Genomic DNA, 72,089 nt, shown 5'->3' on the forward strand with positions numbered 1-72,089 from the left:
TCGGGGGGCCGGGAGTGAGGGTTCGCTGCCTATACGTGGGAATCGTCCGGTCCATAGCACTATACGGGGCTCCGATATGGGCCGGCGATCTGGCGGTGCACTCTGCTGCGGCGGGTGGAGCGCCAGCTGGCCATCAGGATTGTACGGGGCTACTGCACGACCTCCTACAAGGGGGCGATGGTCCTGGCTGGTCTCATCCCACTCCGGTACCAGGCGGAGATCGCCTGGAGAATGCCGGGGAGGACCCTCCGGGGCCGACGGTCGAGGAACACCGGACCCAGGCCCGACTGGTCGCGGCGGAAAGGTGGCAGAGATCCCTAGCAGAGGGGGCTGCCGCCCGAAGCCGCGGCGTCGGTGCGGTCCTGCCGATGATATCGGAGTGGCGGGACCGCGGCCACGGCGCCCTGTCGTTCCGGGTCACGCAGGTGCTCTCCGGACACGGGGTGTTCGGGGAGTTCCTGTGCCGGAGGAACAGGGAATGGACCCCCCACTATTGGCTCTGCGGAGTGCCCGGTGTTTGCGGTGGTCCGCCACGCCCTGACGGCAGAAATAGGGGAGGATCTCTCGCCGGCAGGCGTCGTGAGACAGATGCGTGCCGGCGAGACAGAATGGAGGGCCGTGACCACCTTCTGCGAGGAGGTCATGGCCCTCAAGGAGAGGTCGCGTATGTGAGACGCGACGACGTCGCAAGGATCCACCGCCATAAGGGGTGCGGGAGGACGATGGCGGCTTTCGCTATTTGCCCCCCCCCCCCCCGGCGCGACGGATGCGGGACGGGGTAGTGTAGCGGGAGGGCCCGCGTGCCCTCCCGCCTCCTGGGGAGATTTTACGGGAGGTGTTTCTTGTGGGGGTGGGAGCGGTCGCGGTGTACCCTCCCGCCCCGGACGAAATGAGCGCGGACCCCAGTCGGACCCGGAGGCGGGCGGGTGGGGACCCCGTTCTCAATCGGGGCCCCTCTCCGTCAGCCTCCGGGGGGCCGGTTGACTCCGGGCGGAGAGTGGCGTCTCCCTCCCACGCTGGTAGTGGCGCTGGCCCCCGCAGGGGGGGTGCAGCGGAGCCGAGGGAGTCCCCCTGGAGGGTGGCCGGCCACGGCTCACCACAGGGGGACGACTCTGCGGGACGCAGGCGCCCTGTTCGGGCCCGGGACCCGGAGTGGAGCCGGCACCGGAAGCCGGCGGAGCGAAGGACAGCGCCCGACCTTCCTCACGGGCGGGCCGGGGGTTGCCCCTCCCCGTAGCCCGTGAGGAGATCGAGGCGCGTGTACTGCAGGCGGTACGGGCTGGGGGGCCCGGCCGTCATTGCACGCAGTTCCGCCGCGGTGGAGCCGGCACTGGGTGCGACCCCTTGTGCCGGCTGGGGGAGTTGTTACTCCCCCGGTGAGGGGCGCTTTCAGCTCACGGCGGGGGAGACTCCGGAGTTACAGTAATCAGGTCCCTCCATACGCCAGAGGAGGTCGCGGTGGGGTTTTAGTCAGTGGGAATCGGACACTCCCCCGCTGCCCGCCCCCAGGGGCGGCGGTGGGTCTTATGTAAGATTTTCCCACGAAAAAAAAAGGTTGGATTCCTGCTTGACGCGCCGAGGAGAGCGGACGTATTTCGTGCTCGCTCCCTGGTTAGATTTTCAACGCGGTGGATAGCGGCTTAGTTATTCGCGTTTTTTGATAAAATCATTTTTATTATGTGTTCGGAAGTGCTATTGTGTCGTTTTTTGATTAAATATTGTGTTAATTTATTGTTGTTTGTGAATTTGCGCAATGTTCGCGGCGGTTATTTTTCTTCCCGGTGAGACTCCCGGCAATACATGTACTCACGCACGTCCAATGAGACAACCGTGACTCGTGGTAGGAGAAAGAAAGGACAGGCTTGGTGAACAAAATTAGTTTCCCTTTAATGAAATGTCACAGCTCTGTTCAGCTTAATAGCAAGAAGACCACGGCAATAACCCCCACGACTGGTCGAACAATACCACTATACAGTCAACGAATTCCGCATTCGTGTTGCCCAATTGTGTTCGATAAGAGTTCTCAGCTGCGACTGTCTTTTCCGATCCCCCCGCTTCGAACCTTTTGCTCCGATCGCGGCGCTTGGCTCGGTTCGTCAGGTGCTGTCATCTTTTCAGATCCGCACGCTAATTAGAGCGCGCGCGTTAATTAAATCTAAAAGACGCTTAAATCTTAAAGGTAGGAATTAGAATCCCAAACATGCCGCTCGCCTCGTGCGATGGTACGAAACAAAGTTCACCTTAAAGGGCGTTAACAACTTCTAAGCCTAGAGCTTGACATAATCTCTATACTCTACATTGTATTTTCGCAAAACAGTCAAATTCAAATTAAAGAAAGATACAAATATACAAAAAGTGATATAAAGTAATATTTGAACGTAAACTTTACTAAGGCAAAATTAGGAGCTTAAATCTAACGTGCTTGACTCTAGTTCGCCGCCCGCCGTGCGACGAAGGTCTAAGCGAATGCTGGGCGCAAATCTTCCGCCCGCCATGCGACTAATAACAAATGGTCAATTTTGACAAGTTTCGACGGGTAGTTTACACAATTTAACGATTGGTCTTTTAAATAGTCCGGAGGCAGTTTTTACTTCTGCTACTCGGACATTTCCGCTTGAGTCCGGAAAAACCTTGACGATACGCGCTAGCTCCCACTTGCTGGGAGGGAGCAGATCATTTCGGACAATTACAAGTTCTCCTACTCGGAGATTGTCACAACCCTGTTGCCACTTGTTTCTTTGCTGAAGACCGTGTAAATAATCTTTGGACCAAATCCTCCAGAAGCTCTCGAACATTCGGTGGACTCGCTGCCGTCGGCTCAACCTAGCTTCCGACAAGTCCAGTACCGACTCCTCAGGCATTGAATTTAAAGGTCGGCCTACTAGGAAGTGTCCTGGAGTTAAAGAGGAAAGGTCGTTAGGATCATCGGTCAAGGGAGAGATAGGGCGTGAATTTAAACACGATTCGATCTGCGCTAATAGTGTAGAGAACTCTTCAAGGGAGAGCGTGTGCGATCCTACTATTCTTTTGAAATGATGCTTCATAGCTTTAACTCCAGCCTCCCACAGGCCCCCGAAGTGTGGAGCGGAGGGTGGAATAAATTTCCAACTAATCTTGTCGGTTGCTAGCCAGGACTTTAGATTCGAATCACGCGTTAGAGCATAGAAGGCTCGTGATAGTTCGCGCTCAGCTCCCTGAAAATTGGTGCCGTTATCGCTATACATAACGGAAGGTAGACCGCGTCGAGCCGAAAATCGTTTAAATGCGGCGATAAATCCGTTGGAAGTATAATCATTGACGAGTTCCAAATGGATTGCTCTGGTTGAAAGACAAACGAACAGGGCAACGTACACCTTGTGAGATTTCTGCCCTCGCGTCGCGGAGCACGTCGCGTGAAACGGGCCAGCGTAATCCACTCCTGTGTGGACGAAAGGACGTGACGGGGTGACGCGCGCCTTCGGTAATTCTCCCATCTGCTGAGAAATAGGCTTTGCCCGGTAACGCGTGCAAATGACGCAATTGTGCACGACTGACTTCACTAGATTCCGTGCGTTCAAAATCCAGAATTGTTGTCTTACAGCTCGGAGGGTTAACTGAGAGCCGCCGTGGAGGCAACGCCTATGTGCTTGCTCGACGATAAGGTCAGAGATTCGATGACGAGGTAAGATAACCGGATGTTTCTCTTCGTAAGAGAACGGAGAATTTTCTAATCGGCCTCCCACTCGTAACAATCCGTCGTCGTCCACGAAGGGATTCAGACTTTTCAGTTTGCTAGCCTTTGGAAGCTGTGCTCCTGATTTGATAGCAGAGATTTCGTCAGAAAAATGAAAGATTTGTACCGACCTGATCCAAAAGGATCGAGCTAATTTTATAGCGATCGCTAGTGAATTCTTACAATCATTTTGAGCAAGAGTTGAGAAGCGCCTATAACGCGAAAGTTTACTGCACAAGAGAATGCAATATGCAGTTATCTTGAGAAGACGAGGCCATGTTGAGACATCGTCCGGGAGATTCCATTCTGATCGGTCGGAACGAACGATTAGAGTTTTCACAGATCTCATTTCCTCCTCGATAAGAATACCTTCCGGGTGCGGTTGCTCAGGCCAGGAGGAAGTATCTAATTTGAGCCAAGAAGGTCCGTACCACCAGAGGTGGTGATCCTTGAGATAAGATGTACTGACGCCACGAGAGGCGCAGTCGGCTGGGTTTTGCTTTGTATTGACATATCCCCAAACTGCGTCCGGTAATCGATTTTGTATGTCGGCTACTCGATTGGCCACGAAAGTTTTCCATTGAGAAGGATGTTTCTTAATCCAGGAGAGAGTAATCATCGAGTCCGACCAACAGTAGAGAGGAACTGTGGAAAGATTTAGAGTAAGCTTTACAAATGATAAGAGTTTAGTGAGTAACTGAGCCGCGCACAGCTCTAAACGAGGAATACTGACCGTTTGAAGCGGCGCTATTTTAGTCTTACTAATAAGGAGGCTAGTTCTGACTAGATTCGCATCAATTTCGACCCTAAGGTAGACGACTGCTGCGTAAGCTCTGCTAGACGCATCAGCGAATCCATGCAGCTGCACTCCGTTAATATTTGGACTTTGATTAGTCCATCGTGGTATCGACACTTCGTGCAGACACTTCAGATTTTCGAAATAACTCTCCCAAGATTCTCGGAGATCACTCGGTAACGGAGAGTCCCAATCTAACTTTCGAATCCACAGTTCCTGTAGGAATACCTTCGCTAGGATAACGATCGGTGTAATTAGACCGAGAGGGTCAAATATGCGAGATATAATGGAGAGAACGGAGCGCTTTGTCGTTTCAATGTTCCCTCTTGTTTTCTCAAATTCTGGAGAATTAAAGTGAAAAGTAAAACAATCGCGTTCTGGCTTCCAGGATAGGCCCAAGGCCTTGATTGGCTGATTATCAGAAAACGAGACAGGTGTGCTGACCAAAAGATCAGTCTTAGGTATTTCATGAAGAAGTTCTGCGGAATTCGATGTCCACTTTCGCAAATGGAAACCTCCCAATTTTAAGAGAGAGTTAAGCTGTTCTCGGATTTCTGAAATCTCAGAGGGATCGTGGGCGCCGAAAAGAACGTCGTCCACGTAGGTAGATTCATGCAAAACCGATGTGGCGCGTGGGAATGCGGCACCCTCATCGTCGCACAATTGTTTTAGAACGCGCATCGCCAAGTATGGCGCGCAAGCGGTACCATAAGTTACGGTTAACAAATCGTAGGAAGAGACTGGTTTGTCTACGTCAGAACGCCATAAGATTCTTTGATACTTCGTGTCAGCGGGGTATACGAAAATTTGCCTAAACATTTTTGCTATGTCAGCGATATAGACTAACCGATGAGTTCTCCATCTGAGTAGAATCGATGGGAGATCCGTTTGTAGCTTAGGTCCCGTCAACAACTGGTCATTAAGTGACGAACCTGATCGAGTTACGCAAGAAGCGTTAAATACAACCCTCAGAGGGGAAGTAGTACTAGATTCTCTAAGAACCGGATGATGAGGCATATAATAACCAGCTGATGTTCGAAAATCAGAGTTCTTCGGGAGAACAGTAGGAGCCATATGTCCAAGCTGCTCGTATTCAGAGAGAAAGGAAGAATATGCCTCCGCAAGTTTAACGTCCTTGGAGAGACGGATTTCTAATCGATTGAGCGATCGCGACGCGATTTGAAACGAATCAACGAACTCGGTAACAGCGCCTTCTTTGAAGGGCAACTTCACGACGTAACGACCGTCGGTGCGGCGAGAGTGAGTGGAGGCGAAATGCAGTTCGCAACGGTTTTCGTCCTCCGAGAGAGCATGGAAGCTTGGAATTTCTTCAAGCTCCCAGAATTTGCGCAGATTTAATTCATTCGCGTGGGGGATATTCGACTGTAAACAGGATATGCCCTTGGAAGGGGTTCCTCGTCTGGTCGAAGGCGCACAAGGCCCGAATACTATCCAGCCAAATATTGTGCGCTGAGCAATAGGTTCATCGGCAGAACCTTTTCGTAATCCATCGAGCAAGATAGATCCGTAGAGGTCAGCACCAATTAGCAGGTCGATGCGATCGAGTTTGGACTTATTTCCGTCCGCTAGTTTGATTCCTCTCAAGTGAGGGATAGTATCGAATCTAAAGTTCGGAATGTCTCGATGGGAAGTAAGGTTCGGAAGGATGAGAGCACTTGTTTTTATAAAATCGTCATCATTGCCGCACGCGCCTATTTGTATTTGCGACGTATAATTAACAACATTAGCGCATTGGTCGCCTATACCCGTCACGCGTATCTTAACTTTTCTGCGAGAAAGTCTCAATGACTGTGCAGCTCGCTCGCTTATAAAAGTGGCTTCCGAGCCAGTATCAATTAATGCGCGTAACTTTACAGATCGACCAGCAAAGGAGCGTACGGTTACTCGCGCGGTAGCGAGTAAGACTCGTGTCGGCGAATCATCGAATGAATCTCGAGAAATCAATGCCTTCAGAGCCACACTAGACGTTGTAGGACTCACCGAATTAGCTGCGGAACCTTCGTCTTCCTTGTCGGATTCAGCTTTCTCTTTATCCGAATTATTACCTTCAACTTCCTCATGTAAAAGCGAATGGTGCTTGCGGCCGCAGCGAGCACACTTCCTGCTCGAGAGACAATTTCGAGGGTAATGTCCCTTTCCCAGACAATTGAAGCAACAGCGATGCTTTTTTACAAGTTCCTTACGTTTACCTACGTTTAATGATTTAAATTTAGTACATTGATACAGCGAGTGAGCTTCGTTACATGAAATGCATTTAGATTTATCAACGGCAGAGACGAGAGATTTCGTGTTTGTTGTACGACTTGATTTCTTATTCCCTTCACTGATTTGTTGAGTAGCTTCTAAAGCTCTTAGTCGATTGACTAGAAATTGACTGAGTTCTTTGAAGGTCGGAAGTTCGGTTGCACCTCCGAGAAGAAGATTCCACTCTTGCAGTGTTTTTACATCTAATTTACGTTCAATAATCGCGACCACGAAATCGTCGTCTACTGCACGGCCAAGGTTTTTCAACGCATGAACAGAGTCGTTTATGTTATCGTAAACTCGTTTTAATTCAGTCGCGGATTCAGATTTCATAGGCGTCAACTCGAGAACAGCGCGTAAATGACTGGATACAATCATTCTCTTGTTTTCATAACGCCGCGTCAACTCAGTCCACGCAGTTTGATAGTTAGCCTCGGTAACTGATATATTTCTCAGGATCAGACTAGCCTCTCCGATTAGACTCATCTTCAAATAATGCAACCGTTGCACATCGGACAACCCTTCATTAGAGACTACCAAGGAATGAAATAAATCTCGAAAATTTGACCATTCGGTATATTGACCCGAAAATTTTGGTAACTGAATGCGAGGTAAAGGCATTGACGCAGCGTTTAAAGCAGTAGAATTATTAACAATACTAGAATTTGACACGGGTGTTGACAACTTATCCAACAGTTCGGCGAAGAAATCCGCCGCCTCGAAATAGCTGTCCTCCGTTGTCTGCATCTCGTCACTCCGGAAGTATGACAGTCTCTCCACATCGTCCTGAGAGGCTGCCGCCACAATGGCAGAATGTAACGCCTGGCATTTTCGCCATCTTTCTTGAAGAAGCGCTTGTCGACAGCGTATGTTGCAGGTCGTATAATTAGCCTGACCGATCTTCCTGAAGTTTTCCAGCGTTCGGTGGATTTGTCGCATTACTTCGCGTTGTTCCTTCAAAAGTTGGTCCATTTTAAAAATAATGCGTATCTCCCTTTTTCACCGTGGATACGAGTATATTTCACCGTCACTGTTCCGGTGAAACCTTGAAGATATTGTCACTGTGTGAACACAATAGTCAATATCGAAAAACCAACAATGTATGTTGTTTTGATACGTGTCCTTGTATTTGTCTCGTTGCCTCGTGCGAATCTTCTCGAACGAGGAATCACTTTCACGAAATCACTTTGTCTTTTACAAAATTCTGGAAAATGGGCTCTCACGGGGCCGGCATTTATATATCCGGCTCGAAGGACCATTAAATGTTTGTGAATTTGCGCAATGTTCGCGCCGGTTATTTTTCTTCCCGGTGAGACTCCCGGCAATACATGTACTCACGCACGTCCAATGAGACAACCGTGACTCGTGGTTGGAGAAAGAAAGGACAGGCTTGGTGAACAAAATTAGTTTCCCTTTAATGAAATGTCACAGCTCTGTTCAGCTTAATAGCAAGAAGACCACGGCAATAACCCCCACGACTGGTCGAACAATACCACTATACAGTCAACGAATTCCGCATTCGTGTTGCCCAATTGTGTTCGATAAGAGTTCTCAGCTGCGACTGTCTTTTCCGATCCCCCCGCTTCGAACCTTTTGCTCCGATCGCGGCGCTTGGCTCGGTTCGTCAGGTGCTGTCATCTTTTCAGATCCGCACGCTAATTAGAGCGCGCGCGTTAATTAAATCTAAAAGACGCTTAAATCTTAAAGGTAGGAATTAGAATCCCAAACAATTGTTAAATAACGAAAACGTGATGTGCGTGTTACGCGGCATTTCGACGTCGTGTTTCCGGTGTTCGGGGTGTTAATTATAAACATTGGACATTATTTAAGGATAATTTTCGTAAATTGGAAACGATTCGCAGTGAAATTCCGCGCTTTTGGAGCCATAGCTCCAAAACTACGCATCTGATCAAAAAATGTCATACAACATAAATAGTAGGAACTTGAATTTCCTACAAAAAACTTCTCTTAACATTTTGCCATAGCTTGCATCGTTTCCGAGATCTTTGCAGATTTACCTCAAGGAAAGGGGCGTCACGCACATTTTCCGAGATATTTCTTCTTCTTCTTGTTCTTCTTCTGCACAGCTGCGCTGGAAGTGGCATTTACAGCTCGGAATAGTGAATACAGCTTAGAATAGTGCAGAGTTACCTCAAAGAAATGGGCCACAGTGTTTCCTCCTCCTTATAATGTTGGTGCGGCTTCGGAACTTTTAAATATCTCGATATATCTCGAAAACTACGCATCTGATCAAAAAATGTCATAGAACATAAATAGTAGGAAATTTAATTTCCTACAAAAAAGGTCTCTAAGGATTTTGCCATAGCTCGCAACGTTTCCGAGATATTTGCAGATTTACCTCAAGGAAAGGGGCGTCACGCACATATTCCGAGATATTTCTCCTTCTTCTTGTTCTTCTTCAGCACAGCTGCACTGGAAGTGGCATTTACAGCTGGGAATAGTGAATACAGCCTAGAATAGTGCAGAGTGACCTCAAAGAAAGGGGCCACAGTGTTTCTTCTTCCTTACCTAATCGGTAAGACGTTCGTTTTGAATGGCTGTTTATTGTCGTTTGGAGCGATGACGCTGGCCGATTGTGTTGTCTTGCAAGGCCCCAATATGGATCTCTCTTCCTTTCTCTGAATCGATGCATGCTGCCCAGTTGCCTGGTTGTTGGAAAGTCCCTGTACGAGAGTGCATACAAGCCTGTTTATTTACGGCCGGATTTGCGCGCGTAGCTAATTGCACTAGAAATTTTTGGAATCAGTACTGCACGTGTTTACCGTAACGATACAAAACCGTAATGGCCGAACTACCGGCTTTGTCGTAGCACGAGCCGTTGGCTTCTTCGCGGTGACGTCAAGCTCGGTGATTGGTCAGCCTGACCGTCATCCAAGGTGGCTGCCAGTCGCGCTGAAGAGTGCTGCCGCGGTTCGGGTGGCGACGGTTGAAATCAACGCATTTTCGAACACTATGACTTATATCCGTATAATCTATAATTTATAAAGTAGGGGGATTGAGCCAATAAGGCCTACGGTTATATTTAGTTGGAATATAACTCATTTGCTGTATTTATTATTTTACATTATATTACATTTCATTACATTACATTACATTATGTCGGCTATGTATGTCGGTTATGTTGGTTACGTATGTTGCGCGTTACACACTTTCTGTAGTTCCCAATTTGTGAATATCCTTAGCTATTTTACCTGCATTCAGTTTACGTACATTCATTCATTTATTATTCATTCATTCCTTCATTTTGATGTTGATTGATTAAAGCTATACATTGATCTGATTCGATTTTTCTTGATTTATTGATTCATTTCTGCTTCATATTTCATTTCTGCTAGTTGCCTGTTACCATGATTTATTCCAGTTTCATTGATTTATTATTTTATTATCCGACTTCGAAAAGGAGGAGGATACTCAATTCGATGTGTATATATTTTTTTTTTTTTTTTTTTATGTATGTTCACCGATTACGCCGAGACGGATGGACCAATCGGAACGAAACCTCTTGCATCTGGTAGAGTATGCCTCCCGATTGGTCCCGTTATAAGAACATTTTACATTTTTTCACTCCGAACGCTTTTTATTGCAAAAAAACGTACTATTTCATGTACGTGCGGCGTACGGTCGCCGATTACTGCGAGACGGATAGACCAATCGGAACGAAACTTTTTGCGTCTTATAGAGTATAACTCCCCATTGGTCCTGTAAAAAAAATATTTTGCGTTTTTTCATTCCTAATGATTTTTGCTTCTAAATGTATGTTCGCCGATTACTCCGAGACGGATGGACCAATCGGAACGAAACTCCTTGCATCTTGTAAAGTATATTTCGCACTTGGTCCCGTCAGAAAGGCATTTTGCATTTTTTCATTGCTAACGATTTTTTTGCAAGAACGTAATGCTTGATTTACATTTTTCACCGATTACCGCGAGACGGATGGACCAGTCGGATCGAAAATTTTGCATCTTGTAGAGTATATATTCTAATTGGTCCTGCAAAAAAATTGTTGTATTTTTTCATTCCTAACGACTTTTATCGCAAAATACGTAATACTTCATTTATATCTTCCGGCGTTTATGCTGCAGGGAATGTACCGATAGCGATGGAACCTTTCACATTTAGTAGGACGTTTATCCGCGATGATCTCACTTGCAAAAATTTACGAAATTTGTTGTTTATTAACAACTTAAATTCGGTCAATTTTTTTTTTCGGTTTATGGTTATTAGCTAAGCAACAGAAATCTAAAATCACGTTACACTATCCTACAAATACTACTGGTTCCACTAAAAAGTGTGAAATAAAATAATTTTTAACAAAAAAAACATCCGACTTCGAAATGCACTAAAAAGTATAAAATAATTTCTATTTCATTTATACCAATATTCCATAGCTATTAATAATATCTACTTAATCGTTAAATAGGATACCAATTACATTTCAAAGTTTTCGGAGGCGGCGCAAAATTAAAAATACCCGAACAAACGATGCTGCCAATAACGATTTGATTACGGTATGGCAAACTTGGTAATTAATAAGTCGTAAGAGAAAAATTATAGGTCCGGCTGAAAACATTTGTAATTGTAACGATTATATGAGAAATTGGCAGCAGTCCTGATGTACATGCACTATACTGCAGTTCACAAGAGATCATACTTAACTCGCGCCGCTCACTAGGTCTAGAGAGATTTTTAATAACGTGTGTTATTCCCCTCTACAGCTTGCTTCTTATTATACTTTGCGAACATATAAATGGTGGGCAGAAATATATGACGTACGATAACTGATAACCGGTGATGATATTGTAAAGTATCACGATACAATGAAAGGGTATAGCCGGATAAGATGGTCAAAAGTGCCCCCAAACCAAATTCGACTTGCTATGAACCATTCGATAGGTGATCAAAAGAAACCAGTCTGTGCCAAGTTTCAACCCTGTATCTCATCTGGGAGGGTAGTTACGGGTAAAAATGTGATTGCGAGGTTTTTGGCCAATTTCTCCTATTTAATGACATTCGAAAATTCTGAAAAAATCAGAGACATTTCTACTTGTGAGGCACATATTACAGAATTTTTTCAGATTTTTATATTGAAAACTGAAGCCGTGAAAAATCAAAAACGTCGAAAAATCCTGAAAAATGGCGATTTTGTATTGAAGGAGATGAGGTCCTACGATCATATTTTGTTTATAAGTGTATATTATTGATATTATTATCCTCAATTTTTTTCAGATTTTTTGCAGAGGTGCGCCATAGTTAAAAAAATTAAGAACCGATTTTTTCGCTGTTTTTTGCGTGTTAGAGTTACTTATTCAACAAATTTTCGTCTGTTATTTATCAAATACATGGTATATACACTGTTCAATGTTTTTACATGCAGTGGAATAGAATAGGAATTAAACTAAACAAAACTACTTGATAAAACTACGTTAAGACGGTTATATTTCAAAAAATTAAAGGTATTTTCAATGGTGTCGGTGGTCCAGCGGTAAAGCGTCTGACTGCTAAACCGCTGGAGACTTCTTTTCGTAGGTTCGACTCCGCTGAGACTCAATCTTTTTTTTTCTTGGAAACACAATTTTTCAAACTTCTATCTACATGATAATCGTTAATATACTTGTTTACAAATGTTTCAATAATATTTTTTTCATAGTTTTATCTGTAATGTACATAATTACCAGTTTGAAGTACTTTATATTCTACCGTTTCTCTTGTCATGTATTTTGTCAGTTACAGTATTGTTTAATATTTTTCATTATCTTTAACAATTCTGGATAAGTAGTTTGAAAAAATTGGATAAGTTTGAAAAATTGTGTTTCCAAAAAAAAAAAGATTGAGTCTCAGCGGAGTCGAACCTACGAAAAGAAGTCTCCAGCGGTTTAGCAGTCAGACGCTTTACCGCTGGACCACCGACACCGTTGAAAATACCTTTAATTTTTTGAAATATAACCGTCTTAACGTAGTTTTATCAAGTAGTTTTGTTTAGTTTAATTCCTATTCTATTCCACTGCATGTAAAAACATTGAACAGTGTATATACCATGTATTTGATAAATAACAGACGAAAATTTGTTGAATAAGTAACTCTAACACGCAAAAAACAGCGAAAAAATCGGTTTTTAATTTTTTTAACTATGGCGCACCTCTGCAAAAAATCTGAAAAAAATTGAGGATAATAGTATCAATAATATACACTTATAAACAAAATATGATCGTAGGACCTCATCTCCTTCAATACAAAATCGCCATTTTTCAGGATTTTTCGACGTTTTTGATTTTTCACGGCTTCAGTTTTCAATATAAAAATCTGAAAAAATTCTGTAATATGTGCCTCACAAGTAGAAATGTCTCTGATTTTTTCAGAATTTTCGAATGTCATTAAATAGGAGAAATTGGCCAAAAACCTCGCAATCACATTTTTACCCGTAACTACCCTCCCAGATGAGATACAGGGTTGAAACTTGGCACAGACTGGTTTCTTTTGATCACCTATCGAATGGTTCATAGCAAGTCGAATTTGGTTTGGGGGCACTTTTGACCATCTTATCCGGCTATACCCTTTCTATTATTTGTCGCAAAAAAATGATGTGAACGCATAGCAAGAAGCACGCTGTAAAGGGGAATCACACGCACTATTAAAAATCTCCCTAGACTTCAGTAGGCCACTAGCTGCGCGAGTTAAGTGCGGCCACTCGTGAACTGCAGTATAGTTAATATTGTTTACTTGAAACTATCAAATAGGTGATTTATCGTAGGTTGCCGACGCCGGAGTTAGGATCTTCTTAGTAGAGGAAAAGTTTTTAATTTTGCGCCGCCTCCGAAAACTTTGAAATATAATTGGTATCCTATTTAACGATTAAGTAGATATTATTAATAGCTATGGAATATTGGTATAAATGAAATAGAAATTATTTTATACTTTTTAGTGCATTCCGAAGTCGGATGTTTTTTTTGTTAAAAATTATTTTATTTTACTAACTAATATTATTTGACCGAGAGTCGTTTTTATTGGGCTCACGGGACTTTCCTGATCGCATGCGTTGTTGATGTTGTTTGACTTTACTGGTTTATTTTGTCTAAGTTAAATGTTTTATTCTATTTATTTATTCGGCCCTTCGTTCTGTGGCGATTCCTGATTCCGTTGATTCTGTTGTTCTGTTGTTTTGTATAATCTATTTTCTGTGGCACGATATGTAGTAATACAGTGTGTCCTGCAATCTGCGCAATCTGTGGATCTTATTCGGGTTGATTCATTTGATTTCATTTTATTTTTCCTTATTGTTTGTAATTAGTAATTTATATGTAATTTATATTTATTTCATTCCACCCTATTACAAACGTATGATTCATATTTATATATAATAAATAACCGTAGTATTGATTTTACTAACTGATTTATCCTCCATCTTGATCTGTCTGGAAGCTTGATTTGATGTTCGTGTGCTTTATACCTTCGTGAAAGTACTGTATATCAGACTTATCTTTGATGATAAGTTTGATGGTAAGTATGGATTCCTAGGATTGCGCGGCTGCACGATGGATGGCTTTGCAGTCGATAACTGTGTGTACCGGGTAACTGGCGCGCGGTAGGTAATTGATGCGCGGCAGATAATTGGTCTGTGGATAACCATTACGGAACCGTTACGGAGCGAGCGGCCGAGTATTATGTGGTGGATGGAATATTTGCGGTTGGTAATATCTCTGGTGCTGCGGTTGGTTACCGACTAGGGATAGCTTTACGGCTTATCTTCGGGCAGTATTGCATGCTTTACTTATTACGATGCGTTTTGCTATCCTTATCTTTCGTAGGTACCTTACTTCTGGTTTTCATCGCTGTGATTAATTGAAAGTTGATGAAGTATTTTCGCTTTTATTTCCGCTTTTCGCTTTTGAACGTTTATATATTCTGTATAATTAGTTGATTAATTCGATGATTTGGTGGTTAATTTGATGGTCGATAATCATTATGGTATGGACTAGGGAATTCGAACACTAGGTATCTATGTTCTTTATGGTTTATGGTCACGCTCTTTATTTTCCTTCGCCCGGTTTCCTATCTTTGTTGACGTTGACATGGTCATCGGTCATCTATGATGTGATGTGATACGAAGTGTTAGGTGATAAGTGTCAATTGAACTGAATTAATTAATTAATTGAATTGAATTTATTGAAATTATTGAAGTTTGAATTTTCTAATTTAAATTTTGTATTTATTCGTGCGGATGTGATTGCTGTCACAGTGCGCGTACTAATGTGCTACGCTCGGAGGTATTGTATTGTAGTGTAATTGCAGTGTATTTGTTAATGTGGTATCATTAGCTCCGTTTTGTGCATTTTATGCATTCGGTGCATTTATATTACTTACTATTATATATTATATGCTGTATTATGTTATATTATATTATGTTATATTGTATTATGTTATAATATTGTATTAAAGTATTGTCATTGTATTGTATTATACCATGATCATATTGTATTATTTTATTTATTTTATTAATGTTATTACATCCAAGCTACGTTCAATCTACGTTCAATTACGTTCAGCCTGCTTTCAATCTGTGACCATTTTAGGCATTGAATATATTATATGTTATATTATAAGATTATTATTTTATACCTTGGATTGTGTCCAGTTATTCAGCTATATTAGTTAGCTATGTTAGGCTATACTTAACCAGTATTCTGTATTAAATTGTATTGTATTGCATTATTATTATATAACTTCCTAACTTTCTATTCCATTATATTATTATAATTGAGTAAGTAAATGTACCGAGTAATTGACAATGGCATATGGCATATCGAATTGCATTGAATAAAATTACTTGATACAGATTATTAATATGTGTTTGCTTTATTTTACCTGCTGTGATTATAGCTGTGGTTATATCTGTGATGATTATATATGCGATTATATTTGCGGTTATATTTATTTGGATTGGATGGATTAATGAGTTTATATCATATGCGTATATTGCGTTTATAATCCCTTTGCATATTTTAAGGGTGGATTTGATTCTGATTCTGGTTTCTTGTTTCTTAATTCTTAGCTCCTTAGTTCCTCTTGTAGTATCATGCATTGTTTATAAGCTTCCGGGGGTTGTTTGGGCTCCCAGGCATTGTCAATTAATTGTAGACTATAAGATGTATCATATATCCTTTAGCAATTTAGATATGAATGACGTGTAACGACATTGGTTTATTGGTTCATTGGTTTATTGTTCGCCATTCACTATTCACTATCCTTATTCTTTTCTTATTTTTATTCTTGGTCACTTGACATGTTTCAGTGACTTCTTCTTCAATTGAGTGTTGCGTTTTACGTTCCATGTTCCTATAATATTATTCACTGCTCTTTTGTAGCTCCTCGTACCCCCCCTCAGGATAATGTTTTGCATACTATGTTTAATTCAATTTTAGTGCAGCTGTGACAGTTGTGAATCTGTGTATTTTGAACACTTACGGTACTTTATGCAATCTTTTGTACATTAATTACCCTTTCTTAATTACAATTCTGATTCTGATTTTGATTCTGATTTGGAAAGTGTTAGTTCAGTATTGGTTAATACGGCTGGTGCTCAGAGAGGCATACGCTGCAGTAGTCCGTCCTGCATGATACAATGTCTTTATGGTTTTCTATACATACATATATGCGTTATGGTTCCTTAAATTCTTTGAATTTCTTGAGTGTGAATCTCATATGACTTTCTTATAGTAGTGTCGGGCTTGGTTTAGCACCTATATGCCTTTTCTATTAATTGGTATTAAAGGGGGTTTAATGGAACTGCATCATTTAAACTGACTATGGTATGAGGAGTTTAATTAATTATTTACATCGGTATACTTATTAAATTGATTATATTTGGAGTGTTTTCGTTACATATTATATATACACATATGTTCATAGTATTGTAGTGTAGTTTAGTTTTCTTGTACCTTTATATTATGATTTAGTAGTAATATGGTTGTATGTGGGGTTTATTATTGATTAGTTTTCACCACGCGCTGTATTGCATCGACTTACCTGTATCAGTATTAATATTAATACCATATTTATCGGAGCGGTATTATAATCCAGTAACAATCTAATCTACTCAACTTATAACTATTTGAATTGTTTGATCTGCCTTATGGTTTATGCCGATTTAGGTCTCATGTGCTCCCCATATTATATCACACGGGTATTCTCTTCTCCTGTTATCCGTTAATTACACTCTACCTCCACTTTCATTGGCTGGCGTTAGGGCTTCCTGCAAATAGACTAGGATTATGTTGCATTTTACATTTAATACTATGGTTAATTTCTGATGTTAACTGTTCTGTCTCTTCCTATTATTCTCATTATGAGGTATATGTTGCTACTGAAGTGGATTTTAGTTAAAAGGGGTAAGGAGAATGAATGTCACTGATTCCCTTTTCTCACTCAATTTTTATTGTTTCTAACGGAGCGAACAGCACACGGTACGTGCAAGTCAAAATCCTTACTTTAAGTCACCACTCACCGCCGCTTGCCCAGGGTTAAATACTGCACCCCTAGACAAGGACAGCGAGCACGCCGCGCCTACGAAAAAGGCGGCAAAATCGCCGCGATTTGGGAAAAACCCTAAATGGACTCATCATGTCCTTGGAAAACATGCTGGACTTGACGAGTGGTCACCAGATGCTAAAACTAACGGTAACCACGCTCGCCAAGTCCCTTGTTACAAAGCTTTCCCTCGCCTAAGGTCGAGGGCATGGTAACAGCGTTGCCGCTACATCACCCCCTCGCCAGTGATTAACGTTATATTACGGAAAACCGGCTTGAAATCTATCGGGAAATCTAACACGTCTTCCTGATCTTGTAGTAAAAGGCGCTACACTATGAGGCAGAACCGGCGGTACATCACGCCGAACAGATCCTGCCGGTATGTCTCCAGGCGCCGATAATGTCTCGGGGACAAGAGGAGCCGCAACCTGTAAAGGTATTACCTGCTCCTGACCAAACGATTCCGCGATGCCTTCCGTTACCATATACGCAGGCTTAACCCTATTGATAGAAACTACTCTAACTTTACCATCTATCTTAATCGTTAATGTCTTATCACTTCTATTAACTACTTCGTCAGGGCCATCATAAGGGGCCTGCAAGATCGCTTTCGCTGCATCACGACGAAGAAAAACATATTTACACTTATCTAAATCCTTATACATAAAAATTCGTGAATTACCGTGTCGCGACCCCGCAGTGGGTCCAATATTTCGGAAATGATTGCGCAACTCCTTTACAAAAACCGCACAATCGCCTTCCGCCGACGACGGTGACAAAAATTCACCCGGTAAACGTAAAGATTCGCCATACAATAATTCCGCCGAGGTGGACTTTAAATCTTCCTTCCATGCTGAACGCACACCCAACAAAATGGTTGGAAGCACCTCCGTCCAACGGTTATTTCGATAACATCGAATCGCGGCCTTTAACTGACGATGAAATCGCTCCACCATACCGTTCGCCGCGGGGTGATACGCCGTTGTATGCAGATGAGTCGAACCCAGTAAAACATTTAATTGCTTGAAAAGGTGCGACTCAAACTGCCTACCCTGATCAGTAGTCACACGAAGCGGAACTCCAAATCGGCAAATCCACCCCTCATAAAACGCTCTCGCGACCGTCACAGCTTCCTGGTCGCGTAAAGGAATTGCCTCCGGCCACCGCGTAAATCGATCTACACAAGTAAGACAATAGCGATACCCCTCGGAAATAGGTAAAATTATCAGATCAATATGAACGTGTTCAAAACGCTGCGACGGACACGTAAAAATTCCAAGAGGGGCCGAAACATGCTTATTAATTTTATTTTTCTGACATGGTATGCAAGACCGTGTCCATTCGCGACAGTTTGCTTTCATGGACGGCCAGACGTAACGCTGAGTTACGCTCTTGACCGTCGCATTTATTCCTGGATGCGACAGCCCATGTAAAGCATTAAACACGGTTCGTCTAAAAGGTGACGTAAGAAATGGACGCACTACGTTCATCGAAATATCGCACCAAATTTTCGCGGTGGAACCCGGAACGACTACCTGCCTGAACACCAGTCCGGAGTCGCTCCGCAACAACGCCTGCAACTCGGGGTCCGCTGACTGAGATGCTGCTAAAGCCTCGAAATCCAACCCTTCTTCCACCGACTCTAAACGGGACAAAGCATCCGCGACTACATTGTCACGACCTGAGATGTGCCGAACATCGGTAGTGAACTCGCTCACAAAACTAAGGTATCTTATCTGTTTCGAAGTATGTTTATTAGAACTATTAGAAAAAGCGAAAATTAAGGGTTTGTGATCCGTAAAAATTGTAAACTGTCTACCCTCAAGGAGGTGTTGAAAATGTTTAATTGATCGATAAATGGCTAGCAGCTCTCTATCAAAAGCAGAATACTTCTGTTCAGCAGGTGAAAGTTTTGCGGAAAAGAAAGACAAGGGTTCCCAGTCATTCCCGATGCGCTGGTGCAGAGCGGCCCCAACCATAAAATCTGAGGCATCGCAGGTAAGCGCTAACGGTGCAAAAGGCTCCGGGTGCGCCAGCAAGGCCGCTCGCGACAGGTCTTCTTTACATTTTTCGAAAGCAATATGGGCCTCAGGCGTCCATAGAACCGGCTGATTTCCTTTTATATTGTCAACCAGCAGGTCATTCAACGGCGCCTGACTCTGTGCCGCTCTGGGTATGAAGCGCCGATAGAAATTTATCATACCTAAGAAACGGCGCAACTGCTTCGCTGTAACGGGCTCGGGAAAATTGCTTATTGCCTCTACTTTATCCGCACACGGACTCGAACCGTCCTTCGAAACAATATACCCAAGAAACCGAACCTGAGACCTTCCAAAAACGCACTTATTTGGATTAACCACTACACTATACTGTTTAAGGCGTTCGAACAAAATCTCTAAATGCTTTAAATGCTCCGCCTCCGAGCTCGACGCGATCAAAATGTCGTCTATATAGGCGTAGCAAAAATCCAAACCACGTAGCACCTCGTCGATAAAACGCTGAAATGTCTGAGCAGCGTTACGTAAACCGAAAGTCATGAACGGGAACTCGAACAACCCGAAAGGCGTAGTTATTGCCGTCTTTGGGATGTCTTCTACTGCGACCGGAATTTGATTATAAGCCCTAATTAAATCTATGGTCGAAAAAATCGTTTTACCACGCAAGGACTGAGCAAAGTCTTCAATATGTTTAATCGGATAACGATCCGGTATCGTTCGCGCATTAAGGGCGCGATAATCTCCGCAAGGCCTCCAAGCGTCGCTACCCTTTTTTGGCACCAAATGCAATGGGGAAGACCAGCTACTTTTAGACGGACGCGCAATACCGAGTAATACCATGTTTTCAAACTCCTTCTTCGCTACCTGCAGACGATCTGGAGCAAGCCGCCTTGGCTTGCTAGCCACGGACGGTCCTGGGGTTGTCCTAATATAATGGCAGGTATCATGGTTGATCTCAGCGGGCGTCCCACTCGGCCTTGTAATATCCGGGAAGCGTTGAAGCAGCTGGTGAAAAACAGTCTCCCCTTGCACCACTTTAATACACGGTGTATCCTCCTGGACCGGTGATCCTCTGGATGCCAGCGTCGTGATTTGGTCAATCAGCTGCTGATTCCGGACGTCGACCAGGAGTCCAAAATGCGCAAGGAAATCTGCTCCTATGATGGGGCGGGAGACATCCGCAACGATAAACCTCCAGGTAAACTGCCGACGTAGACCCAAATCCAAAGCGAGGGTCGTCGTGCCGTACGTTGCGATCGGCGAGCCGTTCGCCGCAACAAGCTCGTAAGAAGAACTCGAGCACGGGCCGCGAATCAGCTTTCTGGGAAACACACAGAGGTCGGCTCCAGTGTCGACCAAGAATTGCGTGTTTGTCAACCGATCTTGCAGGTATAGACGGCGAAACGTCGGGCCAGAGTCGTGAGCCGCCAACAACGACCGCCCTAATTGTTTCCCGGCGGTGAAACGAAGGTACACGGTTTGATACACCGATGCGCCTTGAGACCATAATTCGCATGGTACCAACACATGCCGCCGGTTGATTGCGACCGCTCCCGCGAATTGAATCCTCGTCTCGACGCACTGCGTCTTCGCTCGAAACGTCGTACGGGGCGCTGGTCCCTTCGCGAAGCGCGCAGCTCCGCAATTTGACCCTGCATAATCTCGGTCTGGTTCTGCAGAGTGATGAGCAGCTGCATCATCCGCTCTGTGACCGCATCCGTAGGAGAAATCGGTCCTGCGGGAATTACATATGCAGCTTCCGCCACTGACACGCGCCCAGGCCCCGTGTCAAGAATCGCATCCGCCAATTCAGCCACCTTATCTAACGCGGTATCTTTCTGAGTCGCGAGAATAGCTTGCACATTCGTTGGCAAACGTCCTAGCCACAGAGTCCGCAATAACGACTCCGACACACAAGTCCCAGCTAAACCGCGTAGATGCCGTAAAAATTGTGACGGCTTGCGATCGCCAATCTCCTCAAGCTCTAACAACCTCCTGGCCTTTTGTTCCTGGGAGACACTTAATCGACGAATCAGTTCCGTTTTTAAAGTATCATATAACCCGGACGCTGGCGGGTTCAAAAGAACATCGCGTACCTCAGTGATGAATCGCGCACCAAGGGCCCCCGTGACGTAACTTGCCTTTATACCATCCAACGTTATGCCAGCGGCAATAAAGTTCCGCTCCAGTATGCGAAACCAGAGTTCTGGATCATCCGGGGTAAATTCTGGGATCCGAATTTTAACCCGTTCCGGCACAGAAGTTGACGAGGTCATCACCGATGAGCCCTGAGCCGCGTTATCCGTTGGCATTTTTATTTAAAATGTTCAATGAGCTCTTAATACACTAGCCACTAAAGTGAAACGAGGACTACACGTACGCACTACACCAACCGTAAGTACTTAGTCAAATATCACCAAAGTGTCACTTAATCCGTCTGGTTGTATACACTGTTCAAAGAAAACCGCTCCGCGACGATCACGTCGGGGTCACCAATGAAGTGGATTTTAGTTAAAAGGGGTAAGGAGAATGAATGTCACTGATTCCCTTTTCTCACTCAATTTTTATTGTTTCTAACGGAGCGAACAGCACACGGTACGTGCAAGTCAAAATCCTTACTTTAAGTGACCACTCACCGCCGCTTGCCCAGGGTTAAATACTGCACCCCTAGACAAGGACAGCGAGCACGCCGCGCCTACGAAAAAGGCGGCAAAATCGCCGCGATTTGGGAAAAACCCCAAATGGACTCATCATGTCCTTGGAAAACATGCTGGACTTGACGAGTGGTCACCAGATGCTAAAACTAACGGTAACCACGCTCGCCAAGTCCCTTGTTACAAAGCTTTCCCTCGCCTAAGGTCGAGGGCATGGTAACAGCGTTGCCGCTACACTACTTATCTTTATTGATGATTTGCTCGCAATAATTTCTAATTGTTTTTTATTGCCTTCATTTGATCATTGATTGTACTCCATCATGTTCGCTTGCCAACCACGTTGAGGTTGTGGTCGCGTAAATGTTCCTGCAAGTAAATTTAAGTAACTTAATAGTTTCAATGAATGGTTTCAATTATTAGTATTACATTACGCTCACCTATTTATTTTCTTCCCAGCTTACTTTCTGGTTATACCCTATATTCTATATTTTATACTGTACCTTATTTACCTTTACCTCTGGTAATAATTAGTAGCATTCTATGTTATGTTATGTTTGCTTCTCTTCTCTCATGGCTGGCTTGCTATTTGCTATCTGTCTGGCGACTTTATTTTACTTTACGGTTCACATCCTTGGTTTATTTCATCTCAAATTTATGGTTTATCTTGAGTTTAATTTTGTGTGATTATATTGTGCGCTAGTGTTGAATGTTAAATATTCCTCTTCTACTATTTGGCTGCTCGGCTGTATGTATGTACGTTTGACGTTTTAGGTTTTGCAGGTTTTGTTGGTCATTTGCTTATGTCCAGTTCACATATGCTCGCTTGCATGCTTGCGTGCAATACTACTTATGTTTACTTCACAGTTTCTCACGTTCTCATAATGCTTACTGTTTCTTTTACTGTTAACTATTCATTAACTGCTCTATTGCATTAGATGCATTAGATGCATATATATATTTATTTCCCGTTGTATTTGTGATTTGATTTAACCAGTTTTAGTATGTTTAGTATGTTTAGTATGCTTATTTTGACAGCTGTTATTGAATGTATGGGCTCCTATATTCTATTCATGGGCTTCATGTGCGTATTAATTCCTATTCATTATTCATTATTTATTTATTCATTCACTCATTCATTTATTCATTTATTTATTCATTTATTCTTTACTCATTATTTATTCATTATTTGTCGTTGCATATTTGGCGCATTCGAGGCGCTGCTCGAAGCGCTATGCTTGTCATGAGCGTGTGTGTGTGTGTAAAGTATGTATGGGACAGGTCATCGAGGATTGCAGCCTACCAAGATGTGGCACAGTCAACCGGGGAAAGGACTCGCCCCGGGCCCTGGCTGTGCTGAAGAGGAAGCCCTGTTAAAACAGGTGAACACATGGCGCGACCACCCGTTGAGCAGGAGCTCCGGTTCCTGGTCGTGGCCGAAGAAAAATGGCCTGTCCTCGTGGAAGGTCAGGTGGGCGTGATGACTGCAAGGATAAGCCACATCATCATTATCAACCAACCATGGTGGACGAAGATGGACATGGCCAACTGTGGAGATACGATGTGCCAGTTCCTGGCCGTGTCGAAGAGCAAGCTCCTGCTTTGGCAGGTGAACACATGGCGCGACCACCCGGAATGGGCTTACTTCGGTTCCTGGTCGTGGCCGAAGAAAAATTCTGTGCCTTACCGTACAAGTTGAAAATGTCCTACCGCTGGATCGGAGGTGCCATGGCGTGGATCCGCAGATGCCCATGTGCCTAGTGCATGGCGTTTTTGCGGGCGGCCGCAATAACGCGAAATGCGTTGAAGTGCCGAAGTGTCGTTGTGGCTATACGCTGGTATTCCTTTATGAATTCTAACGAGTGAAGAGGTGCCGGCGGCCCACGTTAGGGGAGAGGTTTTAGTGTGTAGTATGTCCAGCCTCGGGAGTGCCCACTCTGGGCTGCCCGTCTAGTTTGCCCCTTCAGGGCTGTGGCCTATTCTTGGGCTAAACTCAACCCTTAAGGGTTCGGTTGCCAGGTTGCCCCTTTCTGGCGTTGCCTCCTTGGGTTTGCCCACACCTCACGGGCGCCAGGCTGCCCCTTCAGGGCGGACATGAGTCCCACACTGCCCCGGTCCCCTCTAGCCGAATAGACGAAAAGGGGAACCAACCCTCGCGTGCGCAAACGCATTTTCTCCTCCAACTGAACCAAAAAAAAAAAAAAAAAGGTTTCAGGGGGACCCACGGACCTGGCCAAGTGTACTGGCTGGGCGGGGAGGTGATACCCCGACGTGGCGCGTCCCCAGGTAGCGGATAGGGGAATGCTCGCCATGCACTTTTCGGAGTGCATGGAGGATAGGAGTGAAATAAAACAGCTCCCGCGGACCAAACACCAAGGGAAGGAAAACCCATCAAAACCTCCCTTGTGACTTGGGGATAGAATACAGACACGGTAACCCCTGCCTGTCGTACAAGGCGACTGAAAGGGGGGCGTTTGCTGCTGTCGAAGTAGCCTCGCAGATGACTCGGGGCGATGCCGGTGGGATCTACGGATCCTGGCAGGGCCTCCCTTGCCGGCAAGGCGTGGGTCGGAGAGGCGACAAGGTGGCTGCAGCGTCGTTCAGTTCTCCAGGGGCCAGGCTGCGTGGCGGTCTGGTGTGGGTACCGAACCCGGAGTGCCCTAGCAATGATACCGTAACCCAGTGGTCACGTTTCGCTGGAACGGGGGGCTTGCCTTCATTGGTCGGCCCGCGAGGATGACAACCACTATAAAAAATTTCTAGCCCCAAGCTGCGGTACGCGGTAATGAGGGCGCCCCTGGAGTCAGCGCGAGGGGTGGCTGATGGGTGCATCAGTCTCTAGCGGCCAACCCCGGGGTATCTGGCGACCCCCCGGCTGCACTAGCCTTACCCGGGTAAGGCGGCTCTGCCCGGGTGGACCCACAGGCCGACCCACTCGTGGGAACACTATGGATGACTTGAAACTAAAAACGCCAACAACAACAACAAACACTGGACGGGACGTACCGACGACGACTGCGGCTGTTCAACAGGACGCGAGACGGGAAACGGGCGCGGAGGATATGGCACAGCCCACCACTAGCAGGGTAACGGATGCGCGCCGCCAATCCGTCCGATTAACTAGGGCGGATGTGGAGTGGCCTCCCCTGATGCCGGTACGAGGAGGGGCCGGAGTTTCCCCGGCGGCCTCTGATGCCCCCGCATCCAGAGAGAGTTGGCGGACTTGGACTCGGACGAGTCACTCTCCTCGGCAGTATCTCTGGAGGCACGGCGCACGAGCAATAGGGGTCGACCGCCGACCGCGGGCCAGTACGTGTGGCTCGCGGCGGCTAAGCAGAGAGTCCTGGATGTCCAGCTCCGGGAACTTGACCTGCTGGAGGAGAGGAGGGTGCTCGATCCTAACGAGGACCCTGTAGAACCGAGTCGGGGTAGCAGGTCCCTCCCGGACCCTGAGGACCTGGCGGAGGAAGTCAAGTCCCCACGCGCGACCTTATTGCGCAGTCCTTGGAGTTCTGTCGCGACATCGACAAGGTCGCGGGCGTCTCCAAGGGACTGAAAGGGACATTTGTTCGCAAGCTGAGGATGGCCTCCCGCTACCTTAAGGCCATCCACACGGATGCGGGAATCAGGGCTGCACCTGCCAGGGCCGATAAAGAGGTGAAGGAGCTTCGCGAACACCTGAAGCTGCGGGAGGAACAAGTGGCTGTCCAGGAGGCCCAAATCAACATCCTGCAAAATAGCCTGGCAGACATTACGTGCAGGATCGCTGCCACAGAGGTGCCGGCGCCTGAAGGCCCCGGCCCATCCAAAAGGTCGGCGAGGCCCGGCTCGCCGTTGTCTGGCGAAGAGGCGGGCAGGAAAAGGAGGAAGGACGCAGTCGAGCTTCCGACTTACCGTCTTGCCCGCCTGAATTTTCCGTGGTGCAAGTCCCAATCCCAGCTGCTGCACCCGGAAAAGAGGAGGGGAAGGTTGGTGGCCTCGAGCCCGACCTGATGAGGGGATTTGCGGCTCTCCTCGAAAAGGGCCCGTCGGGGCTCCGGGCGGAGTTCAAAGCCGCTATTGCAGCCGTCCAGCCCTCGCCTAAGAGGGCGGAGCATGTTAAGGAGGAGCAGCGGCTGCGACCATCCCCACTGCATCGAGGAAGGAAGCCGTTGCCGGGGCCCTCCTCAACACCCGACCAACCGGCATCATTTGTGGAGGCTAGAATGGCCCGGATTGTCGAAGAACATCGGGGGACGGAGGATGGGACCTGGGTGACGGTGGTTGGCCGCCGCGCTAAAGCTGCAGAGAAGAAGGTGGCAGCGGCCAAGGCCCCTCCCTCCCAGAGCTCCAAGGTGGTTGCGCAGAAGGGGCAGAAGAGAGGGGCAGCACCGGCGGTTAAGGGGCAAGGTGCCCAACCTGCCAGGCAGCAGGCCCGCCCCCTCCTCGTTCTGCGGCGGTCACCATCAACCTAGCTGCCGAGGCTAAGGTCTCATACGCCGAGGCCATGCTCATGGCCCGGGAGCGGGTCAAGTTGGAGGAGCTGGGCATCACGGCGTTGATGCCCAGAAGAGCTCGGACCGGTGGCTTGGTCCTCGAGCTACCTGGGGAGGACAGGACGGAGAAAGCTGCCAAGTTGGCTGACCGACTCCGCCAGGTGTTCAGTGGCACCGAGGTGAGGGTTGCCCGCCCCATAAAAATGGGCGAGGTTAGGGTGGCCGGTCTCGACGAATCGGTCACCCCGGCGGAGGTGGCGGCCGCATTGGCCGCTGCGGGGGGTTGCTCCGTTGAAGAAATTGAAATGGGGGAGATTCGCACCTCTCCCCAAAGGATGGGGACTGTCTGGGCGAGATGCCCTCTGGCGGCACTCAAAATGTTATACCTCTCTGTGAGGGTTCTGGTCGGGTGGTCCTCGGCCAGCATACAGGCGCTACCACCGCGGCCATTGCAGTGCTATCGCTGCCTGGAAAGAGGGCATGTTAGGCAGCGATGCACCTGCGAAGCTGATAGGTCCGACCGCTGCTATGCGTGCGGAGAGTCGGGCCACGTGGCCAGCAAGTGTAGCGCCACGCCGCGGTGCCCCGTCTGTGCGGACCTGGGGCGGCCCACGGGGCATCGATTGGGGGCAAAAGGTTGTGCCCCCTCCTCCTCCCAGAGGAAGAAGTAGAGTGCCGATGAAGGGGCAGGAACAGCCCACAAGGAACAGGCATCAAGGACCAAGCCTGCGGAGTCGAAGAAGGGGGGCATGAAAATTCCTCCTGCCAAGTCGGCGAGCAAAAATGCCGCCGAGGCGGCTCGTAAGGCCTAGGTATGGGGCCAAGGGCCCTATACTTCAGGCCAACTTGAATCATTCGGCCAGGGCTCAGGACATGTTGCTCCAAACCCTGGCCGAATGGAAGGCTGGGATGGCGGTGGCCGCACAGCCGTACCGAGTCCTCGACAGACCAGATTGGACGAGGACGACTCCGTAGCGATTATTGGCACCGCAGTACCCCCACACCTCGCCCCACTGGAACGCGGCCGGGGGTTCGTCGGCGTGCTGTGGCGTGAAATAGCGGTGGTGGGGCTCTATGCCCCGCCCAGATGGCCTCTCGCGCAATATGAACAGTACCTGGACCGGGTGGGGGACTTTGTCTCCCGTAGTTCCCCCCGGCCAGTGCTAGTCCTCGGGGACTTTAATGCCCATGCATCACTTTGGGGCTCCCCGAGGACAGACGCGAGAGGCAGGGCGGTCGTAAATTGGGCGGCGGGGCTAGGACTCCACCTGCTCAATGTGGGATCCGTTAGCACCAGCGTGCGTGCCCAGGTGGAGTCCATAGTCGATCTGTCTTTCGCTACTCCCCTGGCCGCGCGTATGGTGCAGAGATGGAGGGTGGTGGAAGAGGCGGTCACACTTGGTGACCATCCATACATCCGCCTCGGCCTTACCACCACCGCCCGCCGCCCCTGTGGACCACCGCCGCTACGAAGGGCGCTGAAGAGGATGGACAAGGACGTGCTGATGGCTGCAGCCCTCGCCCTGGCCTCGCTGCCAAAACCAGCCGGGCCTGTCGCGGACATTGGGGAGGAGGTAGAATGGTTCCGGGGAGCCATGAAGGCGGAGTGCGACGCCTGCATGCCCCGGGCCAAGAACCTCCCCAGGCGGGCCGCCTATTGGTGGACGGGCGAAATTGGTGATCTGAGACGAGATTGTCTCGCATCCCGTCGCCAGTGGCAAAGGGCCCGCAGAAGAAGGACATTCCGCGACCCAGCGAGGGAGGAGGATCTGTACGGGCAGTACCCAGTTTTGGAGACTGCCCTACAGGCAGCCATCAGGGAGTCTAAATCCCGGGCATGGAACGAGCTCCTACGCTCTCCCCAGAAGGACCCATGGGGGCGCCCATACAAAATTGTGATGGGCAAGCTTGATGGGCAGTTTTTGGGACGGGTAGTCGACACTTTGTTCCAACGAGAGAGGGAACACAGCCGCCCCCCGCCGGACCACGAGTAGGTGGATTGGTCCGACGAAGTGGGGCTCACGGAGGAGCAGCTGGCCGGCGCGCTTAAACGGATAGGGGCCCGAAACACTGCTCCGGGCCCCGATGGTGCCTGGGTGAAGGCTCTACGCGTCCTCGGTCCGAGATTGAGACGCCTCTTCAGCGCCTGCATTAAGGATGGAGTCTTCCCAGAACAGTGGAAGACGGGGCGGCTAGTCCTCATCTGGAAGGATGGGCGACCCGCCGACAGTCCCTCGGCCTACCCGCCCATCGTGCTGTTGGACGAGGTGGGGAAGTTGTTTGAGAGGATTCTGGTATCCCGCCTCGTCCAGCACCTGTCCTAGGAGGGTTCCGACTTGACCGAGTCGCAATATGGCTTCAGGCAGGTGCGCAGCAGGGGCCGGAATGGCCAGATGCACGAGAGGGACGTGGACTGTGGCGTACCCCAGGGTTCTGCGAAAGGTCCCACACTTTGGGACCTGGGGTACGACCCGGTCGTGCGGGTCGAGCTCCCGACAGGTGTGAGCCTCACGGGCTTCGCAGATGATACGCACGCGTTGGCCGTCGGTCGTGGGTGGAAAAGGACTAGCCGCCTCGCCGAGATTGGCGTCGCTGCCGTTGCCGCGGGGATCAGGCGGCTGGGGCTTCAGCTAGCTCCCCACAAAACCGAGGCGATGTGGTTTTACTCGCCTCGGCGTGGGGTTGCGCCATCGCCCCAGTTGGTGGTCCATGTGAGTGGAGTCGACGTCCAGGTGCGGAAGGGCCACAGGTACCTGGGCCTCCACCTGGACAGCCGCTGGCGCTTCGAGGAGCACTTCGGTCGTCTGGCCCCTAGAATAGACAGGGCAAGCAACGCGCTTGCCCGTCTACTGCCCAATATCGGGGGGCCCAACGAGAAGGTTCGCCGTCCCTACGTGGGGATCGTGCGGAGCACGGCCTTCTATGGTGCGCCCATATGGGCGAACGCCCTGATGGATTCCCGGCGCAGCCAGCAACTGCTGCGCCGGGCAGAGAGGAAGATAGCCATCAGGGTAATCAGAGGTTACCGCACGGTCCGCTATGAGGCGGCGATGACCCTAGTAGGGGTTGTCCCCTTCAACTTCCAGGCGGAGGTGACGCCAAAGTCTTCTGGCGTCTACGTGCCCTTCGTCTGGACTGGATCCCGCTAGAAGAGATGACCGAAGCTGTTGCTAGGATTAGGCGCCAGGCCCGGCATAAAGCCCTGGGTCGGTGGCGACGCGAGCTCGTCGAGAGCGGCGCCACCGCCCAGTGTGTAGCCGGGGCGGTCCTTCTAGTGCTTAAGAAATGGAGGGACCGCGGCCACAGAAGTCGCACGTTTAGGATCACACAGGTGCTCACCGGACACGGTTGTTTCGGTGAGTTCCTGCACTGGATCCGGGCGGAGGGGACGGCGGCATGTCATCAATGCGGGGCGGGGCGGGACACCGCGCAACATACCCTGGAGCACTGCCCAGCGTTTGCGCGGGCCCGTCACGCCCTCCGGTGCGAAGTTGGTGGTGATCTCTCGCCGGCGGCACTTGTCAAAGAGATGCACGCCGGCGAGAATCTGTGGAGGGCGGTGACCGATTACTGCGAGACGGTCATCCGTGACGGTGGGCCGTGAAGATGTTACATACCAGGCCCAAACGCCCCCAACGGGGAGAAGAGGATGGGGGGAGCACCCTCTCCTCCTGAAGAGGAGATCTGTGGGGGGACACCTGTCACCCCCCGGCAGATAAGCAACGGGGAGGGGCGAACGCCCCTCCCCCAACACCGATCGCGCGGCCCCGCGAAACGTATGCGGAGCCGCAGGGCCGCAGGAGGCCGGGGCTGGGGCCTCGGTCCCTACTGCACGCGAACCGAGGAGTGCCGTCATCAGGTGTGGTCCCCGATGGCGGCGGAGTAGGGCACGTAGGGGGAGGGCCAAAGCTAGACCCTCCCCCGAGCAAGGCGGCGTCAACGCGCCATGGGTGTTTGGGCCCCGGTGTTGTTCGTCAGAGATCCCAGGGCCCTTCCCAACACACAGCGTAGGCCACCGTGGAGGTTTTGGCCGGTAAAAATCCGGCACTACCTTCGGCTCCTCCCCAGGAGGGCTGGGGGCGTCTTTTGAAGATTTCCCCCACGTAAAAAAAAAGGTTTCAGGGGGAATCCATTGTGGATCTGGGCTGGGCGTCCCCTGTGGCCGGGCGCGTGGTGCAAAATTGGAGGGTGGCGGCGAGGGAGACGCTGAGTGATCATCTATACATCACCTTCAGCTACTCCTTGCCCGCCGCGCCCAGGCCGGCGCGTGGCCCGCCACTGCGTGGCTGGATGCTGAAGAGGCTGGACAAGTACATGCTGATGGCCGCAGCCCTTGCCGGGCCGGTCGCGGACGTTGAGGGGGAGGCCAAGTGGTTCCGGGAGGTGATGACCGCAATATGCGACGCCGCCATGCCCCTGGCCCCGCGCCTGCCCCCCGCAGGGCAGTGTACTGGTGGTCGGGCGACATTGCGGATCTCCGATCCGAGTGTCAGCACGCCCGGCGCCAGTGGCAGCGCGCCCGAAGGGCTCGAGTCCGCGACCCGGCGAGGGAGGATCTGCTGAGTGGCATATACCAGGTCTTCGTGGTAGCCCTGAGGCAGGTCAACAGGGACGCGAAATCCCAGGCGTGGGAGGAGCTCCAGGGCTCTCTGGACGAGGACCCGTGGGGGCGCCCTTACCGGATGGTCATGGGCAAGCTCCGCGCACGCCGACCTGAGGGTCACCGAGGAGGAGCTGGACGATGCCGTCAGAAGGCTCGGGGCCAAAAACACCGCCCCGGGCTTGGACGGCATCCCCCGCCGCGCCTGGGTTATCGCGTCCAGCGTCCTAGGTCCGAGGCTATGCCGCCTCTTCAGCGCCGCACAGTGGTAAAATTTCTAATTCTAGGTGGACAAAAATGATATTTCTGAATTAATTCAAAATGGATTTGAATGAAATGATGTATTAACATATATACTGAAATAAATAATTTCAATAATAATATCGCAGTCTTTCCTTTGTTTCACCCATTATTACCATCCAAATGTCTGAAACTGCAGTGTATGCTGTAGGCAAATTTCTCCATGGTAATAAACACGCAACAACACAAACGTGTTATTAATTGAAATAGTTATATAAAGTGAATTTTTTTATTACACGTAGCAAAATGGAAGATAAGTAAATGTAAAATTAATGCACATTTCCTTTTTTCACCTTAAAACTTATAGAAAGATGTAAATTAAATGAACCGCAATTGCAACCTTTTTTTTTACTCAGTGAAAAGTAATATAAGGTTATATCCCGACTCAAGCATGCTCAAGCTGTAAAACTGTTTTATATTGTTTCTATATGAATTACTTAACAATGCCCAAGAAAAATTAGCTGCTACAATCTGCACCTTACTGAGAAATTATCAATTTCAGGTGCATACGCAATTTCGCGGAAACACTTGTTCGATGTATGGCTGAACGAATCGAAGAAAGAGGCGAAAATTTCACAACTTGTCTATCATGTTTTAAATTATTTTAATATTAATGATGTTCGAGAGAATATGGAAACCGTTATAATGGACCGTATTAGAAAATTAGCTTATATTATGTCCCAAAAATGGACGGAGAGCCACCGCGTGAAAGAAAAATTTATAAAAAAGAATTCGTTGTGGTTGGAAGGTTTCACATACTTTCCTGAATTACAAAAAAGTGAGACAGAACAGCAGCCTTCAACATCTAAAGGTCCTGGTCGCCCTAGAAAAATATTTCATGAAGGAAGTGAAAAAATCAAAAAACGCCGAATACAATCATTATTAGAAACATATAGTAATGACGAAATTGTGTATGCTGCACAAGTAAGTTTAACATCGGAAGGAAAGCGTGATGCTGCTTTTCTAGTGAAAACAGCAGCATGTAGATCTCCTGAAGGGCGAAGGGTAAAACGAATGAAAAAGAATTTTCAAACTTCACAGGCTAAACCAGAAAAACTTAATAAGGAAGAAGCACTAGCTGCATTTTTAGATGGGAAAATGACAAAACGGGCATATGAGGCGGTACAACAACGTTTAAAAATGCATGGTTTTAATGCGTTTCGTTCGTATCCTTTTGTTCTCGAAGCAAAAAAGGAATGCTATCCGGACGAAATTAAAGTTACGGAAATTTCTGCTGAGGTACCGTTACAATCTATCATTGACCATACCATTAAACGAATTTGTAAGGTACAAGAACCAGTATTACACCACGCAAAAGACAAACTGAGTGATATTGAAATTATATTCAAATGGGGATGTTATGGTACCTCTGGCATGAGTAAGTATAAACAACGGTTCAAAGAATCCAATGAAAAACAAGAAGACAGCTCGATGTTTGTTGTCTCATTGGTACCATTACAAATGTATTATAAAGAAGATGGTAATAAACTAATATTATGTGCAAAACACGACACCATCGAGCATTAGATTTTGCAGGCCAATAAAATTACTATTACAATCTGAAAAATCTGACTAATAAAAGCTGAATCAAAAAAAATAGAAGATGCAATAAAAACATTAACTTCCACAAAATTAATGATAGCAGCGAAACCAATCGAAATAAAACCAATTCTCGTTTTTGCTATGGTTGATGGTAAAATTTGTAACAGTTTGATGAATATGTCTACCCAAAAATGTTTTATATGCGGATGTGGACCACGTGATGTGAATAAATCGATTAACTCAGCTACATCCTCGGTCGTGATTGATCCAACAACTTACAGGTTCGGACTATCCCCTCTGCACACGAGAATTCGATGCTTTGAGTGCTTGTTAAAAATTTCATATCGTTTAGAAATCAAACAAAAAACAATAAAATCAGAGAACAAAGAAAAAGTAGCAAAACGAAAGGACAAAATACAGAAGAGATTTTGGAATGAAATGGGTCTGCTAATTGATATTGTGAAGCCTGGTTATGGTACTTCAAATGACGGGAATACGGGTCGTCGATTTTTTGAAAATCCAGTGCAATCAAGTGCCATAACAGGCATAGATCAAAATTTAATAACCCGTTTTTGTATATTGTTACAAGCTATTTCATGTGGATATGAAGTAAATGCAGATAAATTCGAAAAATATGCCACAGACACATTAAAAAAATTTGTACAATTATATCCTTGGTATCTCCTTCCACCAACCGTCCATAAATTGCTTGTGCATGGCTCTGACATTATTAAAAATACTTTGCTACCAATTGGTCAGCTCTCCGAGGAGGCACAGGAGTATAGGCATAAAGAAATAAAAAAATATAGAGAAGGAAATAGTAGAAAATTTTCACGGGAGTCCACAATGATAGATATATTTCAGATGCTATTGGTTTCCTCTGACCCTTTTGTAAATAATCATAGAAAAAAAACAATTAAGGCAAATTCGAAGCTATCAACAGAAGTCTTTTCGCTATTAACTGATTCTGACAGATTTAACAGTAGTGAACATGATATTGGGGACAGTGATTCTAGTGATAATGAATCACTAACTGATAGCGATTAATTTATAATTCCGTTAAATTCTTAATTATAGTATACATTAAATTATAGTATGTTTAACATTATATTTAAGTAATTTAATTATTTTTACGTTCATTACTTTTTATAAGTAATAAATATATAAATTTAAGAAAAAAAAAATATTTTTATTATAATTTCCACCTCCATTCTTTCAATATAACCGAAATATATATTTTAATGTTACGCCCCGGCGGAAAATTTTGAATTTATCCGCCTTGCGTCCCTTATCAAGCCCTTTGGGGTTCCGAGGATTTCTCATGTAAGGGTCGTGAGGTGGGTGTTTCACTTTTCCGCCAATCTTTTCAATCCTCCTCTACCTTGTACATACTTGTCAAGCCTTTCGAGGTTCCAAGGATTTCTCATGCAGGGGTGTACAAGGAAGAGTTTGAGTTTAATTCTTTTCTATTTTTGACTTCTTCTATTGCTTTCTCTTCTTTATTCTATTCTACCCTGGAATCGTGTATCTTGTCAAGCCCTTGGGTTCCGAGAATTTCTCATGCGAGGTACACGAGGAAAGGTCATTTCTGTTTCCTTCTTTACAATAGCTTACGTGACCCTCCTTGAAACTATCGTCGCCAACCATAGATATACAAGACAGTTTAATATCGGGTAACGCACAAAAACTCGCGTTAGCTCGTAAGAGAGAGAGAGAGCCGTTAGCACAACACCAGCGCTACGCAGTTATCCAGTGCTTCGCATTCCGGGAATTTCCCTTGGTAACTGCGTAGAAACGGGAAAACCGCAATAACTTCTTTGTCGAGAAAACTCTCTCCCTCTCATTTGCACAAAGCGTCAGCCGGTCCGATCAGGATCATTATTACCTGAGCGAATGATAGTGTGAAAAGAATGGATGGATGAATATGAATTTAAACGACGAAACTAAAATAAATGAGAACCCTTACAAAGCTTAACGTAGCGAACGTTCGACCGCCGTTCGAAAATCAGGGGTCGTTCAAAGCAATAAACACTATTGTGTTCAAAATTGTAAGAACTACCTAGCGACAACGGCGAATTTTGAACAAAGGAACGTTCTGGTAGAAATGTTTAAATTCATCGCTAATGAAATGCCGATTCCACCGAAGTAATTATGCGAAAGATTGTAAGTGAATGCATAATCGGCATTGCGATCATCGTAAGTGCATCGTCCGCTTTTACGCTGATAAGATCTTATTATAAATCAGGAAAGATAAATAATTCTGATCCTGCTAAGGGAAAATAAACGGATAACGGTTTCAATTGTTAAATTATATATCTCAATTTCAAGATCATTCATGTTTCACTCAAATTAATAGTATCATTTAACAGTTCAATATTTGGAAAATCAAATTAAATCAATAGCTGTAAATTAGCAATAATACATTTAAAGGAAATACTGCGTAGTTTCTAGAAAACCGTTGAAACTATCATGGCGACGTAGTAGAAAGAAAAAGGAACACCAAAGAAAGGGGATGAAGAATCTTCATCTAGCTCGCGCGTCTTAGCCAATCACCGGGCACGCGACACTTCTAAGCACGTGCCACGATTCGTCAATCCGTCCCCTCCAAGGACGATGATCGCGCGACGGGCCCTTCGCCCGTCGATCTCGCGCAAATTTCGACACTCTTGATCGATCAATCGTCGAGGTACGTGATCTTGAGCCCGTGTGTCCGAGAGACAGAGCTGTTCGGAAATTGCGACAGTTTTCCCCTGCGGTAAAGTCCTCCGCGTAGCGAGGCAGAGTGCCGTGCGAGTTGAAATCGTCGGATTCTTAACAAGGACTCACAGACGCGCACGTTAAACCTTCTTTCTCCCTAAATTTCTATCTTTTTTTTCTTATTTTAAATCGTTTGCTCGCGTAGGATTCCGTATTAGCTTCATTCCGGGTGATAAAATAATCATATTCTTTTCCGTTCGTATTCGTTTGTCTCTCGTCGACGTACTCGTTTCGTTTAATTCATTATCGCCGCGACAAGTGCAGTGTTCACAATCCTTACCGTTCTTTGGTGTTCCAGAATATCCAGCGAACATAGAGATCTCTACAAGCGAATTTGTTATCTTGTATTGTATTAAACAGCGTTTCGGTAAGTCGATCCATTTACCATTTTTGAACACGACGACTATCTATTGGCAAAACGGGCGATCTGTCCAGCCCTTCGGGGTTCCGAGAATTCTCCGGTCAGATCGTTCCATCGTTTGAGGTATCGATAATTACGTACAACTAAAATTGTGTTACGATTCCGTTTTTCACAATTCATTTCTTACTCTATCAAAAGGGACACCTTAGTCCTACCCTTTCGGGGGTGCCGAGAATATCTCCGGCTAGGGTGTATCCTCACGGCGGAAATACGCCAAATTTCAAATTAATACAAGGGAAGACGGGATCGCTACAATCGTCTCCCGCGATCGTTATAAAGTGTAATCCTCAAGTGTAATCTCAGAGCGTGCATTATATTTTTGTTACTTTTATAAATCATCTTTACCCTTGTTAATCGATACGTATAAACTGGTATTATTCAATAATGAGTTTCAAAATTTAAACATCTTCAATTTTTGACTTTCATAACTCCGTTAATTCTTGATTATTAATTCTGTTAATTTCATATTCTTGATTCTTATTCGTAATTAAATCAGTTTTACCAGTTAACCAGTTTCAAATTTATTTCAAACACACCAAACACATTTCTTTTAGTTATACACGCCTACCATTACATACAGATTCAAGGAGGGACCCGTACGGGACCTAAAGCGCTGAACGAACCCAAACGAAAGATTAAAAAGTTAAATTCTAAACTCTAACATCTTGATAATTGTCTTTCGTCTTTGTCGAGAGCGTTAACCCGCTCGAGACTGGTGGCAGCGATACCAACCATCGCGCTCAGAATAGGGTAAAAAGTATAGGGAATTGCCTTTCAATCTTCTAGTTGAAACAGCAGTCTTTCTTTCCCTTTTTTTTATTATCCTTTTACGTTGCGCCGTCGCACGCGCAACGTAACATTAACAATGAGATTGTAATTACTAACCCTCGAGAACTTATAAATTATTCCACAATAATTTTGTCCACCTAGAATCGAATCTTTTACCACTGTGCGCTGCTTTGGAGCAGGGGGTGTTCCCCTCGATTTGGAAGGAAGGGCGGCTGGTCCTCCTCCGAAAGGACGGACGGCCCGCAGATTCTCCCTTTGCGCACCGGCCCATTGTGCTGTTGGACGAGGTGGGAAAGCTCTTCGAGCGTGTCATCCCAAACCGCCTCGTCCACCACCTGTCGAGCGTTGGCCCCGATCTGGCCGACATCCAGTTCGGGTTTCGCGAGGGTCGCAGCACCATCGACGCTATCCAGCGGGTGCGCACCCTCGCCGAGTCAGCCACGTCCCGGGGTGGGGTGGCGCTGGGCGTCTCCTTGGACGTTACAAACGCGTTCAACACCCTGCCCCGTGGGACGATACGGGGGGCGCTGGTTCACCACAACGTCCCCCCGTATCTGCAGAGGATCATCAGGGCCTTCCTGGATGGCAGGTGGATACTGTACACGGGCCGGGACGGTACGCTGCACTGGAGAGAGGTCGACCGCGGAGTGCCCCAGGGGTCAAAACTGGGCCCGCCCTTATGGAACGTGGGGCACAACGCGGCGCGGCGGGTGAACCTCCCGCCCGGGGTGTGGGCCACGGTATTCGCAGATGACTACTACCTGCTGGCCACCGGGCGGCACTGGTTGAGGACCTGTCGTCGTGCCGAGGTGGGGGTCGCCATCGTGTGAAGAGCGATCCGGGGGCTAGGTCTGGCGCTGGTTCCTCACAAGACCGAGGCCATGTGGTTCTTCGAGCCTCGGCGTGGGGTAGCCCCTCCGGCCGAGCTCTGGCTCGAGGTCGACGGGTGCCGGATCGTGATCGGGCGGGGTCATCGATACCTCGGCCTGTATCTCGACAGCCACTGGCGGTTCGATGTTCACTTCGACCGCATGGCTCCCCGATTTGAACACGTGGCGACAGGTACGATCCCGCTCGGTGAGGTCGCGGACGTGGGACGCGACGATGTCGCCAGGATCGGCAGCCGTAAGGGGCGCGGGGGGCGATGGCGGCTTTCGCTGTTTGCCCTCCCGGCGCGACGGATGCGGGACGGGGTAGTGTAGCGAGAGGGCTCGCGTGCCCTCCCGCCTCCTGGGGAGATTTTACGGGGGGTGTTTCTTGTGGGGGTGGGAGGGGTCGCGGTGTACCCTCCCGCCCCGGACGAAATGAGCCCGGACCCAGGTCGGACTCGGGGGCGGTGGGGAACCCGTTCTCAATCGGGAGCCCCTATCCGTCCGCCTCGGGGGGGCCGGGTGACTCCGGGCGGAGAGTTGCGATTTCCCCCACACGTTGCAAGTGGCGCTGGCCCCCGCAGGGAAGGGGGGTGCAGCGGAGCCGAGGGAGTCCCCCTGGAGGGTGGCCGGCCACGGCTCACCGCAGCCCACAGGGGGACGACTCGGCGGGCCGCAGGCGCCCTGTTTGGGCGCCATTGCACGCGGACCCGGGGTATAGCCGGCACCGGAAGTCGGCTGAGCGAAGGAGAGCGCCCGACCTTCCTCGCGGGCGGGCGGGGTGTTGCTCCTCCTCGTAGCCTGTGAGGAGATCGAGGCGCGGGGACTGCAGGCGGTATGGGCTGGGGAGCCCGGCCGCCATTGCATGCAGTTCCCCCGCGATGGAGCCGGCACCGGGTGCGACCCCTGGTGCCGGCTGGGGGAGTTGTTACATCCCCGGTGAGGTGCGCCTTCAGCGCACGGCGGGGGAGGCTCCGGTGTTATAGTAATCAGGTCCCGGAGCCTCTGCCATACGCCAGAGGAGGTCGCCGTGGGGTTTTAGTCAGTAGGAATCTGACACTCCCCCGCTGCCCTCCCCCAGTGGCGCGGGGGGTCTTATGCAAGATTCAAAAAAAGGTTAAGTTAGGTTAGGTTAGGTTGGAGTCTTGTGCTGGCTGCCGAGCTGGTCGGACCTGTCGTTCGATGGTCCCGTGGCCTACCAGGCATCTGGCGCTGCGGGGTTACATCGTTCTTTGTTTCCTTGATTTTTCTTGATTTTCTACAACTTCTTCGATTTATCTTCGGTTTTGCAACATCAGTAATTCCTACGATTTCGCGACTTCTGCGGCCCTTGCTGTGCTTCGTAGCGCCTCACGACTATGTGGATGCTAAGTGCTAGGTTATCTTCTTTGGTGCATGTGTGTGCGCGTTCTTTTTGTGTCTCCCCGTAATCTGTGCGGTTCTGTAAGTGTTACGGAAGTGTACCAGTGGTACGAGCTCGCTTCACTAATGTTTTACTGCAAGCGTGCTTTGCGGTTCTATTCCGTGGCTGCGACGTGCATTTATCGAGGAAGACGAGTGTTATGGGCATTGCTGATGCAGCCTCCTTATCTTGGCGACTGGTCCACCCTGATCTGCCTTTCCAAATCTAAATTGACATCTACCCAACCCGACTCACGAGATGAGAACTGTGACATGAGGTTTTGAGAGAACCAAAGGAAGGTAACGTGCACTGCTGCCATTGTTGATGCTGCCTTTTATCTGGACGGCTAATCAACCCTGATTTGGCATATCAATCAAGTTTGACACCTTCTCAGCCTGTCTTACGAAAGGGCAACTGCAACACACATTGCGAGCCGCCCACGGTTGTCATAGTGGTATGTCACTCCCGCACAAATAACCGAAGGAAGGGTGTTTTGAAGCTCCGAATTTTTCGTCGAAACGGTCGAGGAATTGAGACGAGCTTCCGAAAAACGCTGCTCGTTGGAGCGTGAAAAAAACTTCGACGCGATCGCGGATCGGTATTTAATCCGTTTTTCGGGGAATCCCTTTAAACGATGCACAGAAGGATCGTATACGGTTTTAATCCACAACGGAATCCGGTGAAGAAGCGTTTCGTAATAAGCCCGTGTTTACTTTTGTCACAATGCCGACTAAGAGAGAGAGCGAGGATTCTCGGAATCGATATATTTATATCTTTCGCCGTCTCGCCTCGCCCCCCTACAGGTGCCGAGCTACTCGATCCACCCGGGGGAACCTGTGAGGGGAAGGACGAGTGGCGGGGAACCGCGAACCTCGCTCGCCCGTCGGATATGATTTATTTTATAAACGATTAATAATAGATACAAACAAATATGTACAGTTAATAGAATAAAATAATTAGTTTTAGTATAATGTAAATTGAAACAACAATAATGTAGAAGAAAATATAATTAATAAACGAGCAAATCTCAAACATGCCGCCCGCCTCGTTGTCGGAACGGCAACGACGTGACCGTTTCCAAGAATCGGCGGTTGCTACTGCGTCACTGCTCGGCTGCCGGTAGAGTGCCGCCGCCCGCCGTGACAGACGTATCATGAGACGTCTTCTTAGCCATAGCGTTGTCCGTATCGTTCGGCGACACGAGTGGAATCAACCGTGTGATTGCACGTGTGGTCAGTCTGGTAGCAGTCTGGACGTTCGCCACACGTGTTAGGCCATCTTTTCCCTCGTGGACCTTCACGACGCGCGCCATCGGCCATTTAGTTGGTGGTGTCGAGTCCTCCTTTAGCAAGACGAGGGTTCCGAGTTGGAGGTTAGGAAGCGCCTTCCGCCACTTCGGAAGGTGTTGCAGTTGGCCCAGATATTCTTTACTCCACCTACGCCAAAAATGTTCAATTAATTTTTGTACGAGGGCCCACCTTTTGTGTCCTCCGTCGAAATTTAAATTTTCCGGTGATTCCGGAATCGCCGACAGTGAGTGACCCGTAATGAGGTGATTCGGTGTTAGTGCGGAGAAGTCTTTGGGGTCGTCCGTGAGTGGTGATAACGGTCGTGAATTTAAACACGCTTCCACCTGGCACAATAATGTTGTCAGTTCTTCGAAGGTCAGCCTGTGGCCCTCTACTGACCGAAGAAGATGCCTCTTCGCGGATTTCACCGCCGCCTCCCACAGGCCGCCAAAGTGAGGTGAGTAGGGTGGAATAAAATCCCAATTCGTTCCTTCGTTGGCGATTAGCTCAGCAACCTCCCTGTAAAATTCAGAAGCTCGTTTGAACATAGATTTCAACTGCGCCTCTGCACCCCGAAAATTCGTCGCGTTGTCGCTTAAGAGGTGAGCACAGCGTCCTCGCCTCGCGACGAACCGTCGGAAGGCCGCGATAAACGCGGACGCAGACAGGTCGGACACTGGCTCCAGGTGGACAGCTTTGGTGCAGAGGCAGACGAACACGGTGATGTAGCCCTTGACCGTCTTCTGGCCGCGACCCTTTGACATGCAGAGGGTGATTGGGCCAGCATAGTCGACCCCACTGCGAAGGAAGGCCCTGGCAGGCTGGACTCGTGAAGCAGGTAAGGAGCCCATTATCTGCGTACCCGTGTTACCTTGGAATCTTACACAGCGTACGCAATTTCTTAGGATGCGTTTGAGGAGAGTGCGGTCCTGCGGAATCCAGTACGTTTGACGGACGAAGCTTTGTGTCGACGTGAGGCCACCATGAAGAGTCTGAGCGTGTGCTGTCCGAACAATTAGCTCAGCCAAATTAGACCGACGGTGAACGAGGATTGGATGCCGTTGATCGTAGGTGAGCGATGCATGATCCAATCTTCCACCCACACGAATGATCCCGCAGTCATCTAAAACAGGCCGTAAGGCTAATACATTGGATTTACTTTTAATCGGTTTACCTGTTTTTAGATTGTGTAATTCTTCGGAAAAATATTCCGATTGGCTCAGTCGGAGAATACATTTTCGAGCCTCATCGAGTTCCGTGGAAGTCAGGAAACCCGTTCGCCTGCTGTCGTTGCCCCGAGTGTTCCACACGAAGCGTCTCAGGTAAGCTGTAATGCGTACTAGCTTTGTCAACGACGAAAATCGGCATAGTAAGTCGTTTTCAGATTCTGACTGTTCGGCTGCGATGGTGTGGACGGTAGATCGTTGCTCCGAGAGTGAATCGTCCTGAGAACGAATGGAGGACGGCCAATCACTGGATGGCGACTGTAACCACGAAGGGCCATGCCACCAGCGCTGATCTTCCTTCAGAGCCTGTACGGTAACTCCCCTGGTTGCTAAATCCGCCGGATTATCGCCGCTGCGAAGATGACGCCAATCCACGTCTGGGAGTAACGTTTGAATTTCCGCCACGCGGTGTGCGACGAAGGGCTTCCACCTGGAAGCGTGCGATTGGACCCAGGATAGTACCACTGATGCATCCGTCCACGCATATAAGGTGGCTCGTAGAGGAAGTATGCCGTCCCGAACCGCCACCATGAGTCGAGCCAGTAGCAGAGCTCCGCATAATTCCAAACGCGGAATACTGCAGAGCTTGATTGGTGCGAGCTTCGTTTTTGCGATGAGGAGATGCACGTTCGCCATGGTGGAGGTACTTGGTAAGCGTACGTAGACTGCAGCGGCGTATGCTCGTTCGGAGGCGTCGCAAAAGCCATGCAGCTCGATGTGATCTTGCATCGCATCCCTGTAACTAACCCAACGTGGTAATGAGATAGTCTTTACCTCTTCCAGATCTTGATGAAACTGAAGCCACGACTCCTCCAGGCGGACTGAAAGCGGTTCGTCCCAATCTGCTCCTGACAACCAAAGATCTTGCAGTAGTGTTTTGGCGCGTATGAGTACTGGTGAGGCCCATCCAAGCGGATCGAAGAGTCGAGCAGTGTAAGAAAGGACGAGTCGTTTCGTCCAAGTTCGGATGGTTGACGGTTGGTCCGATTTGGCCGAGGTAACAGTAAGCGTGTCTGCCACCGCATTCCAAGTCAGTCCTAGCGTCTCCGCATCGTTGCTCGCCTGCAGGAATTTGTGATCTCTTTCACTAGGTTCCCCTTGGGACGTATAGTTCAGCGTCCACTTATCAAGAGGGAACCCGCCCGCCATGAGGATGCCGATTAGCTGCTGTCGAGACTCCTCAGCCTTGGCAGGATCGTCGGCTCCAGCCAACAGGTCGTCCACGTAGGAATTTCGACGTAAGATGGCTGCGCCCAAAGGAAATCGTTGTTCCTCATCGTCTGCCAGCTGTTGTAGAACTCGTAGAGCAAGGTAAGGGGCTGAAGTTGTCCCGTAGGTGACCGTGGTTAAACGAAAGTCGCGGACTTCGTTTCCAGCTTCGTCTCTCCACAGTATGCGCTGCCAATCTCGATCGTCAGGATGGACGGCTATCTGACGGAACATCTTTACTATGTCCGTAGAAAATACGCATCTCGGGAACCTCCACCGAGTGAGCACCAGCCAAAGGTCGGACTGCAGACGTGGTCCTGACGCAAGAGCCTGGTTCAGCGAAGGTCTGTTGCCTGAAACATAAGATCCGTCAAAGACAACTCGAATCCTTTTATTTCCTGACCCGGTGGTTTTCCAGACTGCATGGTGAGGCAGGTAATTGGCGTTAGCGACATCATACTTGGAGGCTGGTTCCATGTGGCCCAGTCTCAGATACTCCTCCATGAAGCCCGCATAAGACGTTTGCAAAAAGGAGTCCTTCTCCCATCTTCGTTCGGCAGCCAGAAACCGTTGAAGAGCGGCACGTCGCGGCACGTCGCGGCACTCCGATGTCTTCGGGTGTAGCCTTCAGAAATGGGAGCCGCACCACGTAACGTCCTAGTTCATCACGTGAGTGCGTTTCCTTGAAATACTCCTCACAAGCAGTGTCTTGAGGGCTCGACGGAGACTTCGAAGGGACCTCCTCAAGCTCCCAAAATCTTTGCAGGTCGTTTCGGAGATCATCCAGGCCTCGGATGAGTTGCACCCGAGCCACCCCTGAAGCTGGATCGTCGGAGGTCGAAACCGGCCCCAAAGGGGACCATCCAAACGGCGTGCGGACTAGCGACGGAGTTCCAGGAGGGCCTACCTTATTTTTCCAAGAAAAGGTACCCACAAACGTCGGCTCCAAGAAGTACGTCGACTCTACGTGGTAATCTAAACTCCGGATCGGCCAGCGGCAATCCCCGCATGTGGATCCATGGATGGTCCTCCACTGGATGAGACGGAGTTGGAGAGGTGACTTTCCTTGTCACCAACGCGTTAAGAGTGATGCGGAAGTCGTTGTCTGCGCAGGACATAAGCTCGACGGAGACTTCGTGTTTGGCCATCCCGACGCTCTTCTCCTGATAACCGGTGAGTAACACCCTCACACTTTTCCGCTGTAGCTGGAGCGATTGCGCGACCTTCTCGCTAACAAATGACGACTCAGAGCCTGGATCTAAAAGAGCCCTGACGTCTAAAGTGCGACCCTCAGTCGACTCCAAGCGGACCCGCGCGGTTGCCAATAACATCACCCGTTGAGATCGGACCGTATAAGCAGCACTCGTGCTCGGTGTAATTATATTTGCCTTGGATGACGATGGTTGATCTTCCCGAAAGGCATCGTGTAACGATGTGTGGTGATTGGTCTCGCAAACCAGGCAGCGAAAGTTTGACTTGCAGGCTGCAACTTCATGACCTGAATTTAGACATGCTGTACACACGCCTACCTTTTTTACCAGCGACAAACGGTCTTGCGGATTCATTTTTTTCAACCTAGTGCAGTGGCCAAGAGTGTGTGAGCCAGCACACGACGGGCACGTTTTTGCTGCCTTAGGCTTGGCTGTTTCCTTGGCGTTTGTGGTCAATGTTACCCTTGGTCGAGCATTTGCAACGGGTGTCCGCTTGGAGCCTTCCTTGGACTGGAGGGAGGGGGGGGGGGGCGTCGCCGCATTCGTACCTTGAGCAGAAATAACAGCGTGAGCACGATTTTCCAGAAAATCCACTAACGCCTCAAACGGGGGAAGCGTAGTGGGATCAACCAAGGAAGTTTCCCAAGCGAGTCTCGTGGTTTGATCCAGCTTTTCGGTGAGGAGGAACGAAAACCATTCGTCCCACGACTCCACCGGTCGCTCCAAAGAGGCGAGTGCATTCCTTGACTGGCGGAATTCGTCGAGGATCCTTTTAATTTCCTGAGAGGACGCCTTTACTATGGGAGCACAGGTGAGGATGCGACGCATGTGTGAGGCCGCTAAGATCCTTTTATTACCGTAGCGACGCTCCAGGGACGCCCACGATGCCTCGTAATTACCGTCCGTCATCGGAGTGCAGGTAAGCATTTTTGCTGCGTCACCTGTAAGACTAGATTTGAGATAATGTAATTTTTGCACCTTACTTAACTTTTTCGAGCCGTGAATTAGAGCTCTGAATTGATCCCGATAACTTTCCCACTGTAGGAGATCCCCAGAAAACGTGGGCAGCGAGATCGTGGGTAAAGTCGGTTCGCCTGACGACGCTTTGCCGGAAGAATTCTCGTCTCCTGGCTTATTCCGGTCTGGGGCGAGTAGGGCAATCCTCTCCTCCAAGTCCACGACGTGCGAAAGGTAAGTACCTTCAATAGTGCTGAAAACGTCTTCCTTCAAGTAAGGCACTGATTTATCTGCTGCGCAAATAATAGATTTGTGAGTTGACGAAAAATCACGCCAATAAGTATCTAACAGCTGCCTCCGTTGCTGCAGCATAATTAGAGTAAGTTTTTCTTGCCCGATCTTCAGTGTATTCCTCATGAAACGCTCTATACGTCCGGCCAGGTCTTCTTGAGAGCGCAGTAGGTTTTCGAGTGACGTCGACATGATGAGTCACCCCGCAAAAACTGTTCTCTAACGACACGTAAGGACGTACACAGCACGCGCGTGCAAGGTCACAACTCGCGACCGTTGGCGGTTTGAAATTCGGACCGTTTAACGGCGTGTACGTGATAAAGAATACGATTATTCTGATTAGACGCAAGAAAATAAAGTCAGCGTAACTCACAAGAAACTGTAGTCTTTAACCCTTTTTCCAGCAGTTCGTGAAGTCCAGCGGGCGATCGGCCACCGTTGGATCGTACTTCGATGCACTGAGGACGCAGTTCGCCAAGAGATCACTGCACTCACGGCCGGAAGACAACGTACCGATTCGCGATGGTCAAAATCGAGGTGCCGGACAAATATCCGGCTCGAAGGACCAATGTTTTGAAGCTCCGAATTTTCCGTCGAAACGGTCGAGGAATTGAGACGAGCTTCCGAAAAACGCTGCTCGTTGGAGCGTGAAAAAAACTTCGACGCGATCGCGGATCGGTATTTAATCCGTTTTTCGGGGAATCCCTTTAAACGATGCACAGAAGGATCGTAGACGGTTTTAATCCACAACGGAATCCGGTGAAGAAGCGTTTCGTAATAAGCCCGTGTTTACTTTTGTCACAATGCCGACTAAGAGAGAGAGCGAGGATTCTCGGAATCGATATATTTATATCTTTCGCCGTCTCGCCTCGCCCCCCTACAGGTGCCGAGCTACTCGATCCACCCGGGGGAACCTGTGAGGGGAAGGACGAGTGGCGGGGCACCGCGAACCTCGCTCGCCCGTCGGATATGATTTATTTTATAAACGATTAATAATAGATACAAACAAATATGTACAGTTAATAGAATAAAATAATTAGTTTTAGTATAATGTAAATTTAAACAACAATAATGTAGAAGAAAATATAATTAATAAACGAGCAAATCTCAAACAAAGGGTAAGTTTGAACCAGTAAATTTTAATTTCAATCCCAGCCTCAACCCTAGTCTCAATTTCAGCTTCATACATTATAAACTAATCAAACGCAAACACAATTGCATAACCTAATTCAAGCATAGTTTGCTCTCTGTTAATTACAAACCGGCGACGGCTTCTGAAAGCTGTCGTCTGCTCACCAAGTATCGGGCTCTCTGTCAGAAATATGCAAACGGTTGTGCTAAACCCTCATGTAACCAAGTATAGCCTAAATCTATGAATGCTTCTTTCATATCTCTTATATCTCCTGTGGCACTATGGCTCGTCTGTCCGACCAACTAGCAAAGTAGAGAACTGTATTAATTGAATTGAACTCCCTTTGGAGGCGGGGATTGTAGAACCCGTCCCCAGCTTCCTTGGCCCGACGTCGTTAAAAATGAAGCAAAAGGGGTCGCGCGCGAAGTCCTTATTATAGCTAACGGCGGGTTTCAGGTGCATGGGCGCGACTTGGCCACACTTCTTGGACGTTGACTGATGGCTGATCCACTGACCTGTTTTTATCATCACCCGCAAGCGGGCGGCGGAATTCGCTCGTCGCTCGTCCGCATGTTTCTCCCATCTCTCAATGAGGCGCTTCGCCTCCAACGAGTGGCTCACGCGGTTCGGGTGATGTCTGACCTGCTGAAGTCTCAATTATACTCTAACTTCAATTGTGCAACTGCTTGGGCAAGCAGCTAGGGAAATAACCAACTGCGATTACCGGCTCATCAACGGTTGAATCCATCCAATCTTAAATCTAATTTCTAGCTCACATATGTACCTAAAACCAGGGTACGAAATCTCTCATAACTCTAATGTAACCTTTCACTCTGCGAACATCGTTTCTAGCATTCTGCTGATCTTAAATCCTGAAATAGTGATCAGCAGCCTATTTTGTGAACTTACATTTATGGCCCCTTAGCTTCAACTCCCACGTTAATACAAAATTCAATTTACGAATCCCTCTCAACTTCTAATCACTAGTATAGATTCATAATGGTGAATTATGAATTATCAACTCTAGCTCCCTGTTGTCCTTAATTTGGAAATGATGAACTATAACATACTCTTTTATGCAAACTACATTCTATCAACCTAAATATAATTGCATTTCCTGCGCTGCACGACTGTCAATCGGCAACTTCAAACTCCAGGCTCATCACGTTCGTGTCCTGGTTCTTTGCTGGGCTATGATTTGAAATATGGAATTGAATTTCCCCTGGAGGCGTGGGTTACAGAATTCGTCTCCAGCCTCCCTGGCTTGTCGTAAAAGGCGACTAAAAAGGGACCTCGCGCGGAGTCTCTCCAGATTGGCGCCTTCAGGCCGTCGTACACGGACGCGGATCGCTTGCAGTTCTTCTTACATCGGCCGATGGTCGTCTCGTCGACTTAGTTCCGGACATTACGCGCGAGTGGGCGACTTAATACGCTCATCGCCCGCCGGTGCGCGCCTTTCACCCGCTTGACGAGACGCTTAAAACTTCTAGCTATCACGCCTAATTTTAAACCCAACCATGAAAACTCACCTCTAATACATGCTTCATCAATCAATTGCCTTCGCGGGACTGTATTAATTGCCTCTTAATTTTATTCTTATGATAAGTTAATTCAAATCTACGATTCTTTTCAATTCTCAATCATAATACTAACATAGTCCTTCAACTACGAATCATTGACCCTGGTTCCTTGTCAACTTTAGAATTTTTGACTATTTCAAGATTGCGTTTCAGCAATTTAATCATAATTGCATTTTGCACAGCACGATTTTCAATTGATGACCTCGAGTTTCAGGTGTATTAAGCTCGCGTCTCGACCCTCTCCCGTACTCCGATCCGCGGTTGATTTTCCTTACCGTACTCCACGTGTGGGCCCTTCCCAACTGCTATTTGCCAAAGGTGACGGAACTCGTTAACCCGGCTTCGGACTGCCTGGCCTGCATACTGCACCCATTAAATTCTTAAGTCGGATTTTGTATGGCTTGGCAAGTTGCCCGTGCGGAAGTGCTCCTTCGCGGCTCCCTTTCCTCCCTGCTCTCGCTCAGCGTGGCCTCACGAGTACGACTTCGCCTCAATTTTCCAGACACGCGAATAATATACTTGGCATCGATTGTGCCGGTAATAATCAACTCAATGAGTGAACCTGTGAGGAGCCCGAGGCCGCGAAACCGCGGGCCCCTCCAGCGCGCTAGTACCGACGCCGCCGATAGGTGGCGACCGCGCGTACCGCGAACTCGCGAGGCGAACGGCCTCGCCAGTATTGATATACCGGGCCGCGACACGGCAGAAATCAGATCTGTACTCGGAAGCGAATCTCCTAGATAAGCGATAAAGAGACACGATCAGCTACGATTTTTGGCACCTTCGAATCCTCCAGCAGCGTTCGGTAGGACGGGTTGTCTTTACGGCCGTCCTCCGATAAAGTCAGCTGTATCCTTGGCCACGGCCGAGAGCTCGCTCTCGGCGGCTTCCTGACCGCCGGCCCGGACGTACTACGTCTCCACGGCGTCCACCGGAGCACGGTCCCCTAACTGCCTTGGTATAGGACGGGTTGTTTTTACGGCCGTCCGCCCATGAAGGCATCGGACACCCGATCACCCTGACCTCCCACTACCCCCGCCGCACCGAAACGCAGCGCTAACGACGGCCAACTTTCCGTCGCGCGTTCACGACCGCGCCGCGCCGTAGGATTAAGTACCGTAGGATTATGTACCGCGCCATAGAAGTAAGACCACTAGATTGTAAGGACCCCAGGGCCGTAGGATTAAGTACTCGTGTAACCTTAGAGACTAGAGTTAAGAAAATATACTTACTTTTACCCACTACCAACCGACTCTATTCATTCGTTCGCCTGAACCCCGGACTTACCGGCTGAGCCGGCAACCCCCCCGGCGGTTATCCGTTACAAACCCTACCTTCGAACTTCTGTGTATGTGCCCTATTTTATGACCCGAGTACAGCATTCCTATTACTGGACTGGGTAAACACAAACATTAAGTTATGAACAAGCAATAATGCCTGCAAGGCGTCCATTTATTAATAACATTCTACGTAACTACTTACCTTCCCTTACAAATGTTTTCTTGACATATAAATTCACAGATAAACTCGCAGATACAATAATAGACATACTAAACTCACATACTTAATTCACATACTCGTAAACATAATTAGGTGGCCGGGTTGAGCACGTGCGTGCGTTTGGCTTGCCCTCAGTAATGCCATTAATTTCGCCGGTCTGGCCTCACCGACGCCCACGGCCACCACTCGCCCGGGATCAGCGTGTGCCGCGGGAGGGACGGGAGCCTCGCCGGCGGACTCGACGAGGCACCATTAACCCTGCGCGTTCTCTTGCTCTCTCCACACTCTCCTTTTTGGTCATCACCTCGGTTACAAACGATATAAGAGAGCGTCGCCTTCGTGTATCCAGAAGACAGCTTGCAAACCACTCTGGAGTCAGCTCCCCTACCTCCAGGTATAGAAGTGTTCGTTGCACTGCCCAACGATCACACACAAACACTGTGTGGCACGCATCATCGTCCACTGGAGGATCGCAAAACCAGCAGCTCGGTGACGGACTTCTTCCTATCCGATGGAGATAATGAGCAAAGCATCCGTGACCTGTCATCACCTGTGCCAGGTTATAGGTTAGGTAACGTGCTGAATTGCTCTCCACCCTCGCCTCGATGTTGGGAATCAGCCTGCGAGTCCAGGCGCCGCTCTCCGAGGTTGTCCATCGAGTTTGCCAGCGATCAAAGGTGTCATATTCCACCACCTGCGGCAGATTCACGCGCTCTTCCGGATCCTCCGCCTCCTCGTACCCATACAAAGCGGCCCCGGCCCTTATTAACAAGTCCCACGGCATGCAACCTAACAGCGCGCACAATGCCTCTGATGAAACGGTACGATACGCGCGTGTCACGCGCAGTAACCCCAACCGCTGTGTCGATGTCAATCGCTGTCTCACACATCCGGACTCCACCGCCTCGCTCCATACCGGAGACGCATACCAAACTAATAGATTCTAGCACTCGGTAATACAGCAAATGCGGTTTCGGACCGCATCCTCGTGGATTCGGTAGCAGCCACGAGAGGTGCTGCGCTACTTTCACTGCCTTCTAACATACCCGGCTCATTTGACTATGAAAGAGTCTGCTATTACTGAACATCACACCAAGGTACCTTCGAGCGCGATGTCCTGATTATCGCGGCCTCGTACGATAGTACAAGACCGTCGGGTACGCGCCGCCCAGTTAAGAGCACTGCTTCAGTTTTCTCTTTCGCGAGAAACAGTCTCTCTCTCTCGTACCACGCCCCACCACACGTAAGGCATATTCTGCCAGCTCGCGCACTCTGTCTAATGATCGGGCTACTATAAGCAGCGCCATATCGTCCGCGAAACCCACGGTTGTCACGCCTGGTGGCAGCAGCACCTCCAGCAGCCCGTCGTACGATAGGTTCCACAACAGTGGTCCCAACACTGATCCTTGTGGCACCCCACCAAATACAGCTGCTTCCACCCACTCACCGCTTGGCGTCCGGGTTCCCACTCTTCGCTCGCTTAAATAGCTACGTAACATGTCCATTATTATCGTCGGAAACCCACGGCACTCGACTGCAGCCAGGATGCGGTCCCAACGCACTGTACTAAATTCATTTTTCACATCCAGGGTAATTAGCAGACAGTCATTTCGCCCTCTGCGCGCACGATCCCACTCCGACATGACCACCTTCACCGCCTGATGAGTTGATCTGCCCTCCGTGAACCCAAATTGACGCACCGACAGCCCTCCAGACAGGCGAATCGCTTCTAGCATTAACACGCGCAAAGCATATTCGAAACACTTCCCCATGTCTGACAGCATGCAAAGCGGTCGAAGGTCGGAAAGAGAATTACAGGCTTTCCCGGCCTTCGGTATTAAAGCCAGACGCCCTACTTTCCAAGCCCTTGGAAAGTATCCTAGCCTCAGACAGGAATTGAAAAGGGCACAAACCCAGCCGGATGCAGCGTTACGCCGAACGTGAACGGACTCGCCAGGGATTTCATCTTGGCCCGCAGCTTTTCCTTTCTTCAACATCCCCATTGCGTACCTCACATCTTCGTTCGTGAACAGGTCCCCCTGACGCGAGGTGCCCTCCCCTGGGCTTCAGCATCTCTTTCTGGTGTTAGGAGGAACAGCGCTTGACCCTGCGGCTACCCCCACGATCTCGCGTGCGTTGGATGCCGACGACGTTGACGCTCCTTCGTGACGAGGCCAGATCAATGAAGCCTGCGCTGCTTCTTCTCCTCTTGCTTCGTCTTCCTCCTCTTCTTCTGCTGCACTACTCCTTGGGATGGCAGCCTCTTCTTGTCGCTCCTGCTCCACCACGAAAAGCGCGGACACCGTTGCGTGGAACTCCTCTCGGTTGAGGCGAACCAGGGGCGACTTCCCCTTCAGACGATTCATGACCGCCTTGTAGGGTTTCCCCCACGGATCTTCTTCGATAGTCGAGACCATCTCACTCCACGATGCCTCTTTAGCTCGACGCAATGCCGAGGATAAGGCACGTCGGCTTTCCAGCATCTCCATGCGATACGGGTGCGCCTGCTGTCGTGCTGCCGTCGGGCTCCGGCGTGCCACCTTCTGCCAGCGGTGGCGGAGACGCTTTGCTTGCAGACAAAGATCTGCTATCTCCTGGCTCCACCATGGTACAGTTTGTATTTTCCTCCTCTGGCGGGTCGGCAATGGTGGACGGGTTGCCTGAAAGAGCGTCTTTAACTCCTCAATCACTTCATCAATTTCGGCCACGGTGCACAGCGGCGGTAGCGCGGACTGTTCCGATGGACCGGCTGCTGCAGCTCCTCTCTCTTGACTACGTTGAACTGTTGGATCCAGGGATCCTGGCATCGGTAACTGGCCGCTCACTATTTCCCTCCACGCCTCCATGTCCGGGCGACCTAGTCTCGCCTCCCAAAGAGAATCCTCGGGCGAACCAATAGCCTCTGGTCTCGCTTTAAATCGATGAACAAGATAGCCGTGATCCGACCCCGAATAGCGCGTGGACACTGTGGACCTAGATATTCGACCGTGGAGGCTGCGGCTACACGCAAGGGCATCGATTCGGGAACCCACGCCACCACGCTCGAATGACGGGCCTCCTTGACTTGCCACGGGCATCAGCCCTGCTTGCTCGATCAAATTCATCATACGGTGACCGCGTGAATCCACGCGATCTGATCCCCAGTGCGGAGAGCGGGCATTGAAATCCCCGGCGATTATAATCGGTTTCCTAACACTTGACAGACATGTCGCAAGACCCCGTAATTGACCTTCAAAGCTTTCTATAGTCAGTGATGGTTAGAAGTAACAACTCACTATCACAAACTCGCGAGTCTCCAATGCCACGCATCCGTCTGTCTCAAACACCTTTCTAGTCACCCCCATGTCGGAGCTAGGACGATTCGTATATCACACGCAGGTTGAGCTGCTCCTGTCCTGATGCCAATTCGGATGAGGATTAAACGGCTCACTGATGACGACTATATCCGCGCGAACCTCGTTCACGGCCTGCCACAAGAGATCCTGTGCCGCGCGGCATCTGTTTAAATTGATCTGCAGTACGCTGAACGCAGACATGTTTTCCTCTTCTCTTTCTTCTTCGGCTCGGAGATTTAGCAGCACAGTAACGTAGCTATCGGAACAAAAGGAAACGGGCACTCTTAAGTACAAGGATCTACATTTAAGTCGAAATGAACTGACATGGCAGTGATCAACACTTACTGCGACTTGTGACGGCAATGACAACCCCGGTTATGACCCTGACGGTACAAGGATCCTAAACCACAGTAAACAATGAGTAACATGGGTTCGGAAAGCAAAGCAAATTACTTATGATCTATAACTTAAATCTGAATCAAAAGGGGGAAAAGAAAGGAAGGGACAGAGAATAAGAGAAAGGAAGGAAAAAGGGAAGGGAAAAAATGGGGGAAAGAGGGGGAGAAAAGGGAACAACTATAGCACGGAAGGGATTGTTTCAACTGACTCGCATCAATCTGCGTGCATCGCCCTCCCTCTCCGCCCTGCCCTATCAACTTAATTCAACTCACGCAACCCAATCCAAGGATGAAGCGGGACAGCGGGCTGACCTGACCCGACTTAGGAACAAGTCATGGAACCACTCGACAACGTGAAGCGAAGTCAAGCCAAGCCAGGAATTAACTGAATATATTTAATTAATTAAGCTAGTCAAGATCGAACTAATTCAATCAACTTCATCAAGAGTAAGGATAGAACTAAGCAATTAGTATCAGGACTCCGGCAAACCGAACAGCTATTTACAGTCGGCATTCGGCCAATATCCAGCATGGTTGACAATCAAGAACTAACCAGCTACGTATTAATAGGAGCAACGGCAGCGGAACTAACACCAACATCAGCAACAATAGTAGTGTTTAAACGGGCAGGCTGAACAAACAAGGATGGTGTGATAATCGTTAATCGACCAATGATCACTCAATACTTACTTACTCAGCGATGCTTGTCGCAGGATGACTGATAGTGATTGGCTGCGTCGCTCTTCCTCTGTTTTACTCCTCCTTCCCCTTCTTCTTCACCCGCCTCTGCTATAGACGCGTTGGCGCGTGGGCGTTGTCGGCGACAGCGGGTCGTTTTCGCTGCGAGGATGAGCAGTGTGCTGTGGTGTGCTGTGCTGATCTGCTGCGCTTAGTTATGCACAATAACCCCTCACTGCACCACGGCGCACGTATCGACACACGCGTATTGCTCCAAGCTTCGATTCGGAGCAGCACAAACAGCGCGAACTAGCGACTTCCCCAGTTAGAAATGTACTAAATGAAGGCCCCTACGAGGTGCCCCAATTTATATCCAGAGCGGCCGGCAATCGTTGTGGCTGGGGGAACCTGCGAGGGGTAGTCCCTCACCCTTGAGTCTCGCTTTCGAGACACGCGCTTCGGCACACTCCCCTCGCTTTCTCGCCTCCCCTCGATCGAAGCAGGGGTCTCGTGGTCGTCTTCAACAAAGCCCGGCAACCCAAAACTTACCAAGCCTTCGATGAAAGGACCTAATCAAGTCAACATTAATGACGTGAATAAATTACATTAAATCAATTGCACTCACTTATCAATAACGGTCAAGGGTGCTGACTTAATAAAGCACAGACCAGACTTTCGATTATATCAGATCCTATTTGCTGTGGAAGTATAGAATCAAGTCTCCCCTAGAGGCGGGGGTTACAGAACACGTCTCCAGCCTCCCAAGCCTGTCATCAAAGGCGACTTAAAAGGCACCGCGCGTTTAGCCCCTCTAGATAGGCAGCAACAAGCCGACATGCACGGATGAGGCCCGTTCGCATCCCTTCGGACACCGGCCGATGGGTGACTCGTTGACCCGGTTCCGGCCGCTTCCTGCGAGTGGGTGACGTAATCCGCTCATCACCTGCTTGTACGTGCCTCTCACCCGCCTGACGAGGCGCCCTGATACTTCTAGCTCTCACGTCTAATCTTAAATTCCAATCTTGATAACACAATTCTAAGGTATGCTCCTTTTTCCGAACACCTACTTCTCTCTCTGGAAACAAATTTTGAAAGCATTCCGCACCAACTTTCTCTCGCGGAAATTGTATCTAATTACCTCCGTATTTAATGATAAGTTTAAAATTCAAGGTTTGACCCGTATCAACTCTCAATTATAATATTATCGCGGTCTTCAACTGCGGATCACCAATTCTAGTTCCCTGCCAATTTTAGATTTTGTTGAACTTTGAACTTGTAATGTAAAGACCGAACGCGAAATGGCTGGCCCCCGCGGACCCGCAACCGCGAGACCGCGAGCGCCCAGGATCGCGGCGCGACCACCAGGCGGCGACTGCGAGAACCGCGGAACTCGCGAGACAGACGGCCTCGCGAGCATACATATACCGCGCCGCGAACCATAGAAAGGCAGATCTACTCTCCGAAGCGAGTCTCACGACAAGCGATAACGAAGTACGATAGCTCCACTGTATCCGACCAGCCACTGCCGGGGATTCTCCCGGACGGCATCCCGACCGCCGGCCTGGACGCACACGGTATCCGAGCGCCCACCGGAGCCACGGTTTGTTTCCGATTGTCGAGGCAGGACGAGACGCGCACTGCGGTCGTCCGCCTCAGGGACATCTCCACCCGCTCCCGGAGTATCATCCGCCCGCCTCCGCCGCAATCCGCCGGGTCACACCCGCGCCGCGATCGTACCGCACCGCGCCGCGACCACACCGCGCCGTAGAATAAGTTCATTAGATTGGAAGGACGCTCAGGGCCGTAGAATAAGCATACTGTAAAATAAGCGTACTGTAGGAAAAGCATACTGTAGGATAAGCATACTGTAGAATAAGCATATTGTAGATACGCGAACCTAGGCTAAGTATACTGTAACGAACTCACTATAATAAACCACGTTATTCCGCTAATCATTGCACCAGTTCTTACCCGAACCCCGGACTCCCCGACTGAGTCGGCACCACGGCGGAATTAACCGTAACATTGGCGCCCGAACAGGGACCGTGTAAATTAGCGGAGTAACGTATGCACCGAGTAGGGTGGATCTACGGCCTGAAAAAAGCCGAGTAGATCCAAATCGCAACCGAGGAACAGCTGGACTCCACCGGAACGATCGATGAGCTGCGAGCCCGAATCGTCAACCACCACCGCACGATGCCCGCACAACCGAAGGAGGGTCAGTCAGCCACCACCGGGGGCCCCGAACCTCGCCCCAACCCCACCCCTACCTCACCACCCGCTGATCTAGCATACCTTGACCAGCTCCGCAAAAGCGGAATCTTCTACGATGGCGGGAAAGGGGCAGACTACTTCCTGGACCGGCTGCAGGACCTCCGAACGACCTACGGCCTGTCCGATGACCACATCCTGCGGTACCTCCCCGGCTTGCTCCGCGGACAGGCCCTGACCTGGTACCACAATCACCGTACCGACTGGACCTCTTGGGAGGAGTTCCTGGACATCTTCTGCCAGGCGTACCTACCACACCAGCAACCAGAGGAACTGCTGGACCAGATCCTGCAGCGGAAACAGCAGCCCGGTGAATCCGGCCGAGACTACCTAACGGCCATAGATACCCTGCTACGCCGCCATGGGGGTTTCCTCGAGGAGGAGCGGCTCAGCCGGTGCTACCGCAATCTCAACCTAGACTACCGGCGCTATATCCGGCGCGCCGCTATCAGTACATACGTGGACCTACTCCGCCAGATTACGGAGTACGAGGACCTGGAGCGAGACTGCCAAATCGCCCCGCCACCCCGCAGAGCCGACCCACCCCGAAACCAAGCCGCCGAGATCGGGCCAGGGTACAATCGAGAGACCTGCTGTTGGAGGTGTGGACAACGAGGCCACTCCCGCCGAGAATGCCGCCGCCCCAGTCGCCTATTCTGTAGTCATTGCGGAACCGAGGGTCGCCTAACCCGGGACTGTCCCTGCCACCCCCGGACGGGAAACGGACCGCTGGTCGGCCCACGAGGCGCCGTCCGACCAGCCACACCACTGACGCCTCCAACCAGCCAATAGAAGGGGACCGACGTATCTACGTCAATATCACGGTGCACGGATACCAGGGACGAGCCCTCCTGGACACCGGGGCTACCCGCTCCTACATCAGGGGTGACCTCGCCGAGTACTGCCACTGGCACGGCGACTCCTGGGACCAGGAACCGCAAGCAGTACGCGTCGCCGACGGAAGCCAGACCGCCACCGCAGGGGTTGTCAGCTTGACGGCCACCATCAACGGCCAGAGGCTCCACCACCAGTACGCCGTGCTCACTACCATGAGCCACACCATGCTCCTGGGTATTGACGTACTGGGCCGCCTGGGAACAACCATCCAAATCGGGGAGCAACAATGGCAGCGCGGCCAGGACCACGAGGCCCTCGAGATGACCGGACCATCCCCCCTGACGACAGAACAGCAGGAAAAACTGCAACACCTCCTGGACGAGGAGCTGCCCAAGTTCCGACAACTACCGCCGACCACTACCTGGACCCAGCACCGACTCAGACTCAAACCAGGGGCCGAACCAGTTAAACATCGCTATACGCCCCGGAACCCGGCCATGCAAGCCATCATAGACAGCGAGGTCGACCGTATGCTGGCCGCCGGAATCATTGAACCATCACAAAGCCCATGGAGCTCCCCCGTAGTACTGGTCCGGAAGAAAAACGGAAAGTACCGTTTCAGCATCGACTTCCGACAGGTCAACAAACGGACAGAGAAGGACGCCTACCCCCTCCCCCAGGTAAAGGCAACGCTAGAGAAGCTACGGGAGGCAAAGGTGATAACAACCATCGACCTCGCGGAGGGATACTGGCAGGTCCCCCTCCACCCTGAAAGTCGCCCACTCACCGCCTTCACTGTTCCAGGCCGGGGCCTCTTCCAATTTACAACAATGCCGTTTGGACTACACTCCGCACCCGCCACGTTCCAACGACTGCTCGACGAAGTCATCGGACCCCGCTTAGCACCATGGGCGTTCGCTTACCTAGACGACATCATCGTCCTCGCTAGAACCTTCGAGCAACACCTAGCCAACCTCAAGGAAGTCTTCCGCCGACTCCGTGCAGCGGGCCTACGGCCGAACCCCAGAAAATGCAGTTTCGGAAGAACGGAACTTACCTACCTAGGACACACCGTCACCAGCAAGGGGATACATACAGACCCCGGAAAGGTACAAGCCATCCGAGACATACCGGCACCAGCTAACCTAAAACAGCTCCACCGGTTCTTGGGGATGGTATCATGGTACCGAAGATTTATCCCCCACTTCGCCGACCTAGCGGCACCACTCAACCGGCTCCTACAAAAGCGACAACGGTGGGCGTGGACCACCACCGAAGACGCCGCTTTCCAGACCCTACGGCACCAGCTCGCCACCGCGCCAGTACTGACCTGCCCAGATTTCGAGCAGCCGTTCACGCTACAAACCGACGCCAGCAACCTCGGACTAGGAGCAGTCCTGACCAAAAACCATACCGGAGAAGAGCGGGTCATCGCCTACGCAAGCCGGACGCTCAACAAAGCCGAGCGCAACTATTCCGTTACCGAACGAGAATGCCTCGCCGTAGTCTGGGGGATCCGGAAAATGCGGCCATACCTAGAGGGTTACCGATTTACTATCCTCACCGATCACCAGGCCTTAAAGTGGCTGCAAGCCATCGACAACCCGTCCGGTCGGTTGGCCCGATGGAGTCTAGAACTCCAACACTACGACTACGATATCCAATACCAACGAGGCGAAACTAACCTCGTCGCCGACGCTCTGTCCCGCCAACCGGACGGACACACCGGAGAAGCCGATACCGTGGACCACCACACCCAAGACGCGTGGTACGAACGAACGCGACAGGCGGTCCAAAACGCACCAGCCAAGCACCCCGAATACCGGCTCCAGGGAGAACAACTGTACCGACACCTACCTGACACCACCGGCCTGCACCCCGAACTGGAATGGAAAGAATGTATTCCAAAAGCAAGAAGAAAGGAAATACTGACCGAAAACCACGACACGCCAACCGCTGGACACCTAGGGATATGGAAAACCAACGCCCGGCTGGCTCAAAAATACTACTGGCCGGGGATGTTCAGGGATGCCGCCCGCCACGTGCAGAACTGCCCGAGTTGCCTGGCACACAAAGTGCTACAGCAGGCACCCGCCGGGAACATGCACTCCACACCAGCAAACGAGCCATGGGAAGTGGTCACCGGCGACCTCGTAGGACCCCTCCCAAGATCGAAAAAGGGATGCACGGCACTCCTGGTCATGCAGGACAAGTTCACCAAGTGGGTCGAACTACAACCACTCCGGCAGGCCACCGCCCCGGCCATCACCCGAGCATTCCGGGAAAGGATTGCCATGCGGTTCGGGAAACCCAAACAGATCATCACCGACAATGGACGCCAATTCGAGAGCCGCGAGTTCACAACACTCCTCGCCAAATATGGGGTGAAACACCGGAAAACACCACCATACACACCCCAGTGCAACCCGGTCGAGCGCACAAACCGGGTACTCAAAACCATGATCGCCCAGGCAACAAATACCAACCACCGGGACTGGGACGAATGGCTGCCAGAGCTGGCCTTCGCCTACAACTCGGCCAAACATGAGGCCACAGAACAAACACCGGCCTACCTTAACTATGGCCGGGAACTAGCCATGCCGGGACAGCAACACCATCCCCTCAGCACCGCAGGAGACCGCGAGGAAGCACTGGCCAGACTCCGAGACGCAATCACACTCGCACAACGAGCATTGACCAAAGCTCACCTGGCCAGCAAGAAACGCTACGACCTGCGCAGACGGCCATGGGCCCCAAAGATCGGGGACCTAGTAATGCGGAGGGAACACCCACTGTCCTCCGCAGCGGACGGGTTCAACGCGAAACTCGCACCAAAGTTTGCCGGCCCCTACAAAGTGATTGAACGCCTCGGCCCAACGGTAATACGGTTGCACGAGGGTAACGGTAAATCGCGCACCGCGCACGTACAGGACCTAAAACCCTGCCCCACCACCAGCGAAAACGCAACCGCGAGTCGCGAACTGCGAAATACCGGTACAATCACCAGAGGGCTACAACGCGAGTCGCGATCCCGCGAGACAAACAGCCCCGCAACAGGATATAAAGCAGGCTCAGCCGGGGATAGGCAATCAATCAGCAACATGCCACGAAAGTCACAAATTAAAGTAAAGGCAGAGGCAACACCGCTAGGCCGTCGCGACCCGCGGCCCGGCCACGGATCCGACAAGTAAAGGCCGGAACGTGGCCAATACGAATCGTGGGACCACCGCCACGAATCCAGCCACCAGCCCGCCAACAGCCAAGCAGAGGGGAGGAACTGATGGAGGCCACCGAGGCAACGCCGCCCGCTCCAAACCCGCCACCGGCAACCAGCCAGCCGCCACCAGGCCGAACACGGGTGGCACACCAGGCCAACCAAGCCCGACCGCCACAGCCGCCCAAACGGAAGGCCACCAGGCCAACACAGCGGACAGCTGCGAGGACCACAGCAGCAGTACCACCGCCCGCAGCGGCCTTACCGCCGCCCACAGCGGCCACACCGCAGCCCGCAGCGGCCATACCGCCGCCCGCAGCGGCCACACCGCCACCCACAGCAGCCGTGCCACCGCACACAGCGGCCCCACCAGCACAGCCGGCCTGGACATCGCCACCGCCGATATCCGGCCTCCGCGGCACCCCGCGACGCCGAGCAGGCACCAGCAGACCCGGGAGAGGCCCAGCAACCCGGGGCATTACACCACCAGGGCCAACCACAACCAGGCCCACCCAACGGGGCACTGAAGCCCCGTACACCGTCACACCAGGACGGGCCGACGAGGCCGTCCTTAGGTTCAACAGCCTGTCGAGAAGGAGACCCGTCCTCATGACCCTGGGGAACGGGACGACCGTCGCAGTACTGCGACTACGATCGGACCACGTCCGCATCCGGATCCGTCAGCAGGCAAGGTCTGCACCAGGGACCGCACCGCCACCCGGCCCCACGGACCAGGCCCCACCAGCGCCAGACAACACCCCGTAGACTAAGGCCAGTAGAATATAAGAATAGGATAAGCTTAGGTTAAGTTTGTATTATAATAATAAATCAAGTAGCAACCACCCGTACCGTCACTACACCGCTGACACTCCGGATATTTCGCGTCGTAGGAGGGGAGGGGGGAGTGTAATGTAAAGGCCGAACGCGAAATGGCGGGCCCCCGCGGACCCGCAACCGCGAGACCGCGAGCGCCCAGGTTCGCGGCGCGAACACCAGGCGGCGACCGCGAGAACCGCGGAACTCGAGAGACAGACGGCCTCGCGAGCATACATATACCGCGCCGCGAACCAGGGAAAGGCAGATCTACTCTCCGAAGCGAGTCTCACGACAAGCGATAACGAAGTACGATCAACGTCATTTTTGGGCTCCTACAAACCTCCTCCAACAGTGTTCGTCGGACGAGACGCGTACCGCGGTCGTCCGTCGAAAGCTCCACTGTATCCGACCAGCCACTGCCGGGGACTCTCCCGGACGGCATCCCGACCGCCGGCCTGGACGCACACGGTATCCGAGCGCCCACCGGAGCCACGGTTTGTTTCCGATTGTCGAGGCAGGACGAGACGCGCACTGCGGTCGTCCGCCTCAGGGACATCTCCACCCGCTCCCGGAGTATCATCCGCCCGCCTCCGCCACAATCCGCCGGGTCACACCCGCGCCGCGATCGTACCGCACCGCGCCGCGACCACACCGCGCCGTAGGATAAGTTCATTAGATTGGAAGGACGCTCAGGGCCGTAGAATAAGCATACTGTAAAATAAGCGTACTGTAGGATAAGCATACTGTAAGATAAGCATACTGTAGGATAAGCATACTGTAGGATAAGCATACTGTAGAATAAGCATGTTGTAAATACGCGAACCTGGGCTAAGTATACTGTAACGAACTCACTATAATAAACCACGTTATTCCGCTAATCATTGCACCAGTTCTTACCCGAACCCCGGACTCCCCGACTGAGTCGGCACCCCGGCGGAATTAACCGTAACAAACTCTATTACATTTTTCAAATTACGTCTTAATCAATTTAATCAAATTTAATTTAAATCGCATTTTCTGCGGCGTACGATCTCCAGTTAGCTCCCTTGAATCTCGGACGCATTGTGCCCGCGTCTCGGCTCTCCTCCGGATCCCGAATCGCGGCTTATTCTCTGATCTCCCCCCCGGCGCTCGTTCTTTGCGGCATCCCGTGCTTGATCTTTCCCTCTTGCTATACCTGCTGGGCAGTGGAGCGAGATCGATCGGCCCGATTCTTCCTTTTGCTGGCCGACTCTCGACGAACCATGATCGTATCTACTCTATTTTTTTGGACCCTCCTGCTGTACGCGAATTTGTAGCTCCCTCCATGCGGCATCTCCTACGCATCCACTACACCTTGATAGTTAGGCACGGGTACTTTTCCGACATGACCCCCGCGCCCGTCAGCGTGCCCCTGCATATTTATTTTTAGTCAGCTACGCTTCACGTGAACAATAAAACTCCGACTTCTTTATTTTCCTGATTGTTTCCATTCTCCTTTGTCTCCTTCTGGTCGCTCGAGCAGGCCTCCTAGTTTATGCTACTGCCTTACTCTGCTTTACTGCTTCACTGTACTTTCACTCTATTACTCTATTATTCCTTGCGAACTCGCACCGCTTTTATCCTACGTCGCCTCCTTTAGCGCCTTGCTCCTCATTGCCCGTTTATTACCCATCACCTACTTTATCGCCTACCCTACCCGACACCTGGTACAGCTTAACTCCAAATGTACCGTATGCCGCTTTACAAACTTTCCGCTTACAGCTGTTTCTGGCTGTTTTTCGTTGTTCTCTACCGTCCTTTTTCCCTATTCCTCCATTTATTTCTTTATTTATGTTTTTATTTCTCCACTATTTTCACCTTTTACATTCTGCTCAGGATCCACACCCATTCTTACTGTACACATCTGCTTTTACTTTTAAACTTTCAGTTTCTATGTGTTATGTTATCTTAATTCAAGATTCTCAGAACCCCCTTAATTTCAAGTACAATTCTTCTCCTTGATCACCCATTTTAGCCTCCCCATAACTTTAATTCTAAGATAACGAGCATTTATTCATCTACATCGCATCCGCACAAATTATATTTAATTACTTTTAGACTACGATTCCCGCGATCAACTCTACCCTCAATTTAAATTCAATTTAAAATCCAAATCCAGAACTCCTCCCGGGTGTCAAGTCTAACATCAACACAATTTCACAACCCCAAATCATAAAGCTTAATTTGTCACTAATCTTAAATCCTGGAAACTTCTAGCTCTAACACATTTACTGTGGAAGACTACATCCCATCCTCCCCTGGAAGCGGGGGGTTACAGAATACGTCTCCAGCCTCCTTGGCTTGTCGTAAAAGGCGACTAAAAAGGAACCGCGCGCGAAGCCCCTTCAGACCGGCAGCATCGGACCCTTCGTACACGAGCACGGTTCGCTCGCACCCCCTTTAGACGCCGACCGACGGCTGACCCACTGACCCAGTTTCGGCCGCTACCTGCGAGTGGGTGACGTAATCCGTTCATCACCCGCTTGTACGCGCCTCTCACCCGTCTAACGAGGCGCTTAAAACTGCTAGCTTTCGTGCTTAATCTAAAAATCCAAATTTCGCTGATCCAATTTTAATACATGCTACATTTTCCATACATCTACCTCTCTCTCTGATAATTAATTTTGAAAGCATTCTGCACCAACTTTCTTTCGCGAAAATTGTATTTAATTACCTTTAAAATTAATTTTCATGGCAAATTTAAAATTCAAGGTTTTGGTTCGTATGAATTCTTAATTATAATATTAATGTGGTTCTTCAAACACGAAACATCAATTCTAGTTTTCTGTAAATTTTAGATTTTGATAAATTTTGAATTTTATTACATTTTAATTTCTTTACATTTCATCAATTTAATTAAATTCTATTAAAATCGCATTAACATGACGCGCGATCCCCAATCAGTGACCTCTAATCTCGGACGCATTACGCTCGCGTCTCGGCTCTCTCCCGGATTCCGACCCGCGGCTTCTTCTTTGATCCCCTCTCTCGCGCTCGCTCTTCACAGCATCCCGAGCTCGATCTTTCCCAATCACTGTACCTGCCGGGCAGTGGATCGAGACCGGCCGGCCTGAACCTTCCTCTCGCTGGCCGACTCTCGGCGAACCGCGACCCTTCTTACTCTTCCCCTTAGGTTCTCTGATTGCATCCGCACTATACGTAGCGTTCCGCTTACGGTGCCCTTACACACATGTAGTATAGAATTGAATCTCCCCTGGAGACGGGGGGTTACAGAATACGTCTCCAGCCTCCTTGGCTTGTCGTAAAAGGCGACTAAAAAGGAACCGCGCGCGAAGTCCCTTCAGGTAGACAACGACGAGCCCGTCGCACACAAACGCGGCTCGCTCGCAACCCTTCGGATACCGGCCGCTGGCTGACTCATTGACCCAGTTCTGACCACTACCTGCGAGCGGGTGACGCAATCCGCGCATCGCCCGTTTGCACGCGCCTCCCATCCACCCAACGAGACGCTAAAATCTCACAGTTCTCGCGCCGGCTCTAAAATCCAAACTTTGAAAACCAAATTAACGTATGCTTTATCGCCCGAACACCTACTTCTCCCTTTGTTTTCAAATTTTGAAAACAATCTGTATCAACCTTATTTCGCGAAAATCGTATTTAATTACCTCTAGATTTAATTTAATCTTCACGACAATCCTAAAAGTTAGTTTCGACACGTATCTATTCTCAATTATAATCTCAACTTTGCTTTTTAACTACAAATCATCAATTCTAGCCTCCTGATAATTCTCAGATTTTGATAAATTTTGTACTTTATTACACTTTTCAAATTACATTTTATTAATTTAATTAAAATTTTAATTTTTTCGCCCGCGCAATTTCCAATCAGCGACCTCGAATCCCGGATATATTACGCTCGCGTATCGGCTCTCCTCCGGTTACTGAATTCGCGGCTTCTTCTTTCATCCCCTGCGCTCGCTCCTCGCAGCATCCCAAGCTTGAACGGTCCCTCTCGCTGTACCCGTTGGCAGTGGATCGAGACTGGCCGGCCTGATCCTTCTCCTCGCCGGCCGACTCTTAGCGAACCACGACCCTAACCGTTCTTCTCCACAGATTCTCCGACTGCATACGTACTATACGTAGCATCCCGCTTACGGTACCCTTACATACGTGTAGTATAGAATTGAATCGGTACCCTCAGATACGTGTAGTATAGAATCGAATGAAATGAATCTGAATGAATGGATGAATGCATGCGACAAACGGCACGAGCCTACCGAGCGCTACCGTGTGCTCTCGCATGAGCATCCCCCCGTTCGAAAACTTTTCGCGTCCTCTTCCACGCCCGGAATTCGCTCATCGAGAGATTTAGCTCACCCAAATGTGTGTTGCGGTCGAAGGTGTCCAAGCGACCAGGGCATCCCCCATTCGCGGGCTCTCACGAGCACTCCCTCGCTTACGCGTTACGCTTCGCATCCTCTCCTTCATCTGCAATTCGCCCGCCGGATGGTTCAGCTCACTCTTACGGGTGCTGCTGTCACTGGTGTCCAGGCGACCCGGAACCCTCGCGCACCGACATTCCTTCGATCACGCGATACCTTACGTTTCCATCCCTGAATCCGGATTTCGGCCATCAAGAGGACAGCTCACTTAACCCGGTGCTGCTGCCCCTGATGTCCAGGCGATTCGGCCTTACCTGTCGCGAGCTCACACGAGCTTCCCACGGAGACGAATTACCCTACGCGCTCTATCCTTAACCTGGAACTCGCCCATCGACCCAAACTGTGTTTTGGCTGCAGATGTCCAGGCGATCCAGGTCGGTTCGGTACGCGTTTTAAAGGGCATCGTTGCGCGCTGGCAATGTCCTTTCGCGAGTCCACCTATGCTTGGTATTTGCCCATTAAGAGACTTAGCTCGCCCAAATGTGTGTAGCAGTCGCTGGTGTCCAGGCAAACTATGCTTTCCTTTCGCTCGCTCTCATGCGTGCATTCCCCAGTGCGCGTAACCAAATCCAGACCTGAACTCCGCTCATCGAGAGGCTTTGCTCACCCAAATGTGTGATGCGGTCGCTGGTGTCCAGGCGGCTCAGGCTCTCCATTTCTCGCAATTTTGCGAGTTCTCCTGCGTTTTCGCGACCTCTCCCGGGCTGAAATTCGCCCATTGGGAGGCTTAGCTCGCCCAAATGTGCGTTGCGGCCTCTGACGACCAAGCAACTCAGCTTATCCCATCCATTTCCTGCGTAACAAACACACGGATAGGGAAAGCAACTCTTCAAGGAAAATTTTACACTGTCGGCGGTGTGTACGCACAGCGGCTGCAGGGTGCCCACCTAATGCATTCTGTACCTTCTGTGGCTAAATGATTTCACCGTCGGCCAAAACGAGCCTGCGTCATGAGCGGAGGTGCGCTGGGGTTTATCCGCGACGTTCTCGGGCGACTGAACGCCTTTAGGTCGTCCGAGTCGGTCGATGGGTGAGCAACATCGTGGCTACACAGTATGCTCTCCATCAAAGCCCTTTGAGGTTGCCGGAGGTGTCTGTGGCTGATACGGAGCAAGTTTTTAGTGGGTATTGGGGTACTGTAACGATCCAACTCAGGGAAACTTGTTTTGGTATGTACCTTTGAGTCCTACACTGCCCGAGACCCCTCCTAACCTGACGGGTCCCTCGCGTACGTAAATGTATTTTCTTGCTGTCAAAATATAAAAAAAGAAAGTATAGAATTGAATGAACTGAATGGATGGATGAATGCATGTGACAAACGACACGAGCGTTCCGAGCGCTACCGCGTGCTCTCGCATGAGCATTCCTTCGTGCGAAAAATTTTTCGCGTCCTCTCCCACGCCCGGAATTCGCCCATCGAGAGATTTAGCTCTCCCAAATGTGTGTTGCGGTCGATGGTGTCCAGGCAACCCAAGACTTCCTTTCGCTCGCTATCATGCGTGCATTCCTCAGTGCGCGTAACCAATTCCAGGCCCGAAATCCGCCCATCGAGAGGCTTAGCTCACCCAAATGTGTGAAGCGGTCGCTTGCGTCCAGGCGGCTTGGTCTCTCCTATCTCTCGCATTCATGCGAGCACTCCTTCGTTTTCGCGACCTCTCCCAGGCTGAGATCCGTCCATCGAGGGGCTTAGCTCGCCCAAATGTGTGTTGCGGCCTCTGGTGACCAAGCGGCTCAGCTCAATCCTACACATCTCCTGCGGAAACATACGGGTAGGGAAAAATGATTCTGCAAGGATAATGCACAGTTCCGGCGGTGTGTACGCACAGCGGCTGTAGAGTGTCCACCAACGCACTCTATACCTTCTGTGGCTAAATGAAATCACCGCCGGTCAAAATAGCTTGCGTTATAAGCGGAGGTGCGCTGGGGCTTACCCGCGACGTTCTTGGACGACTGAACGCCTTTAGGTCGTTCGAGTCGGTCGATGGGTGAGCAACATCGTGGCTACACAGTATGCTCTCCATCAAAGCCCTTTGAGGTTGCCGGAGGTGTCTGTGGCTGATACGGAGCAAGTTTTTAGTGGGTATTGGGGTACTGTAACGATCCAACTCAGGGAAACTTGTTTTGGTATGTACCTTTGAGTCCTACACTGCCCGAGACCCCTCCTAACCTGACGGGTCCCTCGCGTACGTAAATGTATTTTCTTGCTGTCAAAATATAAAAAAAGAAAGTATAGAATTGAATGAACTGAATGGATGGATGAATGCATGTGACAAACGACACGAGCGTTCCGAGCGCTACCGCGTGCTCTCGCATGAGCATTCCTTCGTGCGAAAAATTTTTCGCGTCCTCTCCCACGCCCGGAATTCGCCCATCGAGAGATTTAGCTGTCCCAAATGTGTGTTGCGGTCGATGGTGTCCAGGCAACCCAAGACTTCCTTTCGCTCGCTATCATGCGTGCATTCCTCAGTGCGCGTAACCAATTCCAGGCCCGAAATCCGCCCATCGAGAGGCTTAGCTCACCCAAATGTGTGAAGCGGTCGCTTGCGTCCAGGCGGCTTGGTCTCTCCTATCTCTCGCATTCATGCGTGCACTCCTTCGTTTTCGCGACCTCTCCCAGGCTGAGATCCGCCCATCGAGGGGCTTAGCTCGCCCAAATGTGTGTTGCGGCCTCTGGTGACTAAGCGGCTCAGCTCAATCCTACACATCTCCTGCGGAAACATACGGGTAGGGAAAAATGATTCTGCAAGGATAATGCACAGTTCCGGCGGTGTGTACGCACAGCGGCTGTAGAGTGTCCACCAACGCACTCTATACCTTCTGTGGCTAAATGAAATCACCGCCGGTCAAAATAGCTTGCGTTATAAGCGGAGGTGCGCTGGGGCTTACCCGCGACGTTCTTGGACGACTGAACGCCTTTAGGTCGTTCGAGCCGGTCGATGGGTGAGCAACATCGTGGCTACACAGTATGCTCTCCATCAAAGCCCTTTGAGGTTGCCGGAGGTGTCTGTGGCTGATACGGAGCAAGTTTTTAGTGGGTATTGGGGTACTGTAACGATCCAACTCAGGGAAACTTGTTTTGGTATGTACCTTTGAGTCCCACACTGCCCGAGACCCCTCCTAACCCGACGGGTTCCTCGCTTACGTGAATGTATTTTCTTGCTGTCAAAATATATAAAAAATAAATAAAAAGGTTAGGTTAGATTAGGTTGGTGATTCCCGCTCGACGCGTCGAGGAGAGCGGACGTGTTTCGTGGTCGCTCCGCGGTCAGATTTGCAACGCGGTGGATAGTTGCTTAGATATTCGCGTTTTTTGTTAAAATCATTTTATTGTTTGTTCGGAAGTACTAATGTGTCGTTTTTCAATTAAATATTGTATTAATTTATTAATAATCAATAAAAACGTGGTGTGCGTGTTACGCGGCATTTCGATGTCGTGTTTCCGGTGCTCGTGGTGCTAATTATAAACATTTGACATTATTTAAGGATAATTCTGATTAATTGTGAACGTTTCGTTGTGTAATTCCGCGTTTTTTGAGTGATTTTGCGATTAATTTGGTTAAGGAAGTGGATGCAAGAACTGACAGGTTTTCAAGATGGCCGCTGTAGTTGAAGAAGGACAGACGGCTGCACGCGCGGCCAGGGCCTTGGATAGAAGAGGACAGACGATGTGAAATTAGGTCAACGGTTCGGTGACGTATTAGCTTTATTTGTTTTTTATTCTATTATTACCATTTTGTGTCTGTTGCGCGGATTTATTAAGTGTATTAAGCGTTCTTGTGTGAAAGTGCTTCGTTATTTTTCGATATTTTTGATGTTTTATAATTATTGTGTCCGTGATATTAATTTACTTCATTAATTTACTTTATTATTGCTATCTCGTGGCATATGTTTGGCCGGCACGTTATTCTGTTGTCTTATTTAATTTATTTAATTTAATTAATTATTTATTTATTAACGTAGTCAATTAGTCGATTATTAGTCGATTATTCGATTATCCGGTTTTCCGGTGTTTTTCTGCGGTATAGTTCTTTTCGCTTATTTATCTATCGTATTTCTCATTTTCTTATCTGTCAGTATTTTACTGTGTTTTAATCTAATTTATATAATTTATTTCCTGGTTCGTTTCATTATTCAGTGTTTTATATTTTATTTTCCTTTGCCTATAGTTTTATAATGTGTTTACTAAATCTGCGCAACTTGTGTATCGCTACGCGATTTAATTGGTTGATTTATTGTTTAATTGTTCAGTTTATTTATTTATCGTTTTATCGTTTTATCGCATTCACCGCTGGTATTTTACATTATTTGCTACTTTCGGTGGTTTAATATCGGTGGTGTAGTATATTAGTTTACGTGGCTTGCATTGCAATATTGCTGCTTCGTCGTATGATTACATATTTCGTATTTTCATTTTCATATTGTATATTCCAGTTTCGGTACATAGTTCATATGTTATATTTATATTCCATATCTTATTCATTATCTTTCGTGGTTCCTTTTATTTATCTTATTTCATTTCATTTTATTCTATTTCATTTTATCTCATTTCATATTAATCTATTTCATCCTATTCTATTTTATCCTATCTTACATTATTTTATTTTATTCTATCTTATTTTATTTCGTTTCATTTTATTTTATTTCATTTCATTTCATATTAACCTATTTTATCTTATCCTATTTTATATTATTTATTTTATGGTATTTTATTTTATTTTATGCTATTTTATCATCTATTCATATTCATATTTCATATCTCATGCTATTTATGTCATTTGCGGTGCGGCACCGTATTTATTTATTTATTTTGTTGCTATGTGCATCGGTTTGTTCTTTTAGCGCGTTGCTAATAGTTTACACAGGTGTTTGCGAGTTCACGTGGTCTGAGTGGACAGAATAAATGAGACACACCTTGCAACAAACACGACTCGTTTATTGCGCGTCAACTATTTACAATTCACGTACAAACACAAAACGTGCACGATCACACCGCGTGGTCAACGTACAGAAATAGCGCGTGGTCGAAGCGTGGTCAATTTGCACTTACACAAGTGAAATCGTGGACAATGCGTGGTCAAAAAGATTGTTATATTAACAACTGAAAGCTTGATCTAAGCGAGAGCGAAAACAAACGAAACGCGTACTCTGAGCGTTCGATCAAGAAGGACGAAATCGATGATGGCGTCGATCGTGCCGGTTCCGCGTGGAGAGGGGACCGCGTGGACAAAGGGGGCCCGTGAGGTGCTGCCGCTATCGGTAACGACGCACCAACGAATTACTTTCGCTGCCAACTTCGTCACGCTGCGTGTACGTAGGGAATTTCGCCAACATTTCCCCCCTGCCATCAGCGACTGGTCGATGATGTGGTCTGCGTGTCTGCGTCGTCCTGAGAGGGCTGATGAAGAATGGCCAGCTTGGTGATGGGCCGTGTGAGCGTCGTGGTGGCCGTCTTGAGCTCGACGACTCTGGTCAATCCGTCCTTGCCTGGTAGGAGTTTGAGAACCCGTGCCATGGGCCATTTTCCTGGGGGCAAGCGTTCATCAGTAATAAGAACAAGAGTGCCTACCTTGATCTCATTTGACGGGTGATGCCACTTCGAGACTGCTTGGAGTCGTTGAAGATACTGCGTGGACCAGAGCCTCCAAAACTGTTGGAGACGCTGTTGCAGAAATTGCCACCTTGACAATCGGTTGACTGAGACGTCGAGAAGCGTGGGCTCTGGCACTGCGTTGAGCGGCGATCCGATCAGGAAATGTCCTGGTGTAAGGGCTGAGAGGTCGTCTGGATCATCGCTGAGTAGTTCCAACGGTCTTAGAATTGAGGATGGCTTCGATCTGCGCGAGCAATGTTATTGATTCCTCGAACGTCAGCAAGGCATCCCCAATCGTTCTCTTCAGATGGAATTTGAGAGACTTGACCACCGCTTCCCATTTTCCACCCATGTGTGGAGCGGCAGGAGGGTTGAAGTGCCACTGCGTACCATCCTTGGCGAGTAAAGCTGCGAGGTCTTGATTTTCGCGTGTGCTGTCCTTGAACTGTTTCTGCAACTGCGCGTCTGCTCCTTGGAAGTTGGTGCCGCAATCTGAGTAGAGAGAGGCTGCAGTTCCTCTCCTTGCTGCGAATCTGCGATAGGCTGCGATGAACGCGTCGGCTGAGTAATCGGTGACAACTTCCAGATGAACAGCTGATGTTGCGAAGCAGACGAATACGCAAATCCACCCTTTCTGTGTCTTGGCTCCTCTGCCTTTCCAAGTCTTCAGCGTGAGCGGTCCTGCGTAGTCCACCCCTGTGTGGGTGAACGGGCGTGATGGAGTGACCCGACAAAGAGGTAGTTGGCCCATCAGTTGATGGGCACGGATCCCCCTCTGCCGAGCACACTTCACACACCTCAGGATATGCGTTTTCACTGGAGCTCGTCCACCGAGAATCCAGTAGCGTTGTCTGAGAAAAGCGAGGGTGGATTGCGTACCTCCATGCATGGTCTGACGATGTGCGTGGTCGATGAGCAGTGCAGAGAGTCGTGAATCACGAGGCAAAATAACAGGATGTTTGCCATCGTGCGAGAGTTCTGAATGTTGGAGGCGTCCGCCTACCCTGGCGATT

General features: G+C 49.4%; 4 protein-coding genes and 1 long non-coding RNA gene across 5 annotated transcripts; 2 read left to right on the top strand and 3 right to left on the bottom strand.

Annotated features, from left to right (window-relative positions):
• Nucleotides 1–2,513: 2,513 nt before the first annotated feature.
• On the bottom strand, nucleotides 2,514–7,745 carry LOC114882376. Its single transcript, XM_029199265.2, has one exon. It carries the CDS (start codon nucleotides 7,743–7,745, stop codon nucleotides 2,514–2,516), a length of 5,232 nt encoding a protein of 1,743 aa, XP_029055098.2.
• A 32,475-nt stretch (nucleotides 7,746–40,220) lies between these two features.
• On the bottom strand, nucleotides 40,221–40,955 carry LOC123989175. The gene has a single exon (XM_046289853.1). The coding sequence runs from the start codon at nucleotides 40,953–40,955 to the stop codon at nucleotides 40,221–40,223; it is 735 nt and encodes a 244-aa protein (XP_046145809.1).
• Nucleotides 40,956–41,976: 1,021 nt separating this feature from the next.
• Nucleotides 41,977–43,346, bottom strand: LOC123989176. The gene is made up of 2 exons (XM_046289854.1): nucleotides 42,096–43,346; nucleotides 41,977–41,985 (listed from the first exon to the last, which is right to left on the bottom strand). The coding sequence occupies exons 1-2, from the start codon at nucleotides 43,344–43,346 to the stop codon at nucleotides 41,977–41,979; spliced, it is 1,260 nt and encodes a 419-aa protein (XP_046145810.1).
• A 615-nt stretch (nucleotides 43,347–43,961) lies between these two features.
• Nucleotides 43,962–45,253, top strand: LOC123989178. The gene is made up of 3 exons (XR_006830470.1): nucleotides 43,962–44,015; nucleotides 44,639–44,972; nucleotides 45,098–45,253. It is a non-coding gene; the product is annotated as an uncharacterized LOC123989178 (long non-coding RNA).
• Nucleotides 45,254–60,312: 15,059 nt separating this feature from the next.
• Nucleotides 60,313–61,011, top strand: LOC114882544 (mucin-7-like). The gene has a single exon (XM_029199425.2). The coding sequence runs from the start codon at nucleotides 60,313–60,315 to the stop codon at nucleotides 61,009–61,011; it is 699 nt and encodes a 232-aa protein (XP_029055258.2).
• The last annotated feature ends 11,078 nt before the right edge of the window (nucleotides 61,012–72,089 follow it).

The sequence above is a fragment of the Osmia bicornis genome, unplaced genomic scaffold (assembly GCF_907164935.1).
Source record: "Osmia bicornis bicornis unplaced genomic scaffold, iOsmBic2.1, whole genome shotgun sequence".
Classification (NCBI taxonomy): domain Eukaryota; kingdom Metazoa; phylum Arthropoda; class Insecta; order Hymenoptera; family Megachilidae; genus Osmia; species Osmia bicornis.

Bases quoted from the DNA above. Each gene is read 5' to 3' on its own strand.
- LOC114882376 (XM_029199265.2), bottom strand. From the start codon at position 7,745: ATGGACCAACTTTTGAAGGAACAACGCGAAGTAATGCGACAAATCCAC.
- LOC123989175 (XM_046289853.1), bottom strand. From the start codon at position 40,955: ATGTTCAAACGAGCTTCTGAATTTTACAGGGAGGTTGCTGAGCTAATC.
- LOC123989176 (XM_046289854.1), bottom strand. From the start codon at position 43,346: ATGGAGGAGTATCTGAGACTGGGCCACATGGAACCAGCCTCCAAGTAT.
- LOC114882544 (XM_029199425.2), top strand. From the start codon at position 60,313: ATGGAGGCCACCGAGGCAACGCCGCCCGCTCCAAACCCGCCACCGGCA.